Here is a 72089-nt window from a genome sequence, read left to right as displayed (position 1 = left end):
ATTCGATAGATTGTGTGCAACAAGGCACACAGGCCCAAGCTCAGCCCCATTCACATCAAACTAAGGACTTACACCAAGGAACTAATCCCTGTAATTGGGAGTGCAGAAGTCAAAGTCTCCTATGATGGAGCAGGACACGAACTCCTGCTGTGGATTGTGCCAGGGGATGGCCCCACATTGTTTGGCAGAAGGTGGCTGGGAAAAATCCGCTGCTACTGGGACGACATCCGAGCGACGTCCCATGTGCCCAGGTTCTGAGCAGGTTTCCATTGTTGTTCGAGCCAGGCATTGGAAGCTTCTCGGGGCGGGGGGTGAAAGTGCAGATCCATTTGGCTCCCTGGTACACGACCCATCCACCACAAGGCACGGGCGATACCATATATGATGCGTGAGAAAGTGGAAATTGAGCTGGACAGGCTGCAGCGAGAAGGCATCATCGCGCCGGTGGAATTCAACGAGTGGGTCAGTCCGATTGTCCCGGTACTTAAAGAGGACGGCACGGTCAGAATTTGTGGGGACTATAAAGTAACGATTAACCATTTCTCACTGCAGGACCAGTACCCGCTACCCAAGGCAGATGACCTATTTGCGACCCTGGCTGGAGGGAAGACGTTCACCAAGCTGGACCTAACCTCGGCCTACATGACGCAGGAGCTGGAGGAGTCTTCGAAAGGCCTCACCTGCATCAACACGCACAAAGGTCTGTTCATCTATAACAGATGCCCATTCACGATTCGGTCGGCCGCGGCAATCTTCCAGCGGAACATGGAGAGCCTGCTAAAGTACGATTCCTCACACTGTGGTTTTTCAGGACAACATACTGGTTACAGGTCGGGACACCATTGAGCACTTCAAGAATCTGGAAGAGGTTCTTAGTAGGTTGAATCACGTGGGACTCAGGTTGAAATGCTCGAAGTGTGTTTTCCTGGCGCCGGAGGTCGAGTTCTTGGGAAGGAGAATCACAGCAGACGGCATCAGACCCACCGACACCAAGACGGAGGCCATCAAGAACGCGCCGCGACCACAGAACGTGACAGAGCTGCGGTCGTTCCTGGGACTCCTTAAATATTTCGGTAATTTCCTACCTGGGATAAGCACCCTGCTAGAACCCCTACATTTGCTACTACGCAAGGGAGACGACTGGGTCTGGGGGAATTCACAAGAGGCTGCCTTTAAGAAAGCCAGAAATCTGTTGTGTTCAAACAAACTGTTTGTCCTGTATGACCCTTGTAAAAGATTAGTGCTAGCTTGCGATGCGTCATCATACGGAGTAAAGAAAATGCACCAGTACTTATTTGTGTGTTACAACAGGCTAACAAATCGGGGATTTTACAACCGGTCGCTTATGCGTCCAGGAGTCTGTCCAAGATCGAAAGTGCCTACAGCAAGATTGAAAGAGAGGCTTTGGCGTGCATTTACGGGGTAAGAAAAATGCACCAGTACTTTTTTGGCCTCAAGTTTGAGCTTGAAACGGACCACAAGCCGCTTATATCGCTGTTCTCTGAGAGCAAAGGGAATAACACCAATGCCTTTGCTGCATCCAAAGATGGGCACTCACGCTTTTGGCATGCAACTATTTAATCCGCCACAGACCAGGCACAGAGAACTGCGCAGATGCCCTCAGTCGCTATCATTGCCCAGAGTGGAACTGGCACAGCCAGCGGACTTGCTCTTGGTGATGGATGCATTCGAAAATGAAAAGTCCCCCGTTACAGCCTGCCAGATCAGGACCTGGACCAGTCAGGATCCTTTACTGTCCTTGGTAAAAAAAAAAACTGCGTCCTCCATGGGAGCTGGTCCAGTGTCCCAGCAGAGATACAGGAGGTGATTAAGCTGTTCCACAGGCGCAAAGACGAAATGTCCCTACAGGCAGACTGTCTGTTGTGGGGTAATCGCTTGGTCTTGCCCAAGAAAGGCAGAGATACGTTCATCTGTGAACTGCACAGCATCCACCCAGGCATTGTAATGATGTACCAAGGAAATAAAGGAGAGTATCAAATTAAAAACATGTGCGTATAAGGTGGCCAAGGTTAGTGGGAAAATTTTAAACGACAGCAAAGAATGACTAAGAAAGCAATAAAGAAAGGAAAGATAGATTACAAAGGTAAACTTGCGCAAAACATAAAAACGGATAGTAAAAGCTTTAACCGATATATAAAACAGAAAAGAGTGACTAAAGTAAATGTTGGTCCCTTAGAAGATGAGAAGGGGGATTTAATAATGGGAAATGTGGAAATGGCTGAGACCTTAAACAATTATTTTGTTTCGATCTTCACAGTGGAAGACACAAAAACCATGCCAGAAATTGCTGGTCACAGGAATGTAGGAAGGGAGGACCTTGAGACAATCACTATCACTAGGGGGGTAGTGCTGGACAGGCTAATGGGACTCAAGGTAGACAAGTCCCCTGGTCCGGATGAAATGCATCCCAGGGTATTAAAAGAGATGGCGGAAGTTATAGCAGATGCATTCGTTATAATCTACCAAAATTCTCCGGACTCTGGGGAGGTACCAGCGGATTGGAAAGCAGCTAATGTAACGCCTCTGTTTAAAAAAGGGGGCAGACAAAAGGCAGGTAACTATAGGCCGGTTAGTTTAACATCTGTAGTGGGGAAAATGCTTGAAGCTATCATTAAGGAAGAAATAGCAGGACATCTAGATAGGAATAGTGCAATCAAGCAGACGCAACATGGATTCATGAAGGGGAAATCATGTTTAACTAATTTACTGGAATTCTTTGAGGATATAACGAGCATGGTGGATAGAGGTGCACCGATGGATGTGGTGTATTTAGATTTCCAAAAGGCATTCGATAAGGTGCCACACAAAAGGTTACTGCAGAAGATAAAGGTACGCGGAGTCAGAGGAAATGTATTAGCATGGATAGAGAATTGGCTGGCTAACAGAAAGCAGAGAGTCGGGATAAATGGGTCCTTTTCGGGTTGGAAATCTGTGGTTAATGGTATGCCACAGGGATCGGTGTTGGGACCACAACTGTTTACAATATACATAGATGACCTGGAAGAGGGGACAGAGTGTAGTGTAACAAAATTTGCAGATGACACAAAGCTTAGTGGGAAAGCGGGTTGTGTAGAGGACACAGAGAGGCTGCAAAGAGATTTAGATAGGTTAAGCGAATGGGCTAATTTTGGCAGATGGAATACAATGTCGGAAAGTGTGAGGTCATCCACCTTGGGGAAAAAATCAGTAAAAGGGAATATTATTTGAATGGGGAGAAATTACAACATGCTGCGGTGCAGAGGGACCTGGGGATCCTTGTGCATGAAACTCTTTTAGAGTCTACCTGCAAAACATAAAATATTAAACCGTGCCATCGGACCTGGGTGACATACCAGACATTTACAAGGCCCTTTTTTTCCTTTTTGTTTTTGTGTTTTCTTTTTTTTGGGGGGCACTAAAATCACAATTTTTCCTCAGTGCCCCCTATAAAAGGGAAGGGGACACTAAAAGCACCGGCAATTAAAACAAATTAAACTTTAAAACGTAAAATCAAATTAAAATTTGGTTTCCAGGCGTGATGATGCACTCCAGTCCCTCCGGTGCCCACCTCTCGCGGAAGGCCGCGAGCGTACCGGTGGACACCGCGTGCTCCATCTCCAAGGACACCCTGGACCGGATGTAAGAGCGGAAGAGAGGCAGGCAGTCAGGTTGAACGACCCCCTCGACCGCCCGCTGCCTGGACCGGCTGATGGCACCCTTGGCTGTGCCCAGGAGCAGTCCTACGAGGAGGCTTTCGGACCTACCCGCTCCCCTCCGCACAGGGTGCCCAAAGATCAGGAGAGTGGGACTGAAGTGCAGCCAGAATTTCAGGAGCAGCCCCTTCAAATAATGGAACAGGGGCTGCAACCTCGTGCACTCAATAAAAACATGGAACACGGACTCCTCCAGACCGCAGAAATTGCAGGCGGCCTGGGAGTCGGTGAACCGGCTTACAAAATTATTGCACGGCACTGCTCCACGCACCACCCTCCAGGCCAAGTCCCCGATGAATAGTGGGAGGACCCCTGCGTAGAGTGCCCTCCATCGGGGACCCCCGCCTCCTCCGGACGGCAAGATGATACGCCATGGCGTGTCCGGACGGCAGGCGAGGATGGCAAAGTTGAGAGTGTGCAGGAGCAGCCCGTACAGGAAACCCCTCCGCGCGGAACTGAAAGGCATGGAGGGGATTTCTCCGAGGCGGCTCAAGTTGTGAGGCGCCGGCCCCCGAGGGAGGTTCCGGGGTTTGGCGCCGATGAGGAATTTCGTCCGGACGAGGTTCAGTTCGGACGGGATCTCCCCACGTGCTTGAGCCTCCTCGATGCACCTAACGGAGTCGGGGCCCAGAGCCCTTTTTAGCGCCTCGATAGCATCGGCCGCGTGGCGGACGTTGGCAGAATTTAGGCGCCGCGCCAGCGTGTCTGGCGCCATCCAGCCCGCTCCTCTGCCATCGAGCAGGTCCCTGACCCTTGTCACCTCACCAGCCACAGCCTTCTCGTCCGACCGCCACAAAAAACCTCGGTCGTGGAGATACGGATTCCCGAGCAGCGGCTCCTGCAGGACAGCCGCTACTCCAGCCGGCGGAGAGCTGCGCTTGTTAGAGACTTTGTTCCAGACCCTGATGAGGTCCCTGTAAAAGACAGGCAGCTCCCGGAGGTCGCTCCTGACACCCCCCAAGTTCACAAACAGGAGCTGCGTGTCGTAATTGAGGTCGCGCTGCTGGCGGAAGAAATACATCGCCAGAGCGCACCACCTAGGAGGGGGCTCGACGTAAAGGTATCTCTGCAGGGTCTGAAAACGGAAAGTCGCGAGCTGGGCGCTGACGCACACCAACGACTGACCGCCCTCCTCAAGAGGGAGACTCAAGACCGCAGCAGAGACCCAGTGCTTCCTGTTGTTCCAGAAGAAGTCCACCAGCTTCTTCTGTATCTCCTTGTGCATGAATCCCAAAAAGTTAGTTTGCAGGTGTAGCAGGTAATCAGGAAGGCGAATGGAATGTTGGCCTTCATTGCGAGAGGGATGGAGTACAAAAGCAGGGAGGTCCTGCTGCAACTGTACAGGGTATTGGTGAGGCCTCACCTGGAGTACTGCTTAAGGAAGGATATACTAGCTTTGGAGGGTGTACAGAGACGATTCACTCGGCTGATTCCGGAGATGAGGGGGTTACCTTATGATGATAGATTGAGTAGACTGGGTCTTTACTCGTTGGAGTTCAGAAGGATGAGGAGTGATCTTATGGAAACATTTAAAATAATGAAAGGGATAGACAAGATAGAGGCAGAGAGGTTGTTTCCATTGGTCGGGGAGACTAGAACTAGGGGGCACAGCCTCACAATACGGAGGAGCCAATTTAAAACCGAGTTGAGAAGGAATTTCTTCTCCCAGAGGGTTGTGAATCTGTGGAATTCTCTACCCAAGGAAACAGTTGAGGCTAGCTCATTGAATGTATTCAAGTCATAGATAGATAGATTTTTGACCAATAAGGGAATTAAGGGTTATGGGGAGCGGGCGGGTAAGTGGAGCTGAGTCCACGACCAGATCAGCCATGATCTTGTTGAATGGCGGAGCAGGCTCGAGGGGCTAGATGGCCTCCTCCTGTTCCTAATTCTTATGTTCTTATGTTCTTATGTTCTTATGAAAGCCATAGCCAGATCCCATGTGTGGTGGCCCGGCATCGACTCAGATTTAGAGTCATGCGTGCGTCAGTCCAACATTTACTCTCAGCTGAGCAATTGACCCAGAGAGGTGCCGCTAAGTTTGTGGTCATGGCCCTCCAAACCGTGGTCGAGGATCCACGTGAAGTATGCGGGCCCATTTCTAGGCAAAATGTTTTGGGTTGTTGTGGATGCTTACTCAAAATGGATTGAATGTGCAATAATGTTGTAAGCACGTCCATGGCCAGTATTGAAAGCCTACGAGCCATGTTTGCCACGCACAACCTGCCTGATGTCCTGGTCAGCGACAATGGGCCGTGTTTCACCAGCGCTGAATTCAAGGAATTCATGACCCGCAATGGGATCAAGCACATCACATCTGCCCCATTCAAGGCCGCATCCAACGGCCAGGCAGACAGGGCAGTTCAGACCATCAAGCAAAGCTTGAAACATGTGTTGGAAGGCTCCCTGCAGACCCGACTATTCCGTGTGCTGCTCAGCTACCGCACCAGACCCCACTCACTCACTGGAGCTTCCCCAGCACTGCTGCTCATGAAAAGGTCGCTCAAAACAAGGCTCTCTCTTGTCCAGCCTGATCTCCATGATCACATAGAGGGCAGGCAGCATCAACAAAGTGTGTACTATGACCACGCAAATTTGTCATGCGTTATTGAGGTTAATAACTCTGTTTTTACTCAATTATGGACATGGTCCCAAATGGCTCGCTGGCACGGTCACAGCCAAAGAGGGGAGTTGGGTGTTTCAGGTCAAATTGGCCAATGAACTAACATGCAGAAAACATTTGGACCAAATCAAATTGCGGTTCACCAACAGCTACGAACAACTCGAAGAAGACACCACCAACTTTGACCCTCCAACACACACACAAGTGACATCATGGTTGACCACGAAGCCGAACTCACCATCCCCAGCCGCCCAGAAAGGCCAGCTGTCCAACAGCCCAGTGAAGAACTGACCAACTCACCCACACCTGCATTTGTACCAAGACAATCGACAAGGGAGCGAAAAGCACCAGATCGTCTCATCTTGTAAATAAGTGTACTGTTGACTTCACGGGGGAGTGATGTTATGTAATTAACTCTGGAGTCTTATTAAAGGAGCTAAGGTCACACTTGCTCATTGTACACAGCACTCGAGTTTCATCCTTTATTTTAAACGTATCAGGTACAGCAAGTGATCAGGAAAGCCAATGGAATGTTGGCCTTTATTGCAAAGAGGATGGAGTATAAAAGCAGGGAAGTCTTGCTACAGTTATACAGGGTATCGGTGAGGCCACATCTGGAATACTGCGTGCTGTTTTGGTTTCCATATTTACGAAAAGATATACCTGCTTTGGAGGCAGTTCAGAGAAGGTTCACTCGGTTGATTCCGGGGATGAGGGGGTTGACTTATGAGGAAAGGTTGAGTAGGTTGGGCCTCTACTCATTGGAATTCAGAAGAATGAAAGGCGATCTTATCGAAACGTATAAGATTATGAGGGGGCTCGACAAAGTGGATGCAGAGAGGATGTTTCCACTGGAAGGGGAGACTAGAACTAGAGGGCATGGTCTTAGAATAAGGGGCCGCCCATTTAAAACAGAGATGAGGAGAAATTTCTTCTCTCAGAGGGTTGGAAATCTGTGGAATCGCTGCCTCAAAGAGCTGTGGAGGCTGGGACATTGAATAAATTTAAGACCGAGATAGACAGTTTCTTAACTGATAAGGGAATAAAAGGTTATGTGAAATGGGCAGGGAAGTGGAGCTGAGTCCATGATCAGATCAGCCATGATCGTATTGATTGACGGAGCAGGCTCGAGGGGCCATATGGCCTACTCCTGCTCCTATTTCTTATGTTCTTATGTGTAATTTTGCCAAATTTGCTGATGATACAAAGATAGGTGGGAAAGCAAGTTGTGAAATGTTCGCAAAGAATCTATAAAGGGTGATAGACAGGCTAAGTGAGTGGGCAAAAATTTGGCAGGTGGAGTATAATGTGGGAAAATGTGAGGTTATCGACTTCAGTAGGAAAAATAAATAAGCAAATTATTATTTAAATGGGGAGAGATTACAAAATGTGGTTGTACAGAGGGACCTGGGGGTACTTGTGCATGAAACACAAAAAGTTAGTATGCAGGTACAGCAAGTAATTAGGAAGGCAAATGGAATTTTGGCCTTTATTGCAGGGGGGATAGAGTATAAAAGTAGGGAAGTCCTGCTACAACTGTACAGGGTATTGGTGAGACCACACCTGGAATACTGCGTGCAGTTTTGGTCTTATTTAAGGAAGGATATACTTGCATTGGAGGCAGTTCAGAAAAGGTTCACGGGGTTGATTCCTGCGATGAAGGGGTTGTCATATGAAGAAAGGTTGAGCAGGTTGGGCTTATACTCATTGGAGTTAAGAAGACTTGGAGGGGATCTTATTGAAAAGTATAAGATTCTGAGGGGGCTTTACAGGGGAGATGCTAAGAGGATGTTTCCCCTCGTGGGGGAATCTAGAACTAGGGGGCATCGTTTCAGAATAAGGGGTCACCTATTCAAATGAAAATGTGGAGGAATGTCTTCTCAGAGGGTTGTGAATCTTTGGAGTTCTCTGCCCCAGAGAGCTGTGGAGGCTGGGTCATTGAATGTATTTAAGGTGGAGATAAACAGATTTTTGAAAGATAAGGGAGTCAAGAGTTATTGGGAGTGGGCAGGGAAGTGGAGTTGAGGCCAGGATCAGGTCAGCCATGATCTTATTCAATGGCGGAGCAGGTTCGAGGGGCCGAATGGTCTAATCCTGCTCCTACTTCTTATTTTCTTATAGTCTGGGTGACTGAGAGGATATGGGGTCGGAAGCTCAGCTCGGGGTCAAATAATACGCTGAGGTTGGGATGTGTCTGGTTTAGCCTGAAGGACAGGGAATCAATGGGGAGGGAACAGATTTTAGTAAGTCTCCACTGTGTTCCTAGTGACCAAAACTGCCCCCAATTTAGCAGCAAAATGACAAAGCTACTTCAGGATAGCTGATGTGAGATATTGGACACATGCAAATATTGTTTAGTGAGGCTGGGGCAGAACAGGGAGAGCTTTACTCTGCAACTAACTTGTGTTAAAGCGGCGACAGACTCTTTGTAATTCTGAGACACCTCAAGGCCAATTTCTGCGGCAAGAGAATGTAGATTCTTCAGCATGTTACCAAGTGGTCTACAAAAAATCCAGCTCTTTGGAGCAACAGCAATTTTGAAAATAAAAAACACAGAACCAGGGCAGATAATCTTGCAGTGCCTGAGGAGCAGGAGAAGCAAGCAGCTGATTGGGAAAGCAACATGGCTGAGCGCCAGTGATACAGGCAGACAAAGGAGGAGTTAGGTCTCCCAGAGATCAGGGTGGTGGTGAGATCGGCATCGGGAGCAAGATCAGAAGCTGCAGGACTGGGGACGGGAGCAGCAGATCAGAAGAGTTGTGAGATTCAGAAATGGGAGATATGTGAGACATAAAAGTCAGCTTTTACAGTAAACCTCTCGGTGAATACAGAGGTCTCCCTGGGAGCCAAGTATTAACTAAGAGCATCATTCCAGTCGGTGGCTGCCTCACCTTTTACATCGGATTACATTGGATATACAGCACAGAAAGAGGCCATTCGGCCCAACCAGTCCATGTCGCCGTTCATGCCCCACTCGAGCCTCCTCCCGTCTTTCCTCAGCTAACTCTTATCAGCATAACCCTCCATCCAGCATAACCTTCATAAACTTCTTGCACTAATATTTTGACAGTCACCGCTGAAACTGGGAGTGCTCGATTCGATATCACTTCTGGACGTCTCTCAATTGGCTCCCAACATGAAAGCTCGCCGTCAGAAAATGCTCCAATCTTTAGGCTGCTGCAGGCACAGCAAGCACCCAATTACTGTCATTCCTGATGTCATGAACTGCTGCCTCCCTGTACATGAAGCGGAAGGGAGAAGTTCGAGTAGGGTCAGCACACTAACAGTGCATGCTAATTAAACACCCCACTAATTATTGCCCAGTCAGCAGAATCTACATTAGGAACATTAGCTGGATTCTGCCATTCAGCCATTTTCCGCTGTTCAATTAGGTCATGGCTGATCTGCACCTCAATTCCATCTACCACACCTGCTCCGTATCCCTTAGCACCCAACACAAATCCATCGATCTCGGTCTTGAAAGCTCCAATTGTCCCCCATCATCCACAGCCTTTTGGGGGAGAGAGTTCCAGATTTCTACTAGCTCCTGAACGGCCTTGCTCTCATTTTAAGATTATGTCCCCTTGTTCTACCCTATCAAATCCTTCTAACATTTTAAACACCTTGATCAGATCATCCTCTCAATCTTCTAAACTTGAGGGAATACAAGCCGACTTTATGCAACCTGTCTTCATAATTTAACCCGCTAAGCCCCGGTATAATTCTGGTGAATCTGTACTGCATCCCCTCCAGGATCAATATTATCTATCCTGAGGTACCGTGCCCAGAACAGATCACCACTCCTCCAGATGGGGTCAGACAAGGCTCTGTACAACTGAAGCATAACTCCCTCCCCTTTGTAGCCCAGCCCCGTGAGATAAAGGCCACATTTCAATAGCACTTTCATTGCTTTTTCTACCTGACAAGTAGCTTTTAACAATTTATGTATTGGAACTCCCAAATCTCTTTGCTCCTCTACAGTTCCTTGTTTCTCACCCTTGCGTAGTCTGGTTCACATCTTTGAAATTCTCTAGACAGCCCGCCCAACCATACTGACTGGTCCAATTCTGGATGCATGGCAATACTAAGAGGGAATGTTTATGAACAGGTCAAGTCAAAAGTTACTCGTTTCTTCTCACTCAACTCACCTCCTGTGGCTGTTCATTTTTTTTATTTGTTCCTGGGATGTGGGTGTCGCGGGTATGGGCAGCATTTATTGCCCATCCCTAAGTGTCCTTCTTGAACCACTGCAGTCCATGTGGTGAAGGTACTCTCACAGTGCTGTATATTTCTTTGTTGCGGTTTGGTATAACTGAGTGACTCGCTGGGCCATTTCAGGGGGCAGTTAAGAGTCAACCACATTGCTGTGGGTCTGGAGTCATATATATAGGCCAGACCGGGTAAGGACGGCAGATTTCTATCCCAAACGACATTAGTGAATCAGATGGGTTTTTATAACAATCCAGTAGTTTCCAGGTCAACATCACTAATAGCTTTTTACTCCAGATTTAAACTTACCAGCTGCCATGGTGGGATTTGAACTCATGTCTCTGGATCATTAGTTCTGGCATCTGGATTACTAGTCTAGTGACATAATCACTATGCTACTGTATCCCTAAGGGAGGAATTAACTACATTCTACTGAGACATCTAATGTACATAAACTTACAATTTATATTTTTTTCATGTTGGGAGTCTTGTTCCTGAAATATCTACTGTGCCGTTCTCTCCCTAAACTCCAGCGCCCCCTCACACTTTTCCCAATCTCCTTTGTGGGATTATAGATGTGCAGGTTGCTGTAGCTGCGGTGGTGTCAGTACAGGTGAGCTACCGGCAAGTATCATTATTTGAACGCAAGTAAAGAAATGTTCTAAATGGATTTTTGGTTTATTCAGTCTTATCAGAGAGGATTGTGCCATACGAAAATTAAAACAAGGCCTCTGAAATCAACTTCAGAACACTGTATCTCTGCTAATATTTTAAATATTATTTATATGCTTTTTAGTTTGGGTCTTTTTATGCTCTTTACTCACCCCCTCTTCCACCCCCATTTTATGTTTTCTGCTTAAGGTAACAACTCGTGCTGGGTCTTTAGTTATCTCTTAGTGACAATCCATTATGTGTGAACCTGGACAATGATTACTAGCTAGGTTATTTTATTCTGAAGGGCATTGCATGCAAGTCCGACCATGTCCTTGCCCGTAGTCCATGCAAGGTGGGAGTGGGATTGGTCATTTGATAGGGAAAAGAGCAACAGCTGAGTGGAGTCCCCAAACCTGACTGTCCTGTTAACGCTTCTCCTTTTTGGAGCCCTTTCCAGCAACTTGCAATTTTCTTCTGACCATCTCCAACTATTTAAACAATAAATACATGTAAACTTTGCAAGATCTCCGTCATGCTGAGCATCACTAACAGAATGAAAGTTTGCAAGAAATCGCAAGGCACAATCTGCAGGGATTTCAAATTGGACAGACTCCCCCTAAAGATAGCTAATGAAAACAAAAACAACAGCAGCAGAAAGGGAAGGCCAGGGAAAATGGAGTAAAGTAAAAATGTAACATTGTCAGTTCGTTTTTTGCTAGTAATTCGACAGATTATAAAGCCAAGGTGTCTTTGATTAACCGCCTCATGGTGGTACTAACAGATGTCCCAAGGGAGTCAGTGATCTGGTAGGTGATTTTGTACAGGTAAGGCTGTACGTCTCTCAGGCCCGTGTCAAAGACATTGTCCACCTCCGACTGCGTGGGCATTTACGGCAAGTACTCGTGCCTGTTCATGACCTCAATGACGTTAATGATCTTCTCGCCCAGTTTCTCGCCCACCTTCTCGCGGCAGATTTGCCTCTCCTGCTCATTGGCCAGATTCACCACGTTGAGTTTGAAGGCCCACACCTCCCACGGGATGCGCTCATCTGAGAACGGCCAGCGTGATTTCTTCTTCTGGTAGAACTCCAGGGAGATCTGACCACTCCCATCACTGCCAGAGTTGCGAAGGGCGTCCTACAGTTAAAGGAGGAAAATGTCATGAGAAAAACTGTCTCTTGGTGAGGTCTATCGCTCTAGAATATTGACCGAATGCCAATTATTAGCTGAAAGTCTTACTGCGCAATTCCCCCCGAATTCAAGGTCTCGGATCATCTCAGCCATGTAGACCAGAAGGTCCAAAGTTTGATTTCTATTTTGTTCGGAGTTGATCATATCCAGTACTTGGGAGCACCACAATTAGACCCAGCATTCCTAGGCAGGAAAGAGCATGGGGGAGCTGTGGGAAGCCAGTCAGGGATCCCACACCCAATTGCTGTTAAAGTGATTCCTTAGAGAATATGTGTTAGAACAGGATTGTGCCATTACTCTCCTGTTGAGAAGGCTGCAGACTTTTACTGTCTGGGCTCATATAAGAATAGCCAGTTGGACAAAGTACTCAGGGGTAGGCAGCACCAGTGAAACCAAACTCCCATCAAGAGTCAATATCTTCAGAAGTGGAAAACATATCTTACTGCACGTGTGGGATGCCAAAATATCAACATGCTCTGCCCTGAAATGCTAAACTCCAGGTTTTTTCCTCTCAATTCCCAATGTAATGTATTTGCTTCATGGGTTCTTTGCTTAAGAATTCATAGCAACACATTGCTATTAAGAACTAGTTGGTTTATTAACAAATGTTTAACAATCACACTGCACATTACCAGTTCATCCACCAGGCTCACAACCACCTGCCTCATCGTGGATCCCCTGAACCGACTGGCTGGGGTTTTATTGAGTCTTGTGAACATCACATGACTGGCTGAGCCACTCACAATTCAACAGCTCTACAACTATCTTAAAAGTAACTTTTAATCAAGTGCCCCCCTTTTTTTTTTGAGGGCACCAAAAACCACAAAGTAACAATTAAACATTAAAGGGAACCATATCAAATCAAATTAATTAAAATTTTGTTCCCCGCTGTAATGATGTACTCCAGTCCCTCCGGCGCCCACCTCTCACGGAAGGCCGTGAGCGTACCGATGGACACCGCGTACTCCATCTCCAGGGACACCCTGTCCCAGATGGAAGAGAGGCAGGCAGTCGGGCTGAACGACCCCCTCGACCGCCCGCTGCCTGGACCGGTTAATGGCCCCTTTGGCCGTGCCCAGGAGCAGTCCTACGAGGAGGCCCTCGGACCTGCCCTCTCCCCTCCGCACAGGGTGCCCAAAGACCAGGAGTGTGGGACTGAAGTGCAGCCAAAAATCGAGGAGCAGCCCTTCAAATAATGGAAGAGGGGCTGCAACCTCACACATTTTATATAAACATGGAACAGACTTAAAAACTTATTGCATAGGATTGCTCCATGCAACACCCTCCAGGCCAAGTCCCCAATAATAGAGGGAGGACTCCCGCGTAAAGTGCACTCCATTGGGGACCCCTGCCTCCTCCGGACGACAACATGGTGCACCATGGCTGTCCGGATGGCAGACGAAGATGGCAAAGTGTGCAAGGGCAGCCTGTTTTGGCATCTCTCTGCACAGAACTGAAATCAACAGTTCTACACTATTTTGGAAAGAATTTTAAAATCAAGTACCCCCTTTTAGTAAGGGCACTAGAATCCACAAATTTCCAAATTAACTGGGAACTTTAAACGTTCAAATTAAATTAAAATTCTGTTCCCGGAGGTGATGATGCACTCCAGTCCCTCTGGTGCCCAACTCTCGCGGAAGGCCGTGAGTGACCAGTGGACACTGCGTGCTCCATCTCCAGGGACACCTTGGTGCGAACATAGCGCAGAAGAGAGGCAGGCATTCGGGCTGAACGATCCCTTCGACCACCCGCTGCCTGAACCGGTTAATGTCCACCTTGGCAAAATGGAGTGTGCGCAAAAGCAGCCCGTGCAGGAATCCCCTCCACGCAATACTGAAATGAACAGCTCTACAACTATTTTAAAGTAACTTTCAATCAAGTGCCCCCCTTTTTTTTTGAGGGCACCAAAGACCATAAAATTAACAATCGAACATTGAGGGAACCTTTGTCAAATCAAATCAAATTAAAATTCTATTCCCTGTTGAAATGATGCACTCCAGTCCCTCCGGTGCCCACCTCTCGCGGGAGGCCGCGAGCGTACCGGTGGACACCGCATGCTCCATCTCCAGGGACACCCTGGTACGAACATAGCCACAGGAGAGAGGCAGGCAGTCGGGCTGAACGACTCCCTCGACCGCCCGCTGCCTGGACCGGTTAATGGCCCCCTTGGCCGTGCCCACGAGCAGTCCTACGAGGAGGCCCTCGGACCTGCCCGCTCCCTCCGCAGAGCAGCCCCTTCAAATATTGGCGCTAGCTCGACAATTATTTTGTAGGAAACAATTAAATCAAGTGCCCCCCTGATTAAAGGGGGTTGGGGGGGACACCAAACTCTTTCAAACAAGTGCCCCCTTGTTTTTTTGTTTTTTGGGGGTTTTTTTGAGGGCACTAAAACACAAATTATACAAGTGCCCCCTGGCTAAAAGGTGAGGGGGGAGAACTAAGATCGGCACAATAAACAAATTAAACTTTAGACAAAACGTCAAATTAAAATTTGGTTGCCGGGGGTGATGATGCACTCCAATTCCTCCAGCGCCCACCGCTCGCGGAAACTGAATATCTGGTCATTATCACACTGCTGTTTGTGGGACCTTGCTGTGTGTAAATTGGCTGCTGCGTTTCTTACATTACAACAGTGTTTACACTTTCAAAAATACTTAATTGGCTGTAAAGTGCTTTGGGAAGTCCTGAGGCAGTGAAAGACGCTATATAAATGCAAGTCCTATCCTTTCTTTTGAAGCTGTGTGACTTTAAGAATAAACAAAAGGCTATCATTCTAAATTTCATTGATAAAGTGACTACAACAAAACATGTAGCACCTTTAACTTAGTAAAATGTCTAAAGGTCCTTCACAGGAGCGTTATCGAACAAAATTGGACACCGAGCCACAGAAGGAGTTATTAGGACAGATGAAAGGTAGGTTTTAAGGAGCGTCCTAAAGGTGGAACGAGAGGTAGAGAGCTTTATGGAGGGAATTGCAGAGCTTAGAGTCTTAGCAGCTGAAGGCACGGCCATCAATGGTGGAGCATTTAAAATCGGGGATGTTCAAGAGGCCAGAATTTGAGGAGAGCAGAGACCTCGGAGGATTCTGTCCAAGTCTGCTCTGGTTGGGAACACAAAAGTTAAACTTAGCGTCTGCACTCGTGCACCACGAGCTGAATTAGAAGTTAACCCGAGGCGGGGATCACAATTATCAACCAGTTATTTGCATGGGGTTGATACAAAATGACATACGTACAATATACAGCACAAAAACAGGACATTTGGCCCAACTAGTCTGTGCTGCTGTTTACGCTCCACAGACTCCTCCCATTCCAGCGACCTTATCTCAGCCTTTCAGCTTATCTTTCCATTACCTTTACTCCCATGTTCTCGGCTAGTTTACTTTTGAAAGCATCTAAACTGTTTGTCTCAACCACTTCCTGTGGTAGCAAGTTCCATATTCTAACCACTCTCTGAGTAAAGGCATTTCTCCTTATTTCCCTATTGGATTTAGCAGTAACTATCCTGTATTTATGGCCATAAGTTTTAAATTCTCCCACATCGACCCTGTCCAACCTATTTATAATGTTAAAGATCTCTATCGGGTCACCCATGTCTTCTCTGTTCAATCTTTCCCAGTTGCTGTAATCTCTCACTTCTGGTACCATCCTTGTAAATCTTTTTTGCACTTTCTCCAGCGCTTTTATATCCTTCTTAATGCAAAGCCAAGGCATCTGAATAGCCACCTCATCGTGGTGCCAATGGTCAATCTGAGCAACTGTGACTGCACTTCTTTCAGGTCTGTATCAAAGACATTGTTTGCATCCAACCTTTCGTGTGTCTGGTCATGACATCAAGTTTAATTTTTCTTCCAATTCTGTCCGCATTGAATCCATCTAGCTTCTGAAAGTGCAGATTCATGTTGTGAGTCCAGGTGACTGCACTTACTAATTTGAATTAACTTTTACTAGCTGAACTGGCAGCGGTGATCATCACAGCAGTTGCGGAAAAACAAATGGGACAAAAATGGTCTAGATTAGTACTCCCCGATAGCTCACTGGGTGCTACTGGGCCAAAGTGACCAGCAAAAACTAAAAGTGTTCCTGCTTTATAAAGACTTGCATTTATACAGTGTCTTTCACATGCTTAGGATGTCCCAAAACTTTTTACAGCCAATGAAGTACTTTTTGAAGTGTAGTCACTGTTGTAATGTAAGAAACGGAGCAGCCAATTTGCGCACAGCAAGCTCCCACAAACAGCAATGTGCTAATGACCAGGTAATCTGTTTTAGTGATGTTGATTGAGGGATAAATATTGGCCCTAGGACACCAGGCATAACTCCCCCTGCTCTTCTTCGAAATAGTGCCATGGGATCTTTTACAGCCCCCTGAGAGTGCAGGCAGGGCCTCGGTTTAACGTCTCTTTCTAAAGACGGCACCACCGACAGTACTGCGCTGAATTATCTGGTATGGGTCGGAGGCACTAACCTGCTCCTGTCCTCATTCAACACTCACACATTTATCCTTTCCAACATAACGTCGGTGACTAGTTAAAGCACTAACTAGCAGACGTGGCTGGCTGATTCTTTATCCATTTCCCCCATTCTGGTGACACTTTATCATCATCATAGGCGGTCCCGCGAACGAGGATGACTTGCTTCCACACGAGTTCACATATGATCAATGAAGCATCCGAGGTTCCATTCCTGAACTCCAATTGAGGGGGCCGCTGAGTGGATTTTTTTTAACGTGGTGTGATCGTTGCACACCAGCCACCAAACGGGCTTGACAGAGCTCGGTCTTTATTCAGTGGCAAGGGTTAACCAGGACGACTGGAGACCAGCTCTGCTGCACAGACCCAGTGCGTACACATATCGTAGTGTGGGCTGGCCCGTGCTGCCCCTGGGCCCTCGGCTCTTCTGGTCCTCATTCACCGCACTTTAGCTGGTTTCACGTCAGCCTTTAGTGGTAGCATTCTTGTCTCTTGAGTCAGAAGGTCATGCATCAAGTCGCTGATGGAGTAGTGCACTGTCGGAAGGGGAGTTATCCACGTTGTCCAGACCAATATTTATCACTCAATCAACATCAATAAAAAAAACAGATGATCTGGTCATAATCATATTGCTGTTTGTGGGAGCTGGCTTTTGGGCAAATTGGCTGCTGCGTTTCCCACAGGACTGATTTTTTTACCCAGAGGGTGGTGGGGGTCTGGAACTCACTGCCTGAAAGGGTGATAGAGGCAGAAACCCTCACCACATTTAAGAAGTACTTTGATAGGCACTTGAAGTGCTGTAACCTACAGGGCTATGGACTAAGGGCTGGATAGCTCTTTGTCGGCCGGCACGGACACGATGGGCCGAATTGGCTTCCTTCCGTGCTGTAAAATTTCGATCATTCTATGATTACAACAGTGACTTCACTTCAATAAAAGTACATAATTGGCTGTAAAGCAGATTTGGGACGTCCGGTGGTCGCGAAAGGCGCCATATAAATGCAAGTCTTTCTTTTTTTAAGCTGAGAGGGCAAATGGGACCTCACTTTTACGTATTGTGGCACTTCCGAGCGTGCAGCGGAGACTGGGGTGAAGATTTTTGTGCTTAAGTGTCTGGAGTGGGACCTGGACCCAAAGCCTTCTGACTCAGAGGCGAGAGCGCTGCCACTGAGACAAGGCTGACGCTGGAACTGTAGGCCTTCCGTTCATGGTTACGAAAAGAATGCAGTCTGCGGCAGACAATCGATTTGAACTGAGTGGCCTCGACACCAACAAACGGTGCGTTATGAATCGCTCACAATCCCAGATATCTGGCGGGTGGGGCCTTCTTTAAAAAAACAGAGAAAATCAATCAGGTAGGAAGAGGAAAACTCAACTTAAACTCGCCGACAGATCGGCGCAACGTGCGGTCCAACTCGTCCGACGATACTCGCACGTAGGTGCAATCGACGAAATCACAGTCAACGTCCTCGGTGCGCACGGTGCCGATGGAGTAGGTGCCCTCCTTCTTGTAGTGGAACTTGCCCGAGCTCCTGTGCAGCAGCACGGTGTGGAGCACGGCTAGCACCGTCTCCTCGATCTGCCTGGCTTCCACCGTCAGCTCCAGGGTCTGGGATCGGCAGTTCATCCTCGGCTGGCTCTCTGGCTGGGTCTCTGGCTCTCTGGGTGGCTCTCTCTGGCTGGGCGGGTGTCTCTCTGGCTGGCTCTCTGGGTGTCTCTCTGGCTCTCTGTCTGTCTGGGTGTCTCCTCTGGCTCTCTGTATCTCTGGGTGTCTCTCTGTCTGTCTGGGTGTCTCTCTCGCCCTTTAAAGGCGATCCCCGAGTGGGGTGACACTGATGGAACCTCCGGGAAACAATGTAACCATTCAACAATGGATCGAACGCGGTCAGTTTCAGCTGCAGCTACATTGTAAACATTCTATCCGGTGACATCATCCTATCGGGGGGGGGGGGGGGGCGAGAGTGAATGAATTTCAGCTGACTACAGTATCCCGACTAGGACAAAAACACATTAACGCGTAATGCTTGTAAAAAGAGAGACGTGCATTTATATCGTGCCTTCCTTTCACGGCCACCTCGCATCCCAAAGCGCTTTTCAGCCAATTAAGTGCTTGTTTTTGAAGTGTAGTCACGGTTGTAATGTGGGAAACACGGCAGCCAATTTGCACACAGCAAACAGCATTGTGATAATGACCAGATAATGTTTTTTTAGTGATGTTGATTGAGGGATAAATAAATATTGGCCAGGACACCGGGGAGAACTCCCCTGCTCTTCTTCGAAGTAGTGCCATGGGATCTTTCACGTCCCCCGATAGAGCAGTCGGAGCCTCGGTTTAATGTGTTATGAGGCGTGAATCTGGGGCCCAGAAGCGGCGAGGGCCCAGGGGCAGCTCTGGCTCAGCCCACACTGCGATATGTGTGAGCGCACTCGGTCCGTGCAGCAGAGCAGGTCTCCAGTCGTCCTGGTTAACCCTTGCCACTGGACCAAGACCTCGCGCTGTCAAGCCCGTGTGGTGGCTGGTGTGCAACGGTCACCCCACGTTAAAACAATCCACCCACAGGCATCTTCCATCCTTCAGGATGTAGTTCGGGATCTGGAATATTAGGTCCTTCATTGAAACACCTGTAAACTCATCCCTTTTCGGTGTGGAAGCAAGTTATCCTCGCTTCGAGGGACTGCCTATGACGGTGATGATGATGAATGTCTCATTTGAAAGACGGCAGCTCCGACAGTGCAGCACTCTCTCAGCACTGCACTGCAGTGTTAACCTAGATTTTTGTGCTCAAGTCTCTGGATTGGGACTTGAACCTACATCTTTCCTGACTCAGAGGTGAGAGTGCTATCCACTGAGCCACAGCAGACACTCTGATAGGATTTATAGGACTTTTTTTGCTCTCCAACAACAACTTGTATTTATATAGCACCTTTAACGTAGTAAAATGTCCCAAGGTGCTTCACAGCAGTATTATGAGACAAAATATTTGACGCCGTGCCATATAATGATAAATTGAGGAAAATGTGCAAAAACTCGATTAACGAGGTAGGTTTTAAGGAGCATTTTAAAGGAGAAGAGAGAAGTAGAGAGGCGGATTTAGGCAGGGAGTTCCAGAACTTGGGGCCAAGATAGCTGAAGGCACCAATGGTGGAGCAATTATAATCAGGGATGCTCAAGAGGACTGAATTGGAGGAACGCTGCTATCTCGGTGGGGGGGGGTGGGGGCTCGAGGTGATTACAGAGATAGGGAGGGGCGAGGCCATGGAACGATTTAAAAACAATTATTAGGATTTTGAAATGAAGGCGTTGCTTAACCAGGAGTCAATGTAGGTCAGTGAGCACAGGAGTAATTGGTGAGCGGAACTTGGTACGAGTTAGGATATGGGCAGCTGAGTTTTGGATGACCTCAAGTGTACATCGTGTAGAACGTGGTAGGCCAACCAGGTGTGCGTTGGAATAGTCGTCAACTCTACTTGAAATACATTTACCCTGTTGGTAATTTCTGTTGTCTCCTTTCCATCATCCTCATATTTGGGAGAGGAGGTAGGTTGCAAATGAAATCAGATGATTCTAATTTCACTTTTCAAAACAAAAGCAACAAACTTCTGGCTTTCTGTAAACAGATTTGCAGAGATGAGAAAGTGGGCATGAGATTTATGATCAACAAGAGCAAAACAGATTGAAAACCCATTTAAACATAGGGAGCTGCTTTTTGAGAGATGCATTCAATTTAAAACTGAAAATGTTGAAAATTATTCCAAATTACACCGATTTGACAACAACTTGCATTTATACAGCGCCATTAACAACATCTGAGGCTTTTCACAGGAGCGTTATTAAATAGAATTTCACACCAAGCCACAGAAGAAGATATTTGGACAGGTGACCAAAAGCTTCCTGTGAAGAGGCTTTTACTGTGTAAAAATTTCTGTATAAATGCAAGTTGTGGCTATTGTTAAATAATGTGTTTTCAAACCGAGCCTTTAGCATTTCTGAACCTTAGCCATAATCATTCTGGCAAATGGTATCAATGGCTGGCTGGAATAAACTTTTCCCAAATGTCTGCAGCCAATGATGTTCCTTGTTAAACCTGCAGAAACCCACTTTGTTTTAAAACCCAACACTTGAAAATAACTTTTTGTTTCAATTCAGAAAATCTTGAAACATGACATACCAAAGCAAAACTTGGTGCGTGCAATTATTGGGCTGAAAATGTTGTCCTCGCTGGGCCCATATGGAGTGCGCACAGACCCAGCAAGGCCTCGCAAAAGCCGACTTTCGGGGCACGATGCACATGCGCCGAAAACTGGCTTTTCCAATCTGTCAAGATTTCTCTTGACAGGTCCTCCGCATCCCCGGGAGAAGGGCATTCGCGCGGGAGAGATTGGGATATTTGCCCAACTCATGCCTAGTGAATGTCCTTCAAACTCTTAGGCCTGGTAAAAGCAGGCGCATAGCGCACTTTTACTAGTGTAAGAGTTTTAAAACAAATAAAAATTAAATTTAATCATTCATTTTTATGTTTAAAAACCCTGTCCATTAAGGTAAGTTTATTTTTAACCCTATTCAAATACATTTAAAAAAATTCCCAAAAATGTTTTTTTTTTCTAAAAACATTTAATTAGATTTAATATCAATTAATTTTAAATATGTGAGGTTTTTTAAAATTTATTATGCTGTGTTTCTTATTTTTGGAGGGTTTTCTCATTGATAGTAATGGGAACTCGCACAAACGGAGTTCCCATTTTGATCAATGAGAATACTGCCTAGTGATTGGTGGTCCAGGCCCACGTGACTCCAGCATTTCCGTACGTTTGGGGAAGTCCTCTCTCTGTACGCTACACATCGAATGAAGGCCTCCGACCGCAATCCAAGGTGCCTCTGTGACCACCAGGTATTTTCGTAGATTTTTTTCGGGTCGGAGGCTTTTGTCCGAAGGAAGCCTTCGACCGCAATTTTACCCCCGATATCTTTTGAGCCTGCACACAACTAAAAGTGAATAACAAGTAACTGGAGGTTAGGTTACGTATTAATCCAATATCAGGTTTAGCTGATTTTTATAAACTTGATTTAAAAAAGAATTGTTCTCCGGAGGTTAGCAAGGTATCATTTATTGACCATCCCTAGTTGTCCTGACAAGGTGGTAGAGCTACCTTCTTAGAATCATAGGGGTCAAAATTGAGCCCCACCCTAAATGGGGAGCACCTACTGTTTTTTAAAGTGTTTCTCCACCCCAATCCGGAGAAATTCAGGACTTGGAATTTTTTTTAGGTCGGAGCAGTGTTGCGGGGCTGCAGTGCAGGCAGGCCAGAGTGGCCTTCGCTTCAAGTCATCAACACCACACTTCAGTTAAAGGGGAGGGCCGCTACGAACTCTGCAGCCACTTCAGTGGCAAACAGTGGGCCTCCAGGGAGGGCTTTGGCCAGGCCAGCGGCCCTTTGTGCCTGTGCCAGCTCTTTGAAAGAGCTATCCAATTGGTCCGTTCCCATTCTCTTTCCCCCATGACCCTGCAAATATTTCCTTTTAAAGTATATATCCAGTTCCCTTCAAGCAATTTGCATTGGGATGGCATTGGTGTTGTGTCAGCCAGTGGTGCAGTTGGTAGCACACTTGCCTCTGAATCAGAAGCTTGTGGGTTCAAATCCCACTCCATGAGACTTGTGAACAAAAATCTAGGCTAACATTCCGGTGCAGTACTAGGGAGTACTGTACAGTTGGAGGTGCCACCTTTCGGATGAGACGTTAAAGCGAAGCCCCGTCTGTTCTCTCAGGTGGACGTAAAAGATCCCATGACATTATTTCAAAGAAAATCAGGGGAGTTACCCCTGGTGTCTTGACCAATATTTATCCCTCAATCAACATCACTAGAACAGATTTTATGGCCATTATTGCTGTTTGTGGGAGTTTGCTGTGCGCAAATTGGCTGCAGAGTTTCCTACATTACAACAGTGACCACACTTTTTTTTTAAGTACTTCATTGGCTATAAAGCACTTTGGGACATTTGGTGGTCATGAAAGGCGTGATATAAATGCAAGTCTTTCTTTCTTAGACAGTAGTCATCTGTAGGCCGGATAAGGTAGGAATAACAGGTTCACTTCCCTGAAAGACATTCATGAAATAGTTGCTTATTACAACCATACAACGGTTTTCATGTTTATTTTCTGGTACAACCGCACTGATTATTGAATTCAATTTCATAACCTGCCATTCTCGTGATTATGTACTTACGACCTGTGATTGCTAGTCCAGTTCCATAACCACAACACTACTGTACCCAGAATGAGTATTTATTTCACAAAGATAATTTTGTGGAATATAAAACTAATGCAAAGTATTGTTTTCCCTTATCTGAAAAGATGGAAACATCCAGCATAGTGATTCATGAAAAATCTGATATCCAAATTGTACTTTTAACCATATAGAATAATAATGTTTTACAGCACAGAAGGAGGCCATTCAGCCAATCATGTCTTCGTCAGCTCTTTGCCCGAGCTTTCTCCCAGTAGCCCTGTATAGAACCATAGAAGTTTACAAATGTGTACTTTTATAAAAATTATTTAACGCTGGTGCTGGTATCTGTTCATTATCGTAGGCAGTCCAGCGGAATCGAGGAAGACTTGCTACCACTCTAAACATGAGTCCTTAGGTAGCTGAGCAGTCCAATACGAGAACCACAGTCTGTCACAGGGACAGATAAGCATTAAGGGAAAGGGTGGGTGGTGAATCTGGTTTACCGCACGCTCCTTCCGCTGCCTGCGCTTGTTTTCTGCACGCTCTCGGCAACGAGACTCGAGGTGCTCAGCGCCCTCCCGGATGCACTTCCTCCACTTAGGGCGGTCTTTGGCCAGGGACTCCCAGGTGTCGGTGGGGATGTTGAACTTTATCAAGGAGGCTTTGAGAGTTTCCTTGAAATGTTTCCTCTGCCCACCTTTGGCTCATTTGCCGTGAAGGAGTTCCGAGTAGAGCGCTTGCTTTGAGAGTCTTGTGTCAGGCATGCAAACAATGTGGCCCACCCAGTGAAGCTGATCAACTGTGGTCAGTGCTTCAATGCTGGGAATGCTGGCCTGGTTGAGGACGCTAACGTTGGTATGTCTGTGTTCCCAGGTGATTTGCAGGATCTTGTGGAGACATCGTTGGTAGTATTTCTCCAGCTACTTGAGGTGTCTACTGTACATGGTCCATGTCTCTGAACCATACAGGTGGGCGGGTATTACTACAGCCCTGTTGACCATGAGCTTGGTGGTGAGATACCTACTGTGCATGGTTCATGTCTCTGGGCCATACAGGAGGGCGGGTATCACTACAGCCCTGTAGACCATGAGCTGGTGGTGAGATACCTACTGTACATGGTCCATGTCTCTGGGCCATGCAGGAGGGCGGGTATCACTACAGCCCTGTAGACCATGAGCTGGTGGTGAGATACCTACTGTACATGGTCCATGTCTCTGGGCCATACAGGAGGGCGGGTATCACTACGGCCCTGTAGATCATGAGCTTGGTTTTTGAGCACTCTTTTCCTCAGGCGGCCAAAGGCTGCACTGGCACAATGGAGGCAGTGTTGAATCTCGTCGTCAATGTCTGCTAGGGTTCATTGGTGTCAGTCGCTCCCTTAAGTGAGCTGGTTGCCTGCTTTTTTTGTGGAAGTTGACTCTCACTACCTGAATCTGCTAAAGCAGTAACGGGACCCAGGAGAGTAACAATGAAACTCCCTTGTGATGTGGATCAGATCTCAGTGCCTGAGGTATGTGTACTCCTTTAATCACTCCGAGACAGACTGAGTTAACACTAGGTGGAGTGCTGTTTGGTTCAGTGCATAAGTTGCTTTATTTAACAGTTGACACTGAGTATGCTGAAAGTCACTTGGTACAATCAGTTCAACTTTTGTTTGTGCATTGTTACAAAATAAAGAACACGAACACTCAAGCCCATTTGAAGGGATTCTAACTTGAAAAAGTAAGATAGATTAATTTTGCTATCTGTCCTGCTGGCAGTGCAGAGGTTATTTATCCCTTTCTGTTTTCTTGACTCCTTTCACAGTCTTTCTGCTGCTTGACTGCTGTCTGTGTTGATTTTTATAAAGCCTCTCTTCAAAGACAAGCAGATATCAAAGAAATCTGATGTCTCCTAAATGACCAGAAATTGCTATTCCTAATCTGAGGAAGGACATTCCTGCTATTGAGGGAGTGCAGCGAAGGTTCACCAGACTGATTCCCGGGATGGCAGAACTGACATATGATGAAAGACTGGATCGACTAGGCTTATATTCACTAGAATTTAGAAGAATGAGAGGGGATCTCATTGAAACATATAACATTCTGCCGGGCTGGACATGTTAGATGCAGGAAGAATGTTCCTGATGTTGGGGAAGTCCAGAACCAGGAGTCACAGTCTAAGGATAAGGGGTAAGCCATTATGGACCGAGATGAGGAGAAACTTCTTCACTCAGAGAATTGTGAACCTGTGGAATTCTCTATCACAGAAAGTTGTTGAGGCCAATTCACTAAATATATTCAAAAGGGAGTTAGATGTGGCCCTTACGGCTAAAGGGATCAAGGGGTATGGAGAGAAAGCAGGAGTAGGGTACTGAAGTTGCATGTTCAGCCATGAACTCATTGAATGGTGGTGCAGGCTCGAAGGGCTGAATGGCCTACTCCTGCACCTATTTCTATGTTTCTATGTTTCTATGATCTGCTTCCTCCTGTATACCCAGCTTTACTCTCCGCCACCTCTCTCTACCCCTCCAGTGCCTCATTGTTGTCAGACTGTCAGACTACATGTCCAACATCCAGTCTGGCATAAGCCACAATTTCTTACAGTTAAACATCGGGAAGACTGAAGGCATTATCTTCAACCCCCCACCCCCCCCCCCTCCACCATCATAAACTCCACACCTTGCCACCAATTCCACCCCCACCCCTGCCCTCCGTCTCAGATTGAACCAGACTGTTTACAGCCTCGGCATCCTATTCAACCTTGAGCTGGACTTCAGACCGCATATTCTTTCTGTTATGTATGTAACTATGTAATACCTGCCACCAGAGGGCGCGACTGATGGAGTCCTAATGGTCACCTGCACACACCTGCAGGGTCAGTATAAAAGGTTGGCCGCCATGTTATTTAGGCACTCTGGAGTTGAAATAAAGAAGATTAAGGTCACATTAAGTTTAGCTCACAATACTCAGCTTCGTGGAGTTCTTCTATACACAACAATTGGTGACGAGTAACAGAATACGACCCTTCACACAATCATGGCTGCCATTGGAATATTAGAGAGATTTGTAGAGGGTGATGATTGGGAAGCTTTCATCGAGCGTCTTGACCAGTTCTTTGTGGCCAACGAGCTGGAAGGAGACACTAACGCGGCCAAGCATAGGGCGATTCTCCTCACCGTCTGTGGGCCTAAAATATACGGCCTCATCAAGAATCTGCTCGCACTGACAAAACCAACGGAGAAGGAATATACAGAGTTGTGCACGCTGGTTCGGGACCACTTCAAACCGAAGGAGAGTATCCTCATGGCCAGGTATCATTTTTACACGCACCATCGCTCCGGGGGCCGGGACGTGATAGATTATATCGTCGACCTGAGACACCTCGCGGGACCTTGCGATTTTGGAGCTGCGTTGGGGTAAATGCAGCGGGATTTTTTTGTGCTGGGCATCAGCCACGAGTTCATTCTTCGAAAGCTGCTGGATGCCGAAACCCTAGACCTGAGCAGGGCCATCGCGATCGCCCAGGCATGGCCATGGACGATAACACCAAACACGGACAATCTTTTCAACATCGAAGCTCACCGGCAAGTACTGTGCATATAATGACGTTGCTAGCAGGCCGAACTGCATATGGCAGGGCCAATACCGTCTGTGGCTGCAAGACCTGTGATGACTCAGAGTCCGCCATCGGGGGGGGGGGGGGTGAATGTGAATCCATTAGCACCATGTTGGTGCTGTGGGGGGTAATCATTGGGCCCATCAATGGCGATTCAAGCACTACGTGTGCAAAGGCTGTGCAACAATGGGACACCTCCAGTGAATGTGTAAACGTGCTGCGACACACCACGTGGCAGAGGATGATCGATCCGACAAGGATCACGCAACACAGGCAACTCAACCTGAGGAAAAAGTGTATGGGGTACATACCTTCACCACCAAGAGTCCTCCTACAATGCTGAAAGTAAAATTAAATGGAGTTCCAGTATCCATTGAGTTGGACACGGGTGCGAGTCAGTCAATAATGAGCCAGAAGGCTTTCAAGAAACTGTGGTTCAATGAAGCACAAAGGCCTAAACTGAGCCCGATTAATGCAAAGCTGCGAACGTACACCAACGAGCTTATACCAGTCATTGGAAGTGCGCAGTGAAGGTGTCGCATGATGGAGCTGTGCATGACCTATCATTGTGGATTATTCCAGGCAATGGCCCAACGCTGTTCAGCAGAAGCTGGCTAGAAAAGATTAGATGGAATTGGAACAACATCAAAGCACGACCTTCAGTGGATGATAGTGCTTTGATGTCGTGTGCTCAAGTGCTGAGCAAGTTTCCCTCGCTATTCGAACCAGGCATCGGCAACTTCACAGGCGCCATGGTACAGATTTATCTGGGCCCCGAGGCACGGCCCGTCCATCACAAGGCTTGGGCGGTTCCGTACATGATGAAGGAGAAAGTCGAGATTGAACTGGACAGACTGAAACGCGAAGGAATCATATCGACAATCGAGTTCAACGAGTGGGCCAGTCCAATTGTTCCGGTGTTGAAAAGCGATGGCATGGTCAGAATCTGCGGAGACTGCAGGGTAACGATAACCGAGTCTCACTACAGGATCAGTACCCGCTGCCCAAGGCAGATGACCTTTTCGCAACGTTAGCGTGGGAGAAGTCGTTCACCAAGTTGGACCTAACCTCCGCCTACATGACACAGGAGCTGGCTGAATCTTCGAAAAGACTGTCGTGCATCAACACACACAAAGGGCTGTTTATGTACCATAGGTGCCCTTTCGGGATTGACTTGGCTGCAGCCATTTTCCAGAGAAACATGGAGAGTTTGCACCATTGTGTTTCAAGACGACATCCTGATCACTGGTCGTGACACCATCGAACACCTATACAACCTGGTAGATGTTCTAAGTCGCCTAGACAGAGTGGGACTCAGGCTGAAAAGCTCCAAGTGTGCTTTCCTGGCGCCAGAAGTCGAATTTTTGGAGAGAAAGATTGCAGCAGACGGCATCAGGCCCACGGACTATAATACGGAGGCCAGCAAGAATGCACCCAGACCACAGAATGTGACGGAGCTGCGGTCGTTCCTGGGTTTCCTCAACTATTTCGGTAACTTTATACCCGGGTTGAGCACGTTGTTAGAGCCTTTGCGCATGTTGCTACGTAAGGGTGATGATTGGGTTTGGGGCAAATCTCAAGACACAGCCTTTGAGAAGGCCAGGAACCTGCTATGTTCAAATAAGTTACTTGTACACTATGACCTTTGTAAATATTTAGTGCTAGCTTGTGACACCTCATCGTACGGGGTCGGCTGTGTGTTACAGCAAGCCAATGAATCGGGCAAACTCCAACCGGTTGCATACGCATCTAGAAGTCTGTCTAAGGCTGAGAGAGCCGATAGTGTGGTAGAGAAAGAGGCGTTAGCATTGTATATGGGGTTAAGAAAATGCACCAATACCTATTTGGACTTTGTTTTGAGCTTGAAACTGACCACAAGCCGCTTATTTCGCTGCTTTCAGAGAGCAAAGGTATAAACACCGATGCCTCGTCCCGCATCCAAAGATGGGCACTAACATTATCCGCTAATGATTATATTATCTCCCGCAGACCAGGCACGGAGAACTGTGCTGATGCTCTCAGCCGGCAACCATTACCCACCACTGAGGTTGAAATGGCACAGCCCGCAGACTTGCTACTGGTCATGGATGCTGTTGAGAGCGAGGGGTCACCCGTCACAACTCGCCAGATCAGGACCTGGACCGGCCAGGATCCTGTGCTATCATTAGTAAAAAGTTGCTGGGAACTGTTCGGCCGTTCCCGGGGAAATGCAATTAAGCCATTTCACCGACGTAAAGATGAAATGTCCATCCAGTCGGATTGTCTCTTATGGGGTAATCACGTGGTTTTGCCAAAAAAAGGCAGGGAAACGTTTATACGCCACCTACACAGTACCCACCCAAGCCTTGTCATGATGAAGGCATTTGCCAGGTCGCATATTTGGTGGCCCGGCATTGACTCGGACTTGGAATCATGCGTACATCAGTGCAACTGAGCAATGCACCAAGGGAGGCTGCACTGAGACTGTGGTCATGGCCCTCCAAACTGTGGTCCAGGATCCACGTAGATTTTTCCAGCCCCTTTCTAGGAAAGATGTTCTTAATAGTTATGGACGCTTACTCCAAATGGATCGAATGTGTAATCGTGTAATCCAGCTCAACCACAGCCACCATTGAAAGCCTCCGGGCCATGTTCACCACCCATGGCTTGCCCGATGTCCTTGTCAGTGACAATGGACCGTGTTTCACCAGCTCGGAATTCAACGAGTTTATGACCTGCAGTGGCATCAAGCATGTCAAGTCTGCCCCGTTTAAGCCCGCCTCCAAAAGTCAAGCAGAACAGGCAGTCCAAACTATCAAGCAGAGCTTGAAACGGGTGACGGAAGGCTCCTTGCAGACCCGTTTATCGCGGGTTCTGCTCAGCTACCGGACACAACCCCACTCACTCACTGGCGTTCCCCCTGCAGAATTGTTAATGAAGAGAGCACTCAAAACCAGGCTCTCCCTAGTCCACCCGGATCTAAATGATCATGTGGAAACCCGGCGAAACCGGCAGAACATGTACCACGATCGCGCGGCTGTATCATGTGACATTGATGTTAACGACCCTGTGTTTGTCCTTAATTACGGTCTTGGTCCTAACTGGGTCGCTGGCACTGTCTTGGCCAAGAGGGAAATAGAGTGTTCATTGTCAAACTATTGAATGGACAAACGTGCAGAAAGCATTTGGATCAAACCAAACTACGGTTCACCAAGAACCAGGAAGAACCTGAAGAGGACATCATCATCATCGATCCACCAACACACATCCAACCAGCAATCGACCGCACTGTCAAGAGGATGAACCCACCATTCGCAACAGTCCTGTCAGACCAGCCGTGCCGCAGTGCAGCAAAGGTCCAACCAACTCACCCATACCAGAGTTTGAACTCAGACGATCAACCAGGGAGCGTAGGGCCCTGGATCGTCTCAACTTGTAAATAATTTGTATCAAAGACTTTGGGGGGGTGGGGGGAGTGATGTTATGTATGTAAACATTGTAACTGTGTAAGACTTGCCACCAGAGGGCACAAATGTTGAAGGCCCAAGGGTCACCTGCATACCTTGAGCAAGGGAGTATAAAAGGTTCTCTGCCATGCTGCTTAGGCATTCTGGAGTTGTATTAAAGAGACTAAGGTCACATCAGTTTTAGCTCACAGTACTCAGTCCTGTGGAGTTCTTCCATACCTAACAGCACCAAGGTGTCGGGCATCTCCATCTTTGGATGCAAACCAAACAGTATCGCAAGAAGTTCTGTGACCTCACTCGTCTGGTGTAAATGCGTACGTGTTCCGCAACTCTTACCTGTGAACCTGTGAGCCTCTGTCTGTTCCCATAACTCTTACCAGGCAGACACTGTGCAGACTCAGCAAAGCAGCATTTAACTCAGGATGTGGGCCTACCACAGTTATTGCCTCATTTGATGCTTTGCCTACAATCTCAGCTGCTTAAGCTGCTCATGCATTTCTTCAACATACATACATGTACTGTGATTCACCAAACTTCCTTTCTTTTGCAGGCCAAGGTGGTACATAACAGGCTGCAGCAGCAACAACCAGGAGCGGGGGAGCCTGAACTACACCAGCTCACAGACCTGGAGGAGCGAGTACTTCAGCTATAGGCCGCAGGTGGCCATCCCGTGGCAGTGAGGACTGAGCCCGCTGGGGCCAACATTGGTCAGTGAAAGCTTTCCTCTCGTCCCATCTTCCATTTAAAGCAGAAGGCCTTAACATTTAGCTGCTCCACATACTGACCACCGTTCTTCCAGCATGCCCACCCCTTCCCTCACTTTAACACCACTCTTGTGCCATTTGTGCTTCCAGTTAATGTCCCGGCTCAGCCTGTGACTGAGCCCCCACCCCCCCCAGACCCAGTCTACAGGGAGGAGGAGGACGATGCAAGCACCCCATCACTGCTTCTCCCACTCGCACGCACCAGCTCAGATACTGGGAGTATACGGTCATTGCAGTTAAGCTTAGGGGAGGGGTCTGCACTGGGTGATGCACTGGGGCCTAGCGGGCTGCAGCAGGGTCAAGGGGTAAGGCAAGATCGGGAGCCAACTCCCCGAAGGGCGAGTTCGTGCAGGTTCTTTTCCACAGGACTCAGGTAAGGACATCGTTGGAGAGGCGTTTGAACAAAGGGTGATGGCCTAGCACTCCGACATGATGGGGCAATGGCAAGAGTGCCCGAGAGCCTGTCGCAAGTGGTACGGAGCATGGAGGAGTCCGGCTCCTGCATTGTACACAGCTCTGCACACACCATTGAGCCCATCATTGCCAGTGTGCAGACGATGGTGGTCTCCCAGACGGACCGTGCGGATCCTGACCGCATGAGGCATCTCACGGGCGATGTGGCAGCTTCTATGGGTGGCTCGATATCACCACTACTGACCGAGTTGGCCGAGTCCTGGAGGACATAGCTGCCAGACTGGGCCCGCAGCAGGTGGTAGGAGAACCAACACGAGGGAAAAACCTACTTGCCCTCGTCCTCAGCAATGTGCCTGTTGCAGATGCATCTGTCCATGACAGTATTGGTCGCAGTGATCATCGCACAGTCACTGTGGAGACAAAGTCCCATCTTCACACTGAGGACACCCTCCACCGTGCTAAATGGGATAGATTCAGAACAAAGCTAGCAGCTCAAAACTGGGCATCCATGAGGTGCTGTGCGCCATCAGCAGCAGGAGAATTGTATTCACCACAATCTGTAACCTCATGGCCTGGCATACCCCTCACTCTACCATTACCATCAAACCAGGGGACCAACACTGGTTAAATGAGGAGAGCATGCCAGGAGCAGCACCAGGCGTATCTAAAAATGAGGTACCAACCTGGGGAAGCTGCAACACAGGACTAAATGCTAAGCAGCGGGAGCAGCATGTTATAAATAAAGCTAAGCGATCCCACAATCAATGGATCAGATCAAAGCTCTGCAGTCTTGCAACATCCAGTCGTAAATGGTGGTGGACAATTAAACATTTAGATCAGACCAAATTGCGATTTACTGACAACCAAGAACAACTTGAAGAGGACATCACCATCGACGATCCACCAACACACACCCAACCAGCAATTGACCTCGCTGTCAATCATGAGGATGAAGCCACCGTTCCTGACAGTCCGGTCAGACCAGCCACGGTGCAGTGCAGCAATGGTCCAACCAACTCACACACGCCAGGGTTTGAACTTAGACCATCAACCGGGGAGCAAAGGGCTCTGGATCACCTCAACTTGTAAATAACTTGTACCAAAGACTTTGGGGGGGGAGTGATGTATGTATGTAACTATGTAATACTTGCCACCAGAGGGCGCGACTGTTGGAGTCCTAGTGGTCATCTGCACACACCTGCAGGGCCAGTATAAAAGGTTGGCTGCCATGTTGTTCAGGCACTCTGGACTTGTAATAAAGAAAACTCAGGTCACAGTAAGTTTAGCTCACAGTACTCAGCCTCGTGGAGTTCTTCTATACACAAATTTTCCATCACAAAGACCGCCTACTTGTCAAATTTTTATCTCATAACACTCCTTTGAAACGCCTTGGGACATTTCACTACGTTAAAGGCGCTATATAAATCCACTCATCTATTGGAGAACCAGCGATTCAAATTTAAAATTCTCAGCCTTGTGTTTATAGCTCGTCATGGCCTTACCTCTGCCCTACTGTTGCAACTTCCTCAGGCACGACAGGGGCCCAGGAGAGGCGAGGGCCCAGGGGCAACATGGGCCAGCCCACACTGCGATCTATGGCTAGTAGGCGTATGTGTGCGCACTAGGTCCATGCAGCAGAGCTTGGTCTCCAGTCTTCTTGTTTAATCTTTGCCACTGGATCAAGACCTAGCTCTGTCAAGCCCGTGTGGTGGCTGGTGTGCAACGGCCACCCCACGTTAACAGAATCCACGTACACGCATCAATATGTAGTTCAGGACCTGAATGTCAGGTCCCTCATTGGAACACCTGTGAACTCATCCCTTTTTGGTGTGGAAGCAAGTCATCCTCGATACGAGGGACCGCCTAATACTAATACTGGAGAAATCCTTCAGTCTTTGTCAACTCCAGACGTGACTATACCCATACTCTCCTGGCTGGCCTCCCATCATGCATTCTTTATGAACTTCAGCTATCCAAAACTCTGCTGCCTATATCCTATCCCGCACTAAGTCCCCCATGGTCACCCAATGCCACAAATTTAAAATTCTCAGCCTTGTGTTTATATCCCTTCATGGCTTCACCTCTGCCCTTTCATTGTAACGGTCATGTATGTAACCTTTACGGAACACCACTGCAATACTGTATATACTTAAGCAATGCACACCGTGACCACAGGGGGTTAACTTGTGGGAGACACTCCTTACCTGGTCATCCAGGTATACAAAGGGAGGTCCCACGCAGGGTCATCACTTCTTGGTCCTGTGAATAAAGTTTCAGGTCATAGAGTGACCTTGTCCATAGAATGTGCCTCGTGTGAGTTTTGTGCCATTGAGTAAGGACATTAGATTGGCGACGAGAAACCCACGAGAATGGCCACCGGTAACACAGAGGAATGGTACTGTGTTGGTGAGGACTGGGACGATTTCATTGTGAGGCTCCAGCAAAGCTTTGTCACGAAGGACTGGCTGGGAGATACAGCGGCCGACAAGCGAAGGGCCCATCTGCTGACCAGCTGCGTACCTAAGACTTACGCGCTCATGAAGGATCTACTAGCACCCGAAAATCCAGCTTTGAAGAGCTCATAAAATTAATCGCCGAGCACCTCAAACCGGCGAGCAGCATGAACATGGCCCGACACAGATTCTACACCCACCGACGTCGTGAAGGACAGAGCATACCGGACTTCGTTGCGGAACTCCAGCGTTTGGCCAGCCTCTGTAAGTTCACAGATGCCTGCAGGGGGGAGATGTTAAGGGACTTCTTTATTAAGGGCATCGGTCATGCGGGGATTTTCCGAAAGTTAATTGAGACCAAGGATTTGCCTTTGGAAGCGGCGGTGTTGATGGCTCAGACCTTCATGGTGGGGGAGGAGGAAACCAAAATAATATACGCGCACAATTCTGCCTCCAACGCGGCGGGGATCAGGGAGTCAATATCATAAACGTGGCTCAGAGCCCCGCAGGCAGGCAGGGGCAGTTCGACACACCCCAGGCAGCAATAGACCCCAGAATAGGTTTTCAACAGAGACAATGGCAGGCTGAACGGACATTTACGCTATTACAATGGACAATGCGGTCCGGGATGGGGCCATTGACACCCATTAACAGGGTACTCAAGGGCAGTCAAAGGGATAATCAACAAGGAATGCCGGGCCATAGCTCCTTTGTTCACAACAATGGGAAGCTCAGCTCATACTGGAGGTGTGGGGGCAAACACTCTGCCAGGACTTGCAGGTTTCAACAATTTGTCTGCAGAAATTGCAACCTCAGTGGCCATTTGGCGGGAATGTGCAGGAAGCCTGTAACCAGGCTAATTTACAAGGCAGATGGACCAGAAGAGGGGGCTGTGAGGCAGGAAGACTCTTCGGGCAAATCAATGGACGCTGAAGTTCAGTGGGTTCATGTGGCAAATATTCACAGCTCATATCCCAAAACGCCACCAATGATGATGAAGGTTTTATTAAACGGCATCCCTGTACGCATGGAGCTGGACACGGGGGCCATCCAGTCAAACATGGGCATTCAACAATTGGAAAAGCTATGGCCACTCAAAGCCAGTAGACCCAAACTAGAACGCATTGAGACACAACTACGGACATATACCAAATAAATAATTCCAGTACTAGGCAGTGCAATGTTGGCTGTCACACACAATGGATCAGTGAACCGGCTGCCGCTCTGGATTGTCCCGGGCAATGGTCCTGCACTGTTGGGGAGGAGCTGGTTAGCCGAGATGAACTGGAAATGGGGGGATGTGCATGCAATGTCAGCTGTGGAGCAAAGTTCGTGCTCACAAGTCCTACAACAATTTGAGTCACTATTCCAACCTGGCGTCGGGACGTTCATATGTACCAAAGTAGTGATACGCATCACCCCGAACACTAGACCAGTGCATCACAAAGCCAGAGCGGTGCCGTAAGTGATGCGGGAGAAAATTGAGAGCGAATTGGTCCATTTGCTGAGAGAGGGCATCATCTCGCCCGTTGAATTCAGTGACTGGGCGAGCCCCATCGTTCCTGTCCTAAAAGCGGATGGTTCTGTCAGGATCTGTGGCGACTACAAGGCCACTATCAATCGGCTGTCCCTACAAGACCAATACCCGCTCTAGAGAGTGAAGGATCTTTTCGCCACGCTGGCAGGCAGCAAGCTGTTCACCAAGTTGGACCTCACTTCAGCCTATATGACCCAGGAACTGGCCGACGAATCCAAACTACTGACCACCATTACCACGCACAAGGGACTGTTCGTTTACAACAGGTGCCCATTTGGCATTCGATCAGCGGCCGCGATTGTTCAAAGAAACATAGAAAGCCTGCTCAAATCCATTCCTGGAACGATCGTATTCCAGGACGACATCCTCATCACGGGTCGTGACACCGAGGAACAACTCCACAACCTGGAGGAGGTACTATGCCGACTGGACCGGGTAGGCCTGCGACTCAAGAAGTCTAAATGTGTGTTTTTAGTTCCTGAGGTTGAGTCTCTGGGCAGGAGGGTTGCTGCAGATCGGATTCGTCCCACCGAATCCAAAACAGAGGCGATTCGACGAGCACCCAGGCCCGGCAACACATCGGAGTTGCGTTCATTTCTGGGACTTTTGAACTATTGCGGGAATTTTCTGCCGAACTTAAGCACGTTGTTGGAGCCGCTTCACGTGCTCCTGCGTAAGGGTTGTGATTGGTTTTGGGGGGACTGTCAAGAACGGGCTTTCAATCGGGTGCGGAACCTATTTTGTTCAAATAAGTTATTGACCCTGTACGACCCTTGTAAGAAATTGGTTCTGACATGTGATGCATCGTCCTATGGGGTTGGGTGCGTGTTGCAGCAGAGTAATGCTGAGGGACAACTACAACCTGTGGCTTATACTTCCAGGTCGCTCTCTCAAGCAGAACGAGGCTATGTGATGGTTGAGAAGGAGGCACTTGCATGTGTCTATGGTGTAAAAAAAATGCATCAGTACATTTTTGGCAGGAGGTTCGAATTAGAAACGGACCACAAGCCGTTAACATCCCTATTGTCAGACAGCAAGGCTGCCAATGCCAACGTATCAGCCTACATACATCGATGGGCTCTCACGCTGGCTGCTTATGACCACTCCATCCGGCACTGGCCCGGCACTGAAAATTGCGCTGACGCGCTCAGCAGGCTCCCACTGGCCACCACCGAGGGGGCAGCGGAACAAAACGCTGAGTTAGTCATGGCTGTCGATGCCTTTGACAGCGCAGGCGCCCCCATCACAGCCCGCCAGATCAAAATTTGGACAAACAGAGATCCCCTCCTATCCCTGATTCAATAATGTGTCCTGACTGGGGATTGGGCGCCCACACACTGAGTATGCCCCGAGCAGGTCAGACCGTTTCACAGGCGGATGGATGAGCTCTCCATCCAAGCTGACTGCCTATTATGGGGCAGCCGGGTAGTCATGCCCCAGAGGGGCAGGAAAGCGTTCATCAGGGAACTCCACAGCAAGCATCCAGGCATCGTGCTGATGAAGGCCATTGCCCGGTCACATGTTTGGTGGCAGGTAATTGATTCAGACCTGGAATACTGTGTTCACAGGTGCACGACGTGTGCCCAGCTGGATAATGCCCCCAGGGAGGCCCCGCTCAGCCCGTGGCCCTGGCCCACCAGGCCATGGTCACGTATTCATATAGACAACGCGGGCCCGTTCACGGGAAAAAGTTTTCTCATTGTGGTATTTGCGTACTTGAAATGGATCGAATGCATCATTTTGAATTCGTGCACGACATCCACCACTGTGGAGAGTCCACGTGCGGTCTTTGCAACCCCTGGCTTGCCGGACATCCTTGTTAGTGATAATGGCCCATGTTCCACGAGCTACGAATTCCGGGAGTTCATGTCGGGCAATGGCATCAACCATGTCAGGACAGCACTGTTCAAGCCGGCCTCCAATGGCCAGGCGGAACGTGCAGTCCAAATCATTAAACAAGGCATGCTCAAGATTCAAGGACCCTCCCTTCAATGCCGCCTTTCGCGTCTCCTGCTGGCCTATAGGTCCCGACTGCACTCGCTCACGAGGGTCCGCCCACTGAGCTACTTATGAAATGGACACTTAAAACTCGGTTGTCCCTCATTCACCTAGTTCTGACCGACATAGTTGAGGGCAAGCGCCAGTGCCAAAACGAGTACCGTGACCGAAATTCAAGGGGGAGATGTATAAAAATAAATTACCCCGTATTTGTCCTCAATCACGCCATGGGGCCCAAATGGCTTGAGGGTACTGTAATAGACAAAGAGAGGAACAGGGTCATCATGGTTAAACTTAACAATGGGCAGATATGCCGTAAGCATCTGGACCAAGTAAAAAAAAGGTTCAGCATGGACACTGAGGAACCTGAGGAAGATCATGGCATGTTGCCCACACCACCGCCAGTGAACGAGCAACAAGGACATTCAGCAGCATGCACAGTCCCGGCGGTCAGCCCGGACAGGCCGGAATCACACAGGCGACAGACACTCACGCCAAGGCTCAACAACCGGAACCCCAACTGCGGCGCTCCACGAGGGAGCGTAGACCACCTATGATCCTAATAAGACTTTGAGGGGGCGGGGGGAGTGATGTCATGTATGTAACCTCCATGTAACACCACTGCAATACTATGTATACTTAAGCAATGCACACCTTGACCACAGGGGGTGAATATGTGGGAGACACTCCTCACCTGGTCACCCAGGTATATAAAGGGAGGTCCCACGCAGGGTCATCACTTCTTGGTCCTGTGAATAAAGGTTCAGGTCATAGAATGACCTTAATAATAGAATATGCCTCGTGTGGGTTTTGCGCCATTGAGTAAGGACATTACAGTAACTTCCTCAAGCATTACAACTGCATTTGCATTTTCAAATCCTTTAAGTATGGCCTCTTTTGCATCCATTGGCAGTTGTGTCTTCATTCACCTTCATGCACTCGAATTTCCTCCCTAAACCCGTTCATCTGTCCACTGCGCTGTCCTCCTTTAAGATTATATTTAAAACCCACCTCTTTTGGTCACTTCCTCCCAAAATCTGCTTCTTTGGCTTGGTGTGTATTTAATTTTTGATTCTATGCCTGTGAAGTGCATGCAAGTTGTTTTTGCTTTTATAAGATGATTTTTTAGACACCTCCATTCCAGGCTGAAAACCCCACAACTCTCTCTGGTCTTTCCGACACTGGCGATTAGCTCCGTGACTCCTCTCGGCACTGCCTCCATTGCTTGACTGTCCGCTCTTTTACATAAGAACACAAGAAGATAAGAAATAGGAGCAGGAGTAGGCCATACGGCCTCTCGAGCCTGCTCCCCCATTCAATAAGATCATGGCTGATCTGATCATGGACTCAGCTTCACTTCCCTGCTCGCTCCTCATAACCCCTTATCCCGCGGTGCAGGCTCGAAGGGCCGAATGGCCTACTCCTGCACCTATTTTCTATGTTTTCTATGTTTATCGTTTGAGAAACTGTCTATTTCTGTCTTAAACTTATTCAATGTCCCAGCTTCCACTGCTCTCTGAGGCAGCGAATTCCACAGATTTACAACCTCAGAGAAGAAATTTCTCCTTATCTCTGTTTTAAATGGGCGGCCCCTTATTCTAAGACCATGCCCTCTAGTTCTAGTCTCCCCCATCAGTGGAAACCTCCTCTCTGCATCCACCTTGTCAAGCCCCCTCATAACCTTATACGTTTCGAAAAGACCACCTCTCATTCTTCTGAATTCCAATGTGTAGGGACCCAACCTACTCAACTTTTCCTCATAAGTCAGCCCCTTCATCCCCGGAATCAACCTAGTGAACCTTCTCTGAACTGCCTCCAAATCAAGTATATCCTTTCGTAAATATGGAAACCAAAACTGCACGCAGTATTCCAGGTGTGGCCTCACCAATACCCTGTATAGCTGTAGCAAGACTTCCCTGCTTTTATACTCCATCCCCTTTGCAATAAAGTTCTAGATACCATTGGCCTTCCTGATCACTTGCTTTACCTGCATACTATCCTTTTGTGTTTCATGCACAAGTATCCCCAAGTCCCACTGTACTGCAACACTTTGCAATCTTTCTCCATTTAAATAATAACTTGCTCTTTGATTTTTTTATGTATTAACAGCATAACTCCCAGCCAATAGCAAAATACACACTGTGCTGTAGGATGCCGCTATTAAATGAAAGATTTACCCCTGCTGGCCCAGCCATCACTGAATAAATTAAGCTTCCACAACAGCCGACTGGAAATGTTTTGAAATTGCCCATATCTAACACAGGTGATGAATTTTTGGGGCGAATGGAGAGGAAAATCATTCTCAAACCCTTTGGCCGATCAGAAAATTTCTATCTAAGTCAATAATTTATTCTTAGAAGAGTATCTTCTGCATCTTGTACTGTTTCCTCTTGTATATCAATGAAACTAGTCTATTTCCATCTCCTGAGCCTGTTCTCTAATCAAAACACAGCCAATAAGCCAACTCTCTCTCCTAATTGTATCTACTACTTCTAGTCATCAATCTTAGTATGGATAGCCACTTTGTACTGTACTCTACCGACAGATGTGAACATTTTCATTGGGAAACCAATTGTATTCAACAGACGTCAATGAATATCATCTATACATTAATTAAACATGACATCACAGCACAGAGCACGTGATAAATGGCAGTTGTACCATTTTATCTTGAAGAATGATAATATAAACAGCGTAGGAACAAAATAGATTGGACCTCCAGTGTTCTGTGTCATGTAGTAGTAGGATGATAGTTAGAAACAAATGAACATTTATATAGTGTCTAACCAAATCTTTCAAATGTATCTCAAAACACTTCACATACAATAACTTTGAAGTGCATGTGCCATTGCTATATCGAATAAATGCAGCAACTATTTTGCACATAGTAATTTCTTTGGTTGTGTTGGCTAAGGGAAGAATGTTGGTTATGACCTTAGAAAAACTCCCTGCTCTTTTCTGAATATTGCCATTGGATCTTTAACTGCCACCAGAAAAGGCATTGGTTTAACATCTCTTGTGACAAGCAGGCAGATGGATAGCTTGCAGACACATAGACAGCTGGATTGATAAGCAGGCAGAGACAGATAAGGAGACAAACAGAAAGATGGGCAGAGAGGCTGGCACATCGATAGATAGACATAAATAAATGGATAGACGTTGAAACAGTTGATGGACACAGTTAGATAGCCAGATAGCTAGATAATTAGATAGATAGATAGTTAGATAGATAGATAGACAGACAGATAGATAGGTCGATAGATAGACAGATAGATAGATATACAGTAGATGGGCACAGACAGACAGATAGTGAGTGATGCTGTGGTTTGATAGATACACTGATAGACAGACAGATAGATAGATAGACAGATAGATAGAGAGAGAGTGATAGACAGACAGATAGAGATACACGCATAGACAAACATATGGATATAGATAGATATAGATCGATTGACTGACCGATAAATAGATCGACAGACAGACAGGTGCATAGATAGATAGAGAGAGAGATAGAGAGAGAGTGATAGACAGACAGATAGAGAGATAGATAGAGAGAGTGATAGACAGACAGATAGATAGAGATACACTGACAGACAGACAGACTGGTGGGTAGATAGATAGAGAGAGAGAGAGATAGACAGACAGATAGAGATACACGCATAGACAAACATATGGATATAGATCGATATAGATTGATTGACTGACCAATAAATAGATCGACAGACAGACAGGTGGATAGATAGATAGAGAGTGATAGACAGACAGAGAGATAGATAGATAGAGAGAGAGAGTGATAGACAGACAGATAGAGAGTCAGACAGATAGAGAGATAGATAGAGAGATAGAGAGAGAGAGAGTGATAGACAGACAGATAGACAGAGATACACTGATAGACAACTCTTTAGGGGGGGGAACAAATAAACATTAGATCGAGTGCCCCCCGATATGGGGGATACTCCAAACACTATTAACTGCCCTCTTTTTTTGTTCTGTTTTTTGTTTTTTTTGGGGGGGGGTTTGTGCTTTTTTGGGGGGCATTAAAACCGTATAATTTACAAGTGCCCCCTATAAAAGGGGAGGGGGAGACTAAAACCGGCAAATAAAACAAATTAAACTTTAAAACATATAAAATCAAATTAAAATTTGGTTGCCGGGGGTAACGATGCACTCCAGTCCCTCCGGTGCCCACCTCTCGCGGAAGGCCGCGAGCGTACCGGTGGACACCGCGTGCTCCATCTCCAGGGACACCCTGGCCCAGATGTAAGCGCGGAAGAGAGGCAGGCAGTCAGGCTGAACGACCCCCTCGACCGCCCGCTGCCTGGACCGGCTGATGGCCCCCTTGACCGTGCCCAGGAGCAGTCCCACGAGGAGGCGCTCGGACCTACCCGCTCCCCTCCGCACAGGGTGCCCAAAGATCAGGAGTGTGGGACTGAAGTGCAGCCAGAATTTCAGGAGCAGCCCCTTTAAATAATTGAAACATAGAAACATAGAAAATAGGTGCAGGAGTAGGCCATTCGCCTGCACCGCCATTCAATGAGTTCATGGCTGAACATGCAACTTCAGTACCCCATTCCTGCTTTCACACCATACCCCTTGATCCCCCTAGTAGTATGGACTTCATCTAACTCCTTTTTGAATATATTTAGTGAATTGGCCTCAACAACTTTCTGTGGTAGAGAATTCCCAGGTTCACCACTCTCTGGGTGAAGAAGTTTCTCCTCATCTCGGCCCTAAATGGCTTACCCCTTATCCTTAGACTGTGACCCCTGGTTCTGGACTTCCCCAACATTGGGAACATTCTTCCTGCATCTAACCTGTAGACATCCGTCAGAATGTTGTTCTGATTGTTTTCTGGTGACACTGGGCCGGGGCTCATCGTATTGGGCGAGCCGAGGCTCACCCTATTGGGCCAGCAAAGGCTCACACTATTGGGCCATCTCAGGCTCACCCTATTGGGCCAGCACAGGCTCATGCTATTGATCCAGCCGGGTCTCACCCTATTGCGCCAGCCTAGGCTCAGCCTTTTGGGCCAGCCCAGGCTCACCCTATTGGATCAGCACATGCTCATGCTATTGGCCAGCCGGGTCTCACCCTATTGGGCCAGCCCGACTGATCCTATTGGGCCAGCCCGGGCTCAGACTTTTGGGCCAGCCCAGGCTCACCCTATTGGGTCAGCACAGGCTGATACGATTGGGTCAGCCGGGGCTCAGCCTATTGGGCCAGCCCAGTCTCGTCCTATCGTGCCAGCACAGACTCATGCTATTGGGGCAGCCTAGGTTCACCCTGTTGGAACAGCCCGGTCTCACCCTATTCGACCAGCACAGTCTCACCTATTGTGGTGGTACAAAAGGGCCAGTGACCAGCAGAGAAAATTAATAGCTGATTGATTTTATTCTCATTCTGCGCACAGTGGGTGCAGGTCTGAACCCAAACATGTAAGGTCGAAATGATGAACATCATCGGCCTTTGAATGTCGAAGGATCAATATCTGTCTGTTCTGTCTGTGGGAAAATATTTCAAACATCAGTGTGACTGGAAAAGCACACACACGTCCAAGTGAGAGTCTTCCAGTGCACTGACTGTGGAAAGAGCTTAAACCAGTTGCACAGCCTGGAAAAACATTGCACCATTCATAGCGGGGAGAAACTACACGTGATCTGTGTGTGGAGGAGGCTTCAACTGATTGTCCAACCTGGAGAGACAAAGGACACCTGCATCATGGAGAAACCGTGGGAATGTGTAGAATGTGGAAAGGGATTCAGTTCCCAGTCTGATCAAGAAATTTATTGTCGCAGTCACACCAAAGAGAGGCCATTCAACTGCTCTGTGTGTGGGCAGTGATTCACTCAGTCATCTGAATTGCGAGTTCACAAGTGACTGCAGGGGTTATGTTCTACTGTTATTACTACTGTTTATCACATCCTGACTGAATCGTGTTCGTTGTCTCAGTTGGGATTTGTTTCTGCTGAGATTACTAACCCCGAAAACTGGGATGGAGTTTAATATTTTGATATTTCAAATAATACAATGTGTCGATATTTCACATATCCATGATAAGAGGAGACTAATTGATATCCTGTTACATTTGGTCCTTTTTTCCTTTCTAATTTTAGATTGTTTTAGTTCTCTGAACTTTGGTTACTCTCAGGGACAAGTCTCAGTTCCTTATACCTTCCAGTATGCCTCTCTTTGCCTTGGTGTCCAGAGTAGGGATAGCTATCACGCCTGGGATCACTAAACACAAAAAAAGTCTGTTAATCCCTTTCAGCTACAGGACTTATTGCGTTCCTGGCAGTATTTCTCTCGCCTTCAATGTGTGAATAGAGCATCGTGCAAATCTGGTTTCAATTGAAATTTGAATCCACCCAGTAAATGTATTTAAAGAAAAAATGTACAGGTAAACCCATCACATCAAGTAACTGTCAAAGGTTTACAGTCAACAAGATGAACAAGTAAAAACATCACGGCCCAATAACCCAGCTCTATATTCACAGGAGAAAGTCTGTTATCTAATTCCTCGAATGTCAGTTGGTGAGATGAGAGAGTGAATCTCTTTCCACATTCAGCTGGTAAACGGTATCTCCCTGATATGTTTCCACCCAACGCGCATCTGCACCCATTCCCACTGTCCCCACATTTACAGTGTTCAGTCAGCTGGGCACACGAGTCTCACAGGCTAGACGATTGCTTGAAGGTGCATCCACACACAGAACATGTGTCCTGTTTCTCACCGCTGTGATTGGTGTTTTTCCAAAGGCTGATGAAAAGGTGATCCTGATTAATCCGGTGAATCTCTCAAATCTTGAGGTGATGTTTGGTTTCAGTTTCCCAGCTGTAGACGCTCCCTTTCTAATACCCTGCAAATGGCGGTTACAAACGTTATTACTTTAAGTACAGGATAGGAATTTCCACTGAGATAGGCATCAGAGTCGAGTCCAATCCCGCACTCTAATGACATCCACACTCTTCCCAGTTGAGGTCATTTCCCAGTTGAGGCCATTGGATCAGTATTAAGAGCAGGGGCACTGGCTAATTTTTAAACATATTTTGCCCACTGGTACCGAGGACAATTATAACCCCTGAACTGCTGCCTTGGCTGAGATCAAATAACAGCCCAGATCAAGGATCGAACTTGGGAACTTCCCAGTCAGTATTGCAGAGTGTTCTAAAATTTGGGAGCTTGGGGGAGGGTTAGAAATTAATATTTTGAAACACATTTTACTCCAGCTTTAAACAAAACCTTCGTCACACTGCACAATTCTGAAGTCTTTCCAAATTCAAGTCAAATGGATCATCACAAAGATGAGATATTTTAGAAAGGAGCAAATCACTGAAGTAGACAGCTTTACAATCACTGCACAGTACAGAAGGGAACGACTGTTAATGGGAGCTCGGTTTGTGAAGTCCTCCGACACTCCGAGATAAACTGGAATGTTCCTTTAAGTATAAATAGGCAGACAATAGGGAGTCCCAGTAACTTTAAATATCCGTCCATTCCCTCAGGTGTGGGAGGAGCAACAGCGCGCGGAATCTTTATATCACCGGAGAAAGTCTGTTATCTGTGTCCTCGAATGTTCGTTGGTGAGATGATGGTTAGCTGGCGGAATCACACAGCAATCAGCGCCGGTTGGGCTCCCGCAGGGTCCTGAAGCCCGAACAAAATTATCGCATCAGGTTAAGCACAACAACTGAAAAGTGCACACACAAAGTCTTGTGTGTGTGTGTGTGTGTGTAAATAAAACACAACATTCTTAATGTTTGCTAGTGTATCCTACATAGATAAGCTATTATCTTCGCCAGTTATTTTCCAGCATTTTATTTCCTTTTATTTACAATGTAATTGCAGAGTATTTAATCACTTTACCATTTATTGATGACTCATTGTCTTGAGTGCTCTCGTTTAGAAATTGATGTATCAATGACCATTCCGTTACCAAGGTGACCATCTGTCTGCAGCATTCAGTGGGAAAGGGGATTAAATCTCAGCGAGGGAAATGAGCAGCGACCCACCAGTCTCTGTGTTTTATTGTCCAGTGATCACCTCACCATCACACAGAAGCTCCTCAGATTTACCTCCAGTGTGGATGACTTGTGTAAGTGATGTTTAAAATTAAATTGTTGAGGTAAAAATTGATTTGGGTGAGGGCGTTTTGGAGAGTAGCGTTGAAAGAGGAGTTGGGATGAGGGTTTTAGAGAAAGGGGGTGATAGAGGAGTTGGGGTGAGGGGTTTGGTGAGTAGGGTTGCAAGATGAGTTGGGGAGGGGGAGTTGGAGAGTAGGAGTGAAAATGATGGATGAGTGAGTGGGATTTATTGTCCATTAATTGCCTCTGTTAAACTATGATGGGGTTTATCTTTCCTTTAAAATGTTTTGTATGGTGTGTTTCACTGAAGTTAGACGTGGGGCTGCAGTTCCTTGCAGGCACTGGGCAGTTTCTGGTGAAACAATGTGGGCCGTGTTAATTGGGAATAGATTTGTGTGGGATCATTCTGTGCTGAATGCATTGCTGGGCTGCGGGTTTGCCCTCAGTCCCAGTGACGAGGTGCTGTTGATATTAAATCCAGGAACCACTTACATTGTGACTCCAAATTCAGGGACCACTTACATTGTGACTCCAAATCCAGGGACCACTTACATTGTGACTCCAAATCCAGGGGCGACTTACACTGAGGCACCAAATCCAGGGACCAGTTACAATGAGACATCAAATCCACGATGAATTACATCATGACACCAAATTGAGGGATTATTAATACTGTGACATCAAATCCAGGGCCCACTTACACTGAGACTACAACATTACATCGGATATACAGCACAGAAATGGGTCATTCAGATGAATGAGTCCATGCTGGTGTTTATGCTCTGCTCAGGAATTAGAGAGCCTCAGTATGGGGAATGGTCATGCCGGTGAAACCAGCTCTAATTAGGGGGAAATGTGGGTAATGAATAAAGATATGATGGATAAATCAGACTGGTGGGGCATGGTGACAAATTATTGTCAGAAGCCCTTTTCAGGCAGTAAGATGATTAGATGTAACCAGCGCAACAATTGTATCCATCTGATCTTTTCCAAAAATCCCCAAATGTAACGTCACTAATTTATTTTGCTGTGATAACTGTACAGATGTGAAAGAAGGGAGGAAATGAGGCTTGCAGGAAAGAAGGTTCCTTGAATGAACACATTGTGAGGCTGTTTAGTGACTCGTCTGTGTGAGGTTAAAAACATGAAATGGAAACGGGCACGTCCAGTGACACTTGTATTGCCAATAGTGCTTTCTAAGTTAATCACTATATCCTAAGCCAAATATCCTATTGACTATCCCAATCACTAATCCCAATCCCAACAAATAAGCACAAACCACACTCACTAACCCCTAAACCTACATTTAAAGCAGCCGAAGGCTAAGAAGATAAGAAATAAGAGCAGACGTAGGCCATCTGGCCCCTTGAGTCCACTCTGCCATTCAATAAGATCATGGCTGATCTAATCTTGGCCTCAATTCCACTTCCCTGCCCTCTCCCCATAAACCTTGACTCCGCTATCTTTCAAAAATCAGTCTATCTGCCACTTAAATATATTCAATGATCCAACCTCCTTTGCTCTCTGGTGCAGAGAATTTCAAATATTCACGATCCTCAGAGAAGGGCGACCCCTAATGCTCAGACTTTGCCACCATGCTCTAGATTCCTCTCACAAGATGAAACAGAGATCAGTGGGGAAGCTGAAGAGCTGATAAAGGAAGTGTTTAAACAATTATTTTGCTGCAAAAAATACTGCAAGGTATGTTTGTAACAAGTAATTGTAATCAACTAACCCATCAACATTAGCAAAGACAATTACAAATGCTTGTAACTTGAGACACGCTGGTTCATTCCATGACAACCACAAGCCGTACACTCAAACGTAACAAGTTTGGGATTTGATTTGGGAAAAGATGAACTGCGTGAGAAGTGAATCAATCCAGAGTAAGAAAAGGCCCAAAATGGAAGGGAAGGAAACATTAATTAGTCTCTTATTCTGGAGAAATGAAATATTGGACACACGATGTTTGAAACAATATTTATACAGAACATAAATCTCCAGCTCAGGTACAGGGTTATTCAGAGCAGCAGAAACAAAGTCTAAGTGCCAGAATGAACATGGTTCAGTGGCCAATGGGAGCCCAGTATATCCTGTCCCATTGACTGAAGTGGTCTTGGGTATTTACCCAGCATCTCCCGCGATGGAGAATGTGCCGAGCCCAGACAACAGGGGTCCAGTGCGCAGGCGCGCGACCTGGCTGTATTTGGAGCATGCGCGGTGCTTGTAATGGCGGAGCGGCTCTGGTGAAATGTGCTCCGCAAAGCACCTCCATCTCCGCGGGGCGGAATTGAGTCATGGACCAGCGGGTAGCCGGGGAGGCTTCACAAACAACTGGTGCCCGCCGGAAGCCCGGAATAATAACCCGGAATATCGGCGACTGCAGCCTCGAGGCTTTCTCCCGGTCAAAGGCCCGGGGTAACGGCGACCATCTTTGTACAGGAAGGCAGGGTCAGTCCTCCGCCATCTTGGATCAGTGAGCAGCAAAGCGCATGCGCGGCCATCTTGGTAAAGTAACAGCTGAGTTATTTTATTCTCGACACCTCGGATATCTCTCATTGTTCTGAACTCCATAGTGTATCGTCCCAATCTTCTCAACCTGTCCTCATCAGAGAACCCCCTCCTCATCGGAATCAACCTCTGAACAGCCTCCAATGTAAGTATATCCTTCCTTAAATACACAGTATTCCAGGTGTGGTCTCACCAATACCCTGCACACTTGTAGCAGGACTTCTCTTTTTTTCATTCTATCCCCTATACAATAAAGGACAACATTACATTTGCCTTCCTGACTACCTGAACCTGCAGACTAACTTTTTGTGTTTTATGCACAAACACCCTCAGGTCTCTCTGTCCTTTAGCACTTTGCAATTTTTCTCCATTTAAATTATAATTTGCTTTTCTATTATTTCTGCCAACATGGATAACCTCACCTTTTCCCATAGTATACTCCCTCTGACAAATTTTTGCCCACTCAGTTACACTGTCTATATCCCTTTGCAGATTTTTTGTGTCCTCAATTTGCTTTCTCACCCATCTTTGTATCATCAGCAAACTTGGCTACATTACACTCGGTCCTTCTTCCAAGTCATTAATATAGATTGTAAATAGTTGAGGACCCAGCACGGATACCTGCGGCACCTCACTGATGATCATTTGCCAACTGGAAAAAGACCAATTTATCCCGACTCTCTGTTTTCTGTTTGTCAATCAAATCTCTATCTATGCTAATGTACTGCCCCCAACCTGATGAGATTTTATCTTGTGCAGTAATCTCTTATGTGGCACTTTATCAAATGCCTTCTGGAAATCCAAATACACCACATCCACTGGTTCCGCCTTATCCACCCTGGTCATTACATTCTCAAAGAATTCCAGCAAATTTGTCAAACATGATTTCCCTTTCATAAAGCCATACTGACTCTGCTTGATTGAATCATGCTTTTCCAAATGTCCCGCTACTGCTTCCTTAATAATGCACTACAGCATTTTCCCAATAACAGATGTTAGGCTAACTAGTCTATAGTTTCATGCTTTTTGTCTGCCTCCTTTTTTAGAGAGAGGCGTTGCATTTGCAGTTTTCCAATCTGTTGGGACTGCCCCAGAATCCAGGGAATTTTGGTAGATTACAACTAATGTGTCCACTATCTCTGCAGCCACTTCTCTTATGACCCTACGATGTAAACCATCAGGGCAAGGTGACTTGTCTGCCTTTAGTCCCATTATTTTACCGAGTACTACTTCATTATGAATAGTTATTGAATTAATTTTTTCCCTCACTATAGCCCATTGATTATCCACTTCGGTATTACTCTCAGTGACCGAGTGTTTTACTCTAATTAAACTGATCTCGGACTGTTTCTGTCAGATATTAACTCCTGCACGGTCCCAGCAAACAATCCCACTCCCTCGTCCCTCCGATGTTGCTGCAGGATTGCTTTGTGAAGACGGTCTCATGGAGAGAAACATCCTGCACGGAATGATCCCAAATTGATCATCTCCAAGGAACAAGGCTTGCAGCTTAAATCATTCTCTGTCCTTTCCCCCCAGACCCAGTTCCATATTCTGATAAAAGTAAATTGGGAAAAGTGCACTTTGGTTTTGAAAGATTGAATTATTGCAGAGATCTGCGCATGCGCGGTTCAGCACCGCCCCCTGTGTCAATTTCCAGTGAGCACCCTCCCCTCCCCCAGCCCTGCCTGTGATCGCCATTCACTCAGTGAGCGGAAGAAGATGGTTTTAAACAGCCAGGAATGGAGACATCGCGGCCCCGGGGTAAGGCAGTGAGCAGCAGCCTCCTTAAAGCTGCGCCGTGCTTTGAGAACGGGTCCGCAGATCGGCTCAGAGATCGGCACTGAGTCCGGGGGGAGTTCAGGGAGTGTCAGCGGCTGTGTGCAAGAGGCAGAGTGGACCAAGAATCAGTGTCTGTGAGTGGGGGAAGGGAGAGTCCATTCTCGCGCTGTGTGTGGATAGTGTGTGTCCAGGGTAAGGGACACAGAATGGGCAGAATCTGCTATTTACAATCTGCTGCTTTCTCTCTCCAAACCAGTCATGAACGTTCCTGTTTTAGTTCCCTCGGGGGCTGTGTGTAAGGGGCAGAGTGGATCAGGAACTAATTCAGGGACATGGTGTGAGTGGGGGAAAGGGGAGGCCATTCTCGGGCTTTGTGTGAACAGTGTAAGGTAGCAGAGAAAGTAAATCATCTCGGTCTTTCAAATCATTGCTGCTTTCTTTCCCCAAATCAGTAGTGAATGTTCCTGATTCAGTTCCAATCTAACCGTGTCTGTTGTTCTTGGATAGTGAGCAGTGGAAACACAGCCTGACAGTGAGGATGTGGGGAATTTCACAAAGTGCATCTTTTGCAGGCACCAGGAGAGGAGTGTGGGAGAAGATATTTTAAAGACTAGTTATATTGTTTCGGTGAGCTGAGTTCTCCAGAACCATGTTGCTGGTGGTCGAGAGATACATTGTTGCTCCCTCATATTCTCCCCCGCATCCACCTCTTAGAACTAATAATGTTCTCGAATTATTATTCTCAGAGCAAAATCTTCAGCCAGAACAAATGTGAGCTTTCCTCCACCCGGAACACAAGGAACAGTGCAGGCAGCTCCTTCTCACACACAGTAAGTAGATTATCACTCACAGTGTGCAGAGACACATAACCGGCCTCAATCCTGTTGTCACAAGCAGCAGAAGCTGTCAGTTCCACAGTGATCCGAAGTGGCAGAGTTACATTGCGAATCTTACAGCCACATGGAGTAGTATAAACACATGCTGTTTCACCATTGAAACAGATCACACTGACAGGTACATTAAACAAACACACTTGCCAGAAACTGGCAGGTAGTGAATAAAAGACAATCATCTATCGGAAAAAATGTCCAATAGAACGTATAAACCACACTCGCATATCAGAAGCTGATGGGTACAGAGCAAAAGCCATATTCATGTTTCAGAATCTGACGGATTCAGTATTTAAACCCCCCGAACATACCAGAAGATGACAGGTGCAGAATAAACCCCACATTCTTGTACCACAGACTGACAGATACAGTATACAACACACACACACATATATGAAAGTGACAGTAACAGAATAAAATCCCCACTTGCATATCGGAGAGTGACAGGTAAAGTGTAAATCCCATATGCACATATCGGAAATCTGAAAGGCAGTAAGTAAAATTGTTACTTGCATCGCAGAAACTGATAGGGACAGATCAAAACCCACAACCACACATCAGAAAAAATGACATGGAGAAGGCAAAATCTTCACTCACATATCAGAGAAATACAGGTTACTAGTAAAATTGATTCTCATGTTCACACACCAGAGACTGGCAAATACAGAGTAAATTCCACATTCACATAGCAGGAACTGACAGGTATAGTCTAAAACACACAATCAAGTAGCAGGAACAAATAGGTACAATCTAACATAACAGAAACTGAGATGCACAGATTAAACCTCAACACACGCCAAAACCTGACAGTTACAGAAAAATATACACACTTGCATATCAGAGACTGAGTGGTACAGTATAAAACCCACACTCACATATCAGAGGCTGACATATTACAATCCATTTTCCCATAACATAAATTGACATACAGTGACATGCCCAGACTCTCAAATCAGTAATTGACAGGTACAGGGTAAAGACCTCTCTTTCATTCCAGAAACTGACATGGACAAAGGAAAGTCCACTCATAATTAAGCAGAAACTGGCAGGTATAGAGTGAGGCCCACAATCACATGTCAGAACGTCACAGGTACAGAATAAAACCCAGGCACCCATAACAGAAATGCAGAGATACAGAGAAAGGCCCACACTCATAGCAGAGACAGATAGATGCAGAGTGAAACTCAGACTCATTTACCAGAGACCGACCGAGTCAGCATAAACACTCACCTCCATAACACAAATTGACAGTTAAAAAGTAAAACGAATACTCTATCAGGAATTGGTGGTACACAGTAAAACAATACTAATATACTGGAGAATGACGGGTCTGGAGTAGAGCTCACATTCACATAAGAGATGGACAGATACAGCGCAAAATACACATCACACACCAAGAATGGAAAGCAACATAGAAAATAGGTGCAGGAGCAGGATATTTGGCCCTTCGAGCCTGCACCGCCATTCAATATGATCATGGTTGATCATGCAACTTCAATACCCCACTCCCGCTTTCTCTCCCTATCCCTTGATCCCCTTAGCTTTAAGGGCCACATCTAACTCCCTCTTGAGTATGTCCAACGAACTGGACTCCACAACTTTCTGTGGCAGAGAATTGCATAGGTTTACCACTCTCTGGGTGAAAAAGTTTCTCCTCATTTCAGTCCGGTATGGCTTGCCCCTTATCCTTAGACTGTGATCCCTGATTCTGGACTTCCCCAACATCAGGAACATTCTTCCTGCATCTAACGTGTCCAGTCCTGTCATAATTTTATATGTTTCTATGAGATACCCTCTCATTCTTCTAAATTCCAGTGAGTGTAAGCCTAGCCGATCCAGTTTTCTTCATATGTCAGTCCTGCCATCCCGGAAATTAGTCTGGTGAACCTTCGCTGCAGTCCCTCAATAGCAAGCACGTCCTTGCTCAGAATAAGAGACCAAAACTGTACACAATACTCAAGGTGTGGTCTCACCAAGGCCCTCTACAACTGCAGTAAGACCTCCCTGCTCCTACACTCAAATCCCCTCGCTATGAAGGCCTTCATGCCAGTTGCTTTCTTTACTGCCTGCTGTACCTGCATGCCTACCTTCAGTGAATTGATGTACCATGACACCCAGATCTCTTTGCACCTCCCATTTTACTAATCTATCACCATTCTGATAATCTGCCTTCCTGTTTTTGCCACCAAAGTGGATAACCTCAATTTATCCACATTATACTGCATCTGCCATGCATTTGCCATTCACCTAACGTGTCCAAGTTACCCTGCAGCCTCTTAGCATCCTACTCACAGCTCACACTGCCACCCAGCTTAGTATCATCTGCAATCTTGGAGATATTACCTTCTATTCCATCATCTAAATCATTAATATATATTGTAAATATATGGGATCCCAGCACTGAACCTTGCGGCACCCCACTAGTCACTGCCTGCCATTCTGAAAAAGACCCGTTTATTCCTACTCTTTGCTTCCTGTCTGAAAACCGGTTCTCTATCCACGTCAATACATTACCCCCAATACATTGTGCTTTCATTTTGCACAATAATCTCTTGTGTGGGACCTTGTCGAAAGGTTTTTGAAATTCCAAATACACCACATCCACTGGTTCTCCCTTATCCACTCTACTAGTTACATCCTCAAAAAACACTCGAAGATTTGTCAAGCATGATTTCCCTTTCATAAATCCAAGCTGACTTGGACCAATCCTGCCACTGCTTTCCAAATGATCTGCTATTACATCTTTAATAATTGATTCCAGCATTTTCCCCACCACCGATGTCAGGCTATAATTCCCTGTTTTCTTTCCCCGTCCTTTTTTTTTAAAGTGGGGTTACATTAGCTACCCTCCAATCTATAGATACTGGTCCATAGTCCATGGAATTCTGGAAAATGAACACCAATGCATCTACCATTTCTAGGGCCACTTCTTTAACTACTCTGGGATACCGACTATCAGTCCCTGGGGATTTATTGGCCTTCAGTCCCATCAGTTTCCCTCCAACCATTTCCTGACTAATAAGGATATCCCTCAGTTCCTCCTTCCCCTAGATCCTCGGGAGGTTATTTGTGTCTTCCTTAGTTACGACAGAACCAAAGTATTAGTTCAATTGGTCTGCCATTTGCTTGTTCCCCATTATGAATTCACCTGATTCTGACTTCCAAGGGACCACATTTGTCTTCATTAATCTTTTTCTCTTCACATATCTATAGACGCTTTTGCAGTCAGTTTTTAATGTTCCCTCCAAGCATACTCTCATAGTCTATTTTCCCTCTCCTAATTAGACATTTAGTCCTCCTCTGCTGAATTCTAAATTTCTCCCAGTCCTCAGGTTTGCTGCTTCTTCAGGCCAATTTATATGCCTCTTCCTTGGATTTAACACTATCCCTAATTTCTCTTGTTAGCCACGATTGAGCCACCTTTTCGGTTTTATTTTTATGCCAGACAGGGATGTACAGTAGTTATAATTCATCCATGTGATCTTTAAATGTCTGCCATTGCCTATCCACCGTCAACCCTTTAAGTATCATTCGCCAGTTTATCCCAGCCAAATCACGTCTCATACCACTGAAGTTTCCTTTAAGTTCAGGACCCTAGTCTCTGAATTAACTGTGTCGCTCTCCAGCTTAATGAAGAATTCTACCATATTATGGTCACTTTTCCCCAAGGGGCCACGCGTGACCAGATTGCTAATTAATCCTCTCTCGTTGCACAAGGCCTAGCCTAGGATGGCCGGCGCTCCAGTTGGTTCCTCGACATATTGGTCTAGAAAACCATCCCTTATACACTCCAGAAAATGCTCCTCCACAGTATTGCTACAAGTTTGGTTAGCACAATCAATATCTAGGTTATGGTCACCCATGATAACTGCTGTACCCTTATTGCACGCGTCACTAATTTCCTGTTTGATGCCATCACCAACCTCCCTACTACTGTTTGGTGGTCTGTACACAACCCCAACGAACGTATTCTGCCCTTTGGTGTTTCGCAGCTCTACCCATGTAGATTCCACATCATCCTAGCCAATGTCCTTCCTTACTATTGCATTAACTTTCTCTTTAACCATTAACACTTCCCCACCTCCTTTTCCTTTCTGGCTATCCTTTCTGAATATTGAATACCACAGAATGTAGTGTTCCCAGCCTTGGTTATCTTGGAGCCATGTCTCTGTAATCCCAATTACATCATATCCGTTAACAGCTATCTGTGCAGTTAATTCGTCCAACTTATTACGAATGCTTCTCGCTTTGAGACTCAGAGCTTTCAGGCTTTTGTTTTTTAAACACTCTTTGTCCTTTTAGAATTATATTGTAATGTGGCCCTTTTTGATACAGAATGAAACACACATGCAATTAACAGAAATTGACAGGTACAGGATAAAATCCACCTCTCGTATCAGAAACTAACATGCAGAGTAAAACCCTCATCCACATACCAGAGATGGACAGCTACAGAGGCAAATCCACACTCCCATACCAGACACCCACTATATAAGAAAATAAGAACAAAAGAAATGGGAGCAGGAGTGGGCATACGGCCCCTCGAGCCTGCTCCACCAATTAATACGATCTTGGCTGATCCGATCATGGACTCAGGACCACTTCCCTGCCCGCACCCCATAACCCCTTATTCCATTATCAGTTAAGACAATGTCTATCTCTGTCTTAAATATATTCAATGTCGCAGCTTCCACAGGTCTCTGAGGCAGCGAATTCCACAGCTTTATAACGCTATGAGAGAAGAAATTACTCCTCACCTCAGTTTTAAATGGGGGGCCCCTTATTCTAAGATTATGCCCCCTAGTTCTAGTCTCCCCGATCAGTGAAAACATCCTCTCTGCTACCACCTTGTCAAGCCCCCTTGTTATCTGATACGTTTCGATAAATCACCTCTCATTCGTTCTTCTGAATTCAATAAGTAGAGGCCCAACCTCCTCAATCTTTTCTCATAAGTCAACCCCTCATCTCCGGAATCAACCCAGTGAACCTTCTCTCAACTTCCTGCAAAGCAAGTATATACTTTCATTAATGTGGAAACCAAAACTGCACGTAATATTCCAGGTGTCGCCTCACCAATAACTTGTATAACTGTAGCAAGACTTCCCTGCTTTTATACTCCAGCCCCTTTGCAATAAAGGCCAAGATTAAGTTGGCCTTCCTAATCACCTGCTGTACCTGCATACTAACCTTTTGTGTTTCATGCACAAGTACCCCCAACTCCTGCTGTACTGCAGCACTTTGCAATCTTTCTCCATTTAAATAATAACTTGCTCTTTGATTTTTTTTCTGCCATAATGTATGACCTCACACTTTCCAACATTATACTCCATCTGCCAAATTTTTGCCCACTCACTTAGCCTGTCTATGTCCTTTTACAGATTATGTGTGTTCTCCTCACACATTGCTTTTCCTCCCATCTTTATATCGGCAGCAAACTTGGCTACGTTACAGTCGGTCCCTTCTTCCTAGTCGTTAATATAGATTGTAAATAGTTGGGGTCCCAGCACTGATTCCTGCGGCACACCACTAGTTACTGATTGCCAACACAAGAATGAACATTTATCCCCACTCTCTGTTTTCTGTTAGTTAGCCAATCCTCTATCCATGCTTATATATTATCCCCAGCCCCGTGAACTTTTATCTTGTGCAGTAACCTTTTATGTGGCACCTTGTCAAATGCCTTCTGGGAGTCCAAATACACCACACCCACTTTATCCACCCTGTTCATTACATGCTCAAAAAATTCCAGCAAATGTGTCAAACTTAACTTCCCCTTCATAAATGCATGCTGACTGCCTGACCGAATTATGCTTTTCCAAATGTCGTGCTACTGCTTCTTTAAGAATGAATTCTTCAACATTTTCCCAACCACAGATGTTAGGCGAACTGGTCTATAGTTTCCTGCTTTTTTTCTGCCTCATTTTTAACCGAGTGTGGCTCTCAGTCCCAGGGCAATACCGAGTTCGGCTCTCAGTCCCCGGGCAACACCGAGTGCGGCTCTCAGTCCCCGGGCAACACCGAGTATGGTTCTCAGGCCCCGGGGAACACCGAGTGCGGCTCTCGGTCCCCGGGCAACACCGAGTGCGGCTCTCGGTCCCCGGGCAACGCCGAGTGCGGCTCTCGGGACCCGGGCAACACCGAGTGCGGCTCTCGGGACCCGAGCAACACCGAGCGCGGCTCTCGGGCCCCGGGCAACACCGAGTGCGGCTCTCGGGCCCCGGGCAACACCGAGTGCGGCTTTCCGTCCCCGGGCAACACCGAGCGTGGCTCTCAGGCCCCGGGCAACACCGAGTGCGGCTCTCGGGCCCTGAGTCAGAGCCACTGGGCCCGGCACCAGCAACCCCTGAGGCAGCACCTCCCCCACACCAGGAAAACAACAACTGACATTTATACAGCAGGCCCAGCAATTCCCAGCCGCTCTGTATCAGGTGGGCGCTGGATGTGGAAGTCACTCACTGGCCTCCTGGGTGGGTCTGTTTGTTACATCAGTTTGAGCTGGATGGAGAGGGGGATAAGCTGCTGGGTTTCACCCCCAGTACTTCTGGGCCCAGTGGGAACAACAATTTCCCATGTGGGCCTGTCGAGGGAGGTGTGTTCCCTTCCCTGAAGGACAGTACTGACCCAGATGTGTTTTTACGACAATCCGGCAGCTTTCATGGTCACTTTTTTCTAGTGCCGGCCCAACAAGTGACCAGATTCATTAAGCTCAATTTCACAATCTGCCTTTGTGTTTTTGTGGGTTCTCTCTCACACTCCCTTTTTCCTGTTTGAAATTCATTTTACAGCGTGTTAAAAGGGGAGGATTTGTCACTGGAAGCTCAAACCAAACATCACCTCAAGATCTGACAGTCACTCGCTACATCGCGACTGGAATATCATCAGCTTTTGACCATGGAGGCAGAAGGCACCGTTCACAGTGAGGAGAAATGGTACACGTGCTCTGTGTGTGGACAAGGCTTCAGCCGATCGTCCAAACTGGAGAGACACAAGTTCAGTCACACTGGGGAGAAACCGGGTAAATGTGGGGATTGTGGCAGACGTTTCAACTCCCAGTCCCAGCTGGAAACACATCGGCGAGGTCACACTGAGGAGAGGCCGTTCACCTGCTCCGACTGTGGGAAGGGATTCACTGTGTCATCCGACCTGCGGACACACCAGCGAGTTCATACTGGGGAGAGGCCGTTCACCTGCTCCGACAGTGGGAAGGGATTCACTCATTCATCCGACCTGCGGACACACCAGCGAGTTCACACTGGGGAGAGGCCGTTCACCTGCTCCGACAGTGGGAAGGGATTCACTCATTCATCCGACCTGCGGACACACCAGCGAGTTCACACTGGGGAGAGGCCGTTCACCTGCTCTGACCGTGGGAAGGGTTTCACTCTGTCATACCACCTGCTGACACAGCAGCGAGTTCACGCTGTGGAGCGACCATTCCCCTGCTCTGAATGTGGAAAGAGATTCACTTGCTTATCCGAACTACTGATACACCTGCGAATTCACACTGGGGAGAGGCCGTTCACCTGCTCCGAATGTGGGATGGGATTCACGACCTCATCCAACCTGCTGAGCCACCAGCGAGTTCACAAGTGACTGCAGGGGTTCGAATCTGCTATTAATAGAAACATAGAAACATAGAAAATAGGAGCAGGAGTAGGCCATTCGGCCCTTCTAGCCTGCACCGCCATTCAATGAGTTCATAGCTGAACATGCAACTTCAATACCCCATTTCTGATTTCTCGCCATACCCCTTGATCCCCCTAGTCGTAAGGACTTCATCTAACTCCTTTTTGAATATGTTTATTGAATTGGCCTTAACAACTTTCTGTCGTAGAGAAGTCCACAGGTTCACCACTCTCTGGGTGAAGAAGTTCCTCCTCATCTCGGTTTAAAATGGCTTACACCTTAAACTTAGACTGTGTCCCCTGGTTCTGGACTTCCCCAACATTGGGAACATTCCTCCTGCATCCAACCTGTCTAACCCATCAGAACATTAAACGTTTCTATGAGGTCCCTTCTCATTCTTCAGAACTCCAGTGAATACAAGCCTAATTGATCCAGTCTTTCTTGATAGGTCAGTCCCGCCATCCCGGGAATCAGTCTGGTGAACCTTCGCTGCACTCCCTCAGTAGCAAGAATGTCCTTCCTCAGGTTAGGAGACCAAAACTGTACACAATACTCCAGGTGTGGTCTCACCAAGGGCCTGTACAACTGTAGAAACACCTCCCTGCCCCTGTACTCAAATCGCCGCGCTATGAAGGCCAACATGCCATTTTCTTTCTTAACCGCCTGCTGTACCTGCATGCCAACCTTCAATGACCGATGTACCATGACACCCAGGTCTCTTTGCACCTCCCCTTTTCCTAATCTGTTACCATTCAGATAATAGTCTGTCTCTCTGTTTTTACCACCAAAGTGGATAACCTCACATTTATCCACATTATACTTCATCTGCCATGCATTTGCCCACTCACCTAACCTATCCATATCGCTCTGCAGCCTCATAGCATCCTCCTCGCAGCTCACACTGCCACCCAAGTTAGTGTCATCCGCAAATTTGGAGATACAACATTTAATCCCCTCGTCTAAACCATTAATGTACACTGTAAACAGCTGGGGCCCCAGCAAAGAACCTTGCGATATCCCACGAGTCACTGCCTGCCATTCTGAAAAGTCCCTATTTCCTCCTACTCTTTGCTTCCTGTCTGACAACCAGTTCTCAATCCATGTCAGCACAATGTGAATGTTTAAAAATGTATAGAGACATTGAAGTTGAGAACGTGGAAATTGTATAGGGACATTATAAGCTAACAAAGAATTCATGGAGGAATAGCCATGAAATCTCAGACTCGAGACTGCGAAATGTTGCAACACTAACACATATTGAAACAAAACCCACAGCTTGCAGAAAAACCTCAAGGTCTTATTAAATCATGTTATTAACCTGAAACATTAACAGAAGGTCTTTGTTTAAAATCAGACCATACTTAGGTCGGCGTATGAGTGGACAAAGGGAAAGAGGGATCAAAAGAGATAGGCTGAACTAGGATGTCACTCTAGCCCTATCTTGTTAACTTTTGCCAAAAATGTATAACCATCGTGCCTTTACAATGTAACGTCACTTTGTCCGTAGGAAGTGGGTGCGTTTAAACAGACTTGCATTCCTTCTGTCTGATAAGGTTCCCGATCGGGATTTGCTTTTTAAATAAAAGCTTGCTTTGTTTAAAGCACAAACGGTATTCGTTTCAGTAATTTTGCTGAACCAGATTGAGGTAAAATAATCCACATTTACATTTGGTGTCAGAAGTGGGATCACAACGGACGACTGCCGAAAATTTTCGAATTAAGAGCCAGACGAGCCTTGGACAAGACGAGGGGAAAGTGGCCACTGGAGTCAGTATGATTTCAATACTGCTCCAGTTTCCCCTGGTTTCAAAAGTCTGAGGAAAGTTTAGCCACTCGCTGGTTCTCAGATAGTGTCTGAACGAGTTCCAGGACAATCTGGTGAATACCTTTCAAACTTAGAATAGAGATAGAGGTCGGGAAATTGCGCAGTGACGCAAACCAAGAGGCGACTTGGAAAGATAGGTTAGAATAGGTAAGTCTGCCTGGGTTCAAAGCCCAGAGCCTGCCTGGGTTCGAAGCCCAGTGTCTCTGTGGGTTTGAGGCCCAGTAGATTCGTGCGGCGACACGGAAAGTAGGGATAGTTAGAGCTAAATAGGGATAGATGAACAATCATGGATCCCAAAATTATTAGGAAAGAAAAGAGACTCTTATGAATGCTTGTTTTAAATGAGAAATGCTTGTGTGATTTGTACTGTGTAAAGAAAAAAGCTGGGGAGTTGTGGTTTGTTTTAGCTCCACCCACTTTTTCAAACAGAATGAAAGTTTCTTTTAACACTTGGTAGTGTTGTCCTGTATGTGGGAAGTTTAAGAGTGTGAACCTGATTGAATTACGTATATTCGGATGATAAGTTACGGAGCCAGGAAATGCACAAAGGATAGGTTTGTTGAGTAAAAAAAAAAGAAAAAAATACATGGTCCCGGTGGTTAAAAAACAAAGGATTTGACATGCTCACTTACTTGTTGAAAGAAAACATTCAGAGAAGGCACAGCAAAACAACTGAGATGGATTCAAAAGGATTCAAAAAAAATATTATATTAAATAACACGACCTTGAGGCTGGAACAATTGAGATAACGAAAAGCAGTCCACAGCCTACGTGCCAGACTTCTCTCTATTTATGGAAAAGACAAAAAAAAAGTAGCGTACTAAATAGGTGCTGAAAGAAAAAAAAAATTTCTGAGATTTTAAATTATGAGAAAAATTCCACTGCAGTCTTAAAATAAAATCACTCCTGTCCAGTTGGCAGAAAAACTCCATTAAATTAGGGCTTTCATTGACAGAAGGAGGACATATTAAAAACCGTAGACGTCTTAAAGAAAGAGTTCCACTGGGACCTCTGAGAAATGTATCGATAGACGACTTAGTTAAAATGGCTGGCTTTGTGTTGACCGAGGCTGATGACGAAATTGAATTTCAGTAAACAAATGTGTGGTCTCGTTTTAAATCAATTAAAAATATATATATATCTTTGGCAAGTACTTGAATAAGAAGTTAAAAATTTTTGGAGTTTAATCAAATGCTGCCTTTCCTGATGAAAATATTTTTTTTTCCACATGGTTAAGTGAAGTCACGTAATGACATCAGGTCTTCTTACAAATCTATAAAGGAGTTAACCCTTTCCATTGAAAGCCATTTCATACTGAACATTATCAATTAGTATTTCTTAGTAGAAAAAAGACTCACCTAACAGAGGAATGGTGCGATAGTCAGAATAAAAATAAAAACAGAACTAGCTTATGTAATAATACTTGCCTGATACAATAAAGAAATAGATACTGAAACAAAACAAATTGAAGAGTTAAAAGGCTAAGATAAATAAGTTGAAAGGGATCCACAAACCCAACTTAACCCTGACCTCCGATTTCACGGAGTGACCTCGACATGCACGGATATAATGCAGAATCAAGGGACCTGTGGGCCCTGGTAAAGCAAACCCTGAGCCCAACTGAGCATGCCCGAATTCTAACTCACCTAGGACGGGCTACTCATGATGTATTAGTGGTTGCTCACCCTAACGATGTCCAGGATCGCCTAAACTCTATCTTTATTGCTCTCACCACGACCCTTCAGAAGCCCTTGAGTATGGAGCCGCCTCGGGTGGAAGGACCAAAACCCGACCCAAGGGGATACCAGATGGAACTGCAGTATTGCGTGCAGGGTTGGGTGGATAAACGGGAATACGGTTATATCAAACAGCCAAATGGCCCGTGCCCTGCTAATTACGGACCGCCCTACTGTCCCCGGCATGGTATGGGAAGAGGTCGGGTCTCGGAAAACGAGATGGATGCTTTATTTGTGGGCAAAAAGGACATTGGAATAGAAATTGTCCCTCCCATCGGCACGAAAAAGGAAGAGGAGGAAGAGGAGGGGGGCAAGGGGGGAGAGGACGTGGATCTTACATTAACTTCTCCCAGAACAACCCCTTTGGCCAACCGTCCCTCTATTCGTATTGACTACGCAGGGACCCTCTCCGGATGACGAACCGATGATATTGTTAAAAATTCGGAATGAGTGGCAACCCTTCTTTATAGATATGGGAGCTTTCATGTCTTCTGTCCAATCAAAGCTTAACCTCCCCGCTTTCACTGAAACACAGGACTGTTAGGATTCCTGGGACAAGACTCGACATTCCCGGTGTCAGAACCGGTTAAAATGGGTAACCAGAAAGAATTGGTGGAACATCGATTTGTTATCACAACCAATCTGGACTGTAACTTGATGGCTAGAGACCTCCTTTGCAAATTCCAGTTGCATTTGGAGTGTGGAGATGATGGGATTATTGTAAAACAGGGAACCCTTAAGCAGCAGTATAATACCACTAGAATCACTAAGTGGTGGTCTCTGGACCTGCCGCAGGCACCCTCTCACGTGACCCTAGCACGCGATCCCAGTGGAAAGAATCAGGACCTGCAGACCTTTTATCTGGATCACGAAGGGGAAGTGAAGGAAATTCAATTAAGGGCTAGAGTGACTGGACAGGAAGGGAAGGCAGATTTTGTGGAAATGGACAGCCCCCAACAGTGGCACCACATATTACTCGAAGTATTACCTCCTCACCACGCTAATGATTTGGGAGTTATGGTGTGCCAGGCTATAGACGAGGCTGACCCTTCCAGCCGGGATGTGCAAATTGTAAAACATGGCCGAACAGTCCAATTCAACGGAGACCCCGAGAAGGTCTTAACGATTCTGCAGCATCATACTGGCTCTGACATACCTGACTATGTGGATCCTCATGTGTGGGCAGAGGACCCCTCCCAAGTGGGTTATACTCCCATTGATCCGATTGAGATCCCAGTGCAGTGCAATGTGGACAGTACCCACTGAAATCACAGGCAATACCGAGTATCCACCGAGCTTTGGAGACTAGCCGAGTCGAACCAATTTGCCAGTTTCCAGTCCCTAGCACGGCTAAATAAATGCGACAGTGGTTGGGGTTGATCAATTACTGCAGACCCTGGATCCCTAATGTTGCCCTGATGACGAAACACCTCACCACGTATACAAATAAGTAAGGCAGCTTTGAAATAGAAACCGCAGACGTCCAAGCCTTTAAGGAACTAAAGACAGCCCTGCTGCAAGCTCCGGCTTTGGGCCGGCCCCTCTATGACCGGCCCTTTCAACTGTATTGAACAATTCTGAAAGACTGTGCTACCGTTGTCTTAACACTTCTCACTCAGTAGCTGCCCTCCTGGGCCAACTGCAGACTCAACACCTTACCATGGCCAGGCAAAGCAGATCTGAGATCTACTTACGAAACAATCCTAAGCTGACCTTTCGGCTCTGTACTGCAATTAATCCGGCCTAATTTTCTTACTGAGCCGCCCCAAGATGAGGAAGAACCCAGTCATGATTGTTTATCTTTAATTCAAGAGGCCACATCAGTCAGGGAAGATTTAGTTGATGTACCAACTGAAGATCCAGACTGTATTATGTATGTTGACGGAAGTTCTTCTATTAATCTCAGGATACGCCATAGTAAACCAGGAGAATCAGGTCTTGGAATCTGCCGCTTTTGAAACCGCCTTTTCTGCCCGACAAGCTGAACTATTCACCGTCACCCGAGCCTGTATCTTGGCCAAAGACCTCAAAGTCAATATCTACACCGACTCTAGGTATACCTTTGGGGTGGCCCATGATTTCTGACAATTATGGAAAAATAGGGGATTCCTAACCTCACAGGCGAATGAGATATCCCATGAGCAACTAGTATCTGAATTGGTTCAAGCGCTCATGCTCCCCAAGTGTATTGCCGTTGTTAAATGTACCACCCACACCACCGGAAAATCTCCGGTTGATATAGGGTACCAGTGTGCTGACAACGAGGCTAAACAGGCCTCTCGTGACCAACAGATGTTAGTGCACAAAATGATGAGACAGACTAAAAATCCTGCGAAGGATAAGTTAGCCTCGGAAAAACCAATGCCAACCATCCAAGATGTTATAAAAGCACATGAGGACGCTCCTGAAAAAGATAAACTGTTGTGGAAATATTATGGATGTACGTATGGCAATGTTTCTAAACTCTGGACCACTCCCGCGGAACAGACTCGCATGTCTGACGAGTTGGCTCTATGGGTTATTGAATGTGTGCATTTTGCGACTCATTGTGGAGCAAGGACCACGAGTGATACACTTTTGGCTGCTTGGTGGCACCCCAGACTCCAGGCGCTCGCCCAGAACATCAGTAGTCGTTGCCTGGTTTGCCAGCAACATAATCCAGGGAAGGGAGTCCCCTTTGATTGGGGTAAAATGCCCATACCCGAAAGTCCCTTTGAGACATTTCAGTTGGACTATATTGAGTTGCAGAAGTTCAGTGTTACAAATATGTGTTAGTAATAGTAGATGTGTTTAGCAGATGGATTGAAGCCTACCCTACCCTGGATAATAAGGCTCAAACTGTTGTTACGGTGTTAATGAGGGAAATTGTTCCTAGATATGGTATCTCACCTCGACTGATGACCACCTATGTTCTTTCTTTGACTCAGGCTCTGTGACTAGCTCACAACCAGGTTCAAGATGCTCACCTCGACCTCTCAGTTTTACCCGAATTGTCCCTCGTGGCACCAGGGAAGTATGGATTTGGAAGGGATTAGAGCCACAACAGGAGGGGCCTTTTCAGGTGTTACTCACTACCCCCACTGCAGCCAAGGTTGAGTGGAAAAGTGCCTGGGTTCACCTGCATTACTGCAAGCTCACCACCCTCTAACGAACCTATTTTACTGGTTATTCTAACTCCTGTTTCTGTTCCAGACCTCCTCTTCTCCGTTGGTATCCGAATTGGAACGTCACCAGTTTGAACTTTTACCCGCAGTGATAAACAGCCAGCTACACCGACGGTGACCTGAGAAGAGAGACGGGAAAACTGAACTCTTTTATTCAGCAAAATAATTGCACTATTTATCTGAATCCTGAGTCATAAGATGCAACTGTGTCTGTATGCCACAGCCTGTATAATAGTTTTGATATATGACAGTTTCAGCGCATGGGAGGGGAGACAGAGAAGAGAGCTCCATGTAAGCACCTTTTTGTACATGTCTTATGTTTATGCGCAAAATGGGAACTTTTCTAGATGTTGGGTGTGTTCACATCTCCCTATACATTCCAAAGGGGGAATGACTTTGCGCCCCGTTCCACTAACCCGAACAGAGACTGTCAGATGGATTCAGAGCCAAACTATCACGAAAGGAGGTGGGGCAATACAATTAGCGAGACATTCCAGGGATGGTACCAAACAACCTACGACCGTGGAAAGGAACCCCCATTCTTAGCCCTGACCAATACCTCGAGGATTGGGAGGCCAACCGGGGACATATGTCTAACCCGAAATTACACCAGTAACAAGGGACATATCATAGGGTACAGCAAATGCCCACACAGTCTCAACATCACCACAGGTGCACGCGTCACCATCCTCTCTCACCTTCCGAATAAAACAAGTGGAGGTTTGATGACAAGGTTAGCAAACTCTCGTGGTCAAGGGCTCCCGAGTTATGATCCAACGAACTAAAGAACTACTCGACACTAACAACAGTATGATTCAGGAAATAGAGTGTGAATGGATGAATGCGATACTCCTAGAATGATCCTAAGTGTTATCATGGAATGATAAAAGGGGGGCATGTGAATGTTTAAAAATGTATAGTGACATTGAACTTGAGAACGTGGGAATTGTATAGGGACAGTATAAGCTAACAAAAAATTCATGGTGGAATAGCCATGACATCTCAGACTCGAGACTGCGAAATTTTACAACACTAACACATATTGAAACAAAACCCACAGCTTGCAGAAAAACCTCAAGGTCTTATTAAATCATGTTATTAACCTGAAACATTAACAGAAGGTCTTTGTTTAAAATCAGACCATACTTTGGTCGGCTTATGAGTGGACAAAGGGAAAGAGGGATCAAAAGGGATAGGCTGAACTAGGATGTCACTCTAGCCCTATCTTGTTATCTTTTGCCGAGAATGTAGAACCGTCGTCCCGTTACAATGTAACGTCACTTTGTCCGTAGGAAGTGGGTGCGATCTATCAGAGTTGCATTCCTTCTGTCTGATAAGGTCCCCGATCGGGATTTGCTTTTTAAATAAAAGCTTGCTTTGTTTAAAGCACAAGCGGTATTCGTTTCAGAATTTTTGCAGAACCAGATTGAGAGAAAATAATCCACATTTACACCCTCACTGTAAGACTCTTATATACCCCACACCACTCACTGTAACAATGATACACCCCACACCACTCACTGCAACACTGATAGAGCACATACTGCTCGCTGCTGCACCGATATATCCCACACCCCTCAGTGTAATACTGACATAGTCCACACCCCTCACTGTAATATCCTGATATACCCAAAACCCTCACTGGAACAATGATATACCTCACACGTCTCAAGGTAACTTATTGACATACAACACACCGCTCACTGTAAAATTGATATACCCCACATTCCTCACTGAAACACACTGATGCACCCCAAACCCCTCACTGTAACACTGATGTCCCCCACATACCTCACTGTAACATACAGATACACCCCAAACTCCTCACTGTAACACTGATAATTCCCACCCCCCACCCACTGCAACACTGATATACCCCACACCCCTCCCTATAACACTGATATAGCCCACACCCCTAATTGTAACGCTGATATACCCCACACCCCTCAATGTAACAATCATAGACCCCACACCCATAACTGCAACACACCGATAAAGCACACACCACTCACTGGAACACTCATATACCCGACACCACTTACTTTAACGCATCGATATATACCACACCCCTCACTGTAATGCACTTAAACACCCCATACCCCTCACTCTAAAATTCAGGTAAAAACCATGCCCCTCACTGGAACACTGATATACACCACACCACTCACTGTAACACTGATATACCTCAAATCCTTCACTGTAACACTGATATAGCCCACGCCCCTCACCATAACACTGATATACCCCACACCATTCACTGTGGTATTCTGACATACAACACACCGTTCACTGTAACACTGATATACCCCACATACCTCACTGTAACACACAGATGCACCCCAAACCCCTAACTGTAAGACTGATATACCCGACACAACTCAGGTTGAAGCGGTCATATACCATTGATTGTAATACTGATATACCCGCCCATCCGCACTGTAGCACTGATATACCCCAAACCGGTCACTGTAAAACTGATATACCCCACATTCCTCACTTTAACACTGATATACCCCACACATCTCACTGTAACACTGATATACCTCACACCCCTCACTGTAAAACTGATATATCCCACATTCCTCACTTTAACACTGATATACCCCACATCCCTCATTGTAAAACTGATATACCCCACACACCTCACTGTAAAAGATGTAGCCCACACCCCACACTATAACAGTGATATACATCACAACCTTCACTGTAACATTGATATACCCCACACTCCTCACTGTAACACTGATATACCCCACACTCCTCATGTAACACTGCTATACCCACCACCCCTCGCTATAAATTGAAATAGCTCACACCCTTCACTGAAACATTGATATACCCCACACCCCTCACTGTAACACCGATATACCACATACCCCTAACTGTAACATCGAAGTACCCCACACCCCTCATTGTAACACTGATACATCCCACACCCCTCACTGTAACACTGATATACCCCACACCCCTCACTGTAACACTGATACATCCCACACCCCTCACTGTAACACTGTTATACCCCACACCCCTCACTGTAACATTGATATACCCACCACACCTCACTGTAACACTGATATACCCCACACCTCTCACTGTAACACTGATAGACCCCACACCCCTCACTGTTACACTGATATACCCCACACCCCTCAATATAACACTGATATACCATACATCACTCACTATAACACTGATATACCACAAACCCCTCACTGTAACACTGATATACCGGGCACCACTCACTGTAACCCACTGATATACACCCGCACGCCTCCTTGTAACACTGATATACCACTCACACCACAGTGAACAACTCAGCTAAGGTCCACACGCTACACTCTAACCCACTAATGTACCGACACCGCTCACTGCAAAACTGATATAACACGCACCCCTTACTCTAACACCAATATACCCCACACCCCTCACTGTAAAACTGACATACCCCACACCGCTCACTGTAACACTTATATACCCACCACCCCTCACTGTAACACTGATATACCTCACAACATTCACTGTAATATTGATATACCCCACACCCCTCACTGTAACTCCGATATACCCCATACCCCTAACTGTAACAACGATATACCCCACACCCCTCACTGTAATAGTGAAATACTCCACACCCCGCACTGCAACAATGATATACCCCACACCCCTCACTGTAACAATGATACACCCCACACCCTTCAATGTAACACTGTTATACCCCACACCCCTCACTGTAACACTGATATACCCACCACCCCTCACGGTAACACCGATACACCTCACACCCCTCACTGTAACACTGATACACCCCACATCCCTCGCTGTAACACTGATACACCCCACACCCCTCACTGTAACACTGATATACGCCACACCCCTCAATGGAACACTGATATACCACACATCACTCACTGTAACACTGACATACACCAAACCCCTCACTGTAACACTGATATACGCCGCAGCACTCACTGTACCACACAGATATACCGCCCCACGCATCCCTGTAACACTGATATCCCACTCACCCGACAGTGAACCACTCAGCTAAGTCCCACACGCTGCACTCTAAAACACAGATGAACCTGACACCGCTCACTGTAACACTGATATCTCCCACACCGCTCACTGCAACACTGACATACCCCACACACCTCACTTTTACAGATGTACCCGACACCCCTCACTATAATACTGATATACCTCACACCCTTCACTGTAACACTGATATACCCCTTGCCCCTCACTACAACACTGATATACCCCACACCGCTCAATGTAATACTGATGTACCCCACACCCCTCACTGTAACACCGATATGCCCCGTACTCCTCACTGTAACACCGATATACCCCACATCCCTCACTGCTACACTGATATATGCCACACCCCTCACTGTAACACCGATATACCCCACACTCCTCACTGTAACACTGATTTACCCCACGCCCCTCACTGTAACACTGATATACTCCGCAACCCTCACTGTCGCATTCTGATACACCCACTCTCCTCACTGTAACACTGATATACACCACGCCTCTCACTGTTACACTGACATAGTCCACACCCCTCACTGTGATATCCTGATATACCAACAACCCTCAATCTAACACCGATATTCCTCACACGCCTCAAGGTAAATAACTGACATACAGCACACCGTTCACTGTAACACTGATATACCCCACATACCTCATTGTAACACACAGATGCACCCCAAACCCCTCACTGTAAGACTGATATACCCGACACAACTCAGGTTGAAGCGGTCATATACCATTGATTGTAACACTGATATACCCGCCCCCCCGCACTGTAGCACTGATATACCCCACACCGGTCACTGTAAAACTGAAATACCCCACATTCCTCACTTTCAAACTGATATACCCCACCCCCCCATTGTAGCACTGATATAACCCACACCCCTCAATGTAACACTGAAATACCCCACACACCTCACTGCAACAGATGTACCCCACACCACTCACTATAACACTGATATACCTCACACCCTTCACTGTAACATTGATATACCCCACGCCCCTCATTGTAACACTGATATAACCCACACCGCTCAATGTAACACTGATATACCCCACACCCCTCACTGTAACAACGATATGCCCCGTACTCCTCACTGGAACACCGATATACCCCACATTCATCACTGTAACACTGATATATCCCACACCCCTCACTGTAACACCGATATACACCACACTCCTCACTGTAACACTGATATACCCCACACTCCTCATGTAACACTGATTTACCCCACGCCCCTCACTGTAACACTGATATACCCCACAACCCTCACTGTGGTATTCTGATAGACCCACTTCCTCACTGTAACACTGATATACACCACGCCTCTCACTGTTACACTGACTTAGTCCGCACCCCTCATTGTGATATCCTGATATACCCACAACCCTCACTGTTACACCGATATTCCTCACACGCCTCAAGGTAAATATCTGACATACAACACACCGCTCACTGTAACACTGATATACCCCACATACCTCACTGTAACACACAGATGCACCCCAAACCCCTCACTTTAAGACTGATATAACCCACACACCTCAGGTTGAAGTGCTCAAATACCACTGATTGTAACACTGATATACCCCTCCCCACTCTAGCACTGATCTACTCCACACCGCTCACTGTAACACTGATTTACCCAACATTCCTCACTTTAACACTGATAAACCCCATACATCTCACTGTAACACTGATATACCTCACACCCCTCACTGTAACACTGATATACCCCAAACCGCTCACTGTAACACTGATATAACACACATTCCTCACTTTAACACTGATATACCCCAAACATCTCACTGTAACACTGATATACCTCACACCCCTCACTGCAACAATGATATACGCCACATTCCTCACTTTAACAATGATATACCCCACATCACTCATTGTAACACTGATATACCCCACACATCTCACTGTAACAGATGTACCCCACACCACTCACTGTAACACTGTTATACCCCACATCCCTCACTGTAACACTGATATACCCACTACCCCTCACTGTAACACTGATACACCTCACACCCCTCACTGTAACACTGATACTCCCCACATCCCTTGCTGTAACACTGATACACCCCACACCCCTCACTGTAACACTGATATTACCCACACCCCTCAATGTAACACTGATATACCACACATCACTCACTGTAACACTGACAGACACCAAACCCCTCACTGTAACACTGATATACCTCACAACATTCACTGTAATATTGATATACCCCACACCCCTCACTGTAACACCGATATACCCCATACCCCTAACTGTAACAACGATATACCCCACACCCCTCACTGTAATAGTGAAATACTCCACACCCCGCACTGCAACAATGATATACCCCACACCCCTCACTGTAACAATGATACACCCCACACCCTTCAATGTAACACTGTTATACCCCACACCCCTCACTGTAACACTGATATACCCACCACCGCTCACGGTAACACTGATACACCTCACACCCCTCACTGTAACACTGATACACCCCACATCCCTCGCTGTAACACTGATACACCCCACACCCCTCACTGTAACACTGATATACGCCACACCCCTCAATGGAACACTGATATACCACACATCACTCACTGTAACACTGACATACACCAAACCCCTCACTGTAACACTGATATACGCCGCAGCACTCACTGTACCACACAGATATACCGCCCCACGCATCCCTGTAACACTGATATCCCACTCACCCGACAGTGAACCACTCAGCTAAGTCCCACACGCTGCACTCTAAAACACAGATGAACCTGACACCGCTCACTGTAACACTGATATCTCCCACACCGCTCACTGCAACACTGACATACCCCACACACCTCACTTTTACAGATGTACCCGACACCCCTCACTATAATACTGATATACCTCACACCCTTCACTGTAACACTGATATACCCCTTGCCCCTCACTACAACACTGATATACCCCACACCGCTCAATGTAATACTGATGTACCCCACACCCCTCACTGTAACACCGATATGCCCCGTACTCCTCACTGTAACACCGATATACCCCACATCCCTCACTGCTACACTGATATATGCCACACCCCTCACTGTAACACCGACATACCCCACACTCCTC

General features: G+C 46.7%; 1 long non-coding RNA gene and 1 pseudogene across 1 annotated transcript; one reads left to right on the top strand and one right to left on the bottom strand.

Moving 5' to 3' along the window:
- Positions 1 to 11795: 11795 nt before the first annotated feature.
- On the bottom strand, positions 11796 to 18528 carry LOC139250110 (autophagy-related protein 101-like; annotated as a pseudogene).
- Positions 18529 to 49569: 31041 nt separating this feature from the next.
- On the top strand, positions 49570 to 57792 carry LOC139250112 (uncharacterized). Its single transcript, XR_011591269.1, has 3 exons — positions 49570 to 49652; positions 50417 to 50500; positions 57346 to 57792. It is a non-coding gene; the product is annotated as an uncharacterized lncRNA (long non-coding RNA).
- The last annotated feature ends 14297 nt before the right edge of the window (positions 57793 to 72089 follow it).

This window comes from Pristiophorus japonicus, unplaced genomic scaffold, assembly GCF_044704955.1.
Source record: "Pristiophorus japonicus isolate sPriJap1 unplaced genomic scaffold, sPriJap1.hap1 HAP1_SCAFFOLD_35, whole genome shotgun sequence".
Lineage (NCBI taxonomy): Eukaryota > Metazoa > Chordata > Chondrichthyes > Pristiophoridae > Pristiophorus > Pristiophorus japonicus.
Note: the sequence above shows the minus strand (reverse complement) of the source record. Positions and strands in the feature narration are given on the sequence as shown.